Source organism: Globicephala melas, chromosome 1, assembly GCF_963455315.2.
Source record: "Globicephala melas chromosome 1, mGloMel1.2, whole genome shotgun sequence".
Lineage (NCBI taxonomy): Eukaryota > Metazoa > Chordata > Mammalia > Artiodactyla > Delphinidae > Globicephala > Globicephala melas.
In genome coordinates, this window is record NC_083314.1 from 35745081 (window position 1) to 35817169 (window position 72089).

The 72089-nt window shown below is 36.5% G+C and overlaps 1 protein-coding gene and 1 pseudogene across 5 annotated transcripts; one reads left to right on the forward strand and one right to left on the reverse strand.

Moving 5' to 3' along the window:
• The first annotated feature begins 18197 nt into the window (after nucleotides 1-18197).
• Nucleotides 18198-44686, forward strand: CD55 (CD55 molecule (Cromer blood group)). 5 transcript variants are annotated; one of them, XM_070043663.1, is made up of 11 exons: nucleotides 18198-18388; nucleotides 19235-19417; nucleotides 20832-21023; nucleotides 21415-21514; nucleotides 23463-23548; nucleotides 27585-27773; nucleotides 31587-32204; nucleotides 35754-35774; nucleotides 40545-40617; nucleotides 42324-42422; nucleotides 43301-44686. In XM_070043663.1, the coding sequence occupies exons 1-10, from the start codon at nucleotides 18289-18291 to the stop codon at nucleotides 42376-42378; spliced, it is 1617 nt and encodes a 538-aa protein (XP_069899764.1). In that variant the 5' UTR covers nucleotides 18198-18288; the 3' UTR covers nucleotides 42379-42422; nucleotides 43301-44686. The 5 variants fall into 5 exon arrangements, with proteins under 5 accessions (XP_069899764.1, XP_069899766.1, XP_030728760.2 ...); XM_070043664.1 differs by lacking the exon at nucleotides 40545-40617 and having other exon boundaries at nucleotides 18199-18388; XM_070043665.1 differs by lacking the exons at nucleotides 40545-40617; nucleotides 42324-42422.
• On the reverse strand, nucleotides 22609-23234 carry LOC115861861 (DNA-directed RNA polymerase II subunit RPB11-a pseudogene; annotated as a pseudogene).
• Nucleotides 44687-72089: the final 27403 nt, after the last annotated feature.

Sequence of the window (72089 nt, forward strand, 5' to 3'; positions counted from 1 at the left end):
AGCAAAGGAAAACACAAACAAGACGAAAAGACAACCCTCAGAATGGGAGAAAATATTTGCAAATGAAGCAACTGAGAAAGGATTAATTTCCAAAATTTACAAGCAGCTCATGCAGCTCAATATCAAAAAAACAAAAAAAAATCCAAAAATGGGCAGAAGACCTAAATAGACATTTCTCCAAAGAAGATATACATATTGTCAACAAACACATGAAATGATGCTCAATATCACTAATCATTAGAGAAATGCAAATCAAAAGTGCAATGAGGTATCACCTCACACTGGTCAGAATGGCCATCATCAAAGAATCTACAAACAATAAATGCTGAAGAGGGTGTGGAGAAAAAGAAACCCTCTTCCACTGTTGGTGGGAATGAAAATTGATACAGCCACTGTGTAGAACAGTATGGAGGTTCCTTAGAAAACTAAAAATAAAACTACCATATGACCCAGCAATCCCTCCACTGGTCATGTACCCTGAGAAAACCATAGTTCAAAAAGAGTCATGTACCATAATGTTCATTGCAGCTCTATTTACAATAGCCAGGACATGGAAGCAACCTAAGTGTCCATCAACAGATGAATGGATAAAGAAGATGTGGCACATATATACAATGGAATATTACTTAACCATAAAAAGAAACGAAATTGAGTTATTTGTAGTGAGGTGGATGGACCTAGAATCTGTCATAAAGAGTGAAGTAAGTCAGAAAGAGAAAAACAAATATCGTATGCTAACACATGTATATGGAATCTAAAAAAAAAAAAAAAAGTGTTTCTGAAGAACCTAGGGGCAGAACAGGAATAAAGACGCAGACATAGAGAATGGACTTGAGGACGTGGGGAGGGGGAAGGGTAAGCTGGGACATAGTGAGAGAGTGACATGGACATATATACACTACCAAATGTAAAGTAGATAGCTAGTGGGAAGCAGCCACATAGCACAGGGAGATCAGCTTGGTGACCACCTAGAGGGGTGGGATAGAGAGGGTGAGAGGGAGATGAAAGAGGGAGGAGATATGGTGGTGTATGTATATGTATAGCTGATTCAGTTTGTTGTACAGCAGAAACTAACACCATTGTAAAGCAATTACGCTCCAATAAAGATGTTAAAAAATAAATAAAAAAGAAAAAAAATACTACAGTACTACATGATGGTTGAGTCTGCGAATGGTTGAATCCATGAACCCTACAAGGTCTGTCTGGCCATCGTCAGGGTCTGAGCTGTTATCCTGGGAGAGACAGGAAACTGGTGGTACGTCTGAGCTGAGAGGGTCTGTGCTTGCTATGCTGAGAACATACTTCTACAGAGTCAGGACAGACCAGGAGACCTGAGCGGAAGCAGTCATCCAATCTAGAAATGAAGCCTACTCAGACAAGACTGTAAAGGGTGGAGGTGGGGAGATGGAGTCAGATTTGGGATGTATTTGGATGTAGAGACAACAAAATTTGCTGATAGATTCTACGCAGGATGTGCAAAAAAGTGAAGCATCAAATAAGACTCCCAGGATTTGTGGCCTGATCTGGAAGGATGTGGTTTTCATTAACTACGATGGGGAAAACTGATGTTGGAGGTGGGGTAAAAAATAGGAGCTCGGTTTTTTACCTGGTAGGTTTGAAATGCCCATTAGATCTCCAAGCAGAGTTGTCAATTAGACAATTGGGTAGATATGTTTAGAATTCATGGGAGTGATTCAGACTGGACATATAATTTTGGGAATCATACCAACAATTTAGACTAGATGTCATCAAGGAAGTACGTGTTGATAGAGAAGGGAACAGGTCAAAGGACTGAGCACTAAAGCACTGTCTTTAGGACTGGGGGAAATTCAAAGGAGGCAGCAAAGCCAACTGGGAAGACACAACCAGAGAAATAGAGGAAAAACCAAAAGAATGTGATATCCCAGAGAAGAAAGTGCATTAAGAAGAAACAAGTGGTCAACTGTGCCACGTGCCGCTGCCAGTCCCAAGAAATGACCATTAAGAAGTGTGAGCATCATTAATGACCTGGATAAAAGCAGTTTTAGTAAAGCGATGGGGGGAGGGGCAAAATCCTGATTGAAATAAGTTCAAGGAGGAGAAAAATTAGACCCAGAAGTTATTTACAAATCTTTTGAAGAGTCCTAAGGGAAATAAAAAAGGAGGCAGGGGGACTTCCCTGGTGGCACAGCTGGTTAAGAATCCACCAGCCAATGCAGGGGGACACAGATTCGATCCCTGGTCTGGGAAGATCCCACATACCGTGGAGCAACTAAGCCCAAGTATGCCACAACTACTGAGCCTGCATGCTGCAACTACTGAGCCCGCATGCTGCAACTACTGAAGCCCATGCGCCTACAGCCCGTGCTGCGCAACAAGAGAATCCTCTGCAATGAGAAGCCCACACACTGCAATGAAGAGTAGCCCCTGCTCGATGCAACTAGAGAAAGCCCGCACAGCCACAAAGATCTAACGCAGCCATAGATAAATAAATAAATAAATAAATAAATAAATAAATAAATAAATAAATAAAATGGGACAGTGGCTGAAGGGAGAAGTGGGTCCAGAAAGGACTTCTGTTTCTTTGAAAATCAGAGAAATAAGAGTATGTGTGTATGTTTGCAGGAAAGATCCAATTGAGAGAAAAAACTGATGATGCAGGTGAGAGGGGAGACAATTGCTGGAAGAATGTCCTAGAGTAGGAGAGGTAAAGATGGGATCCAGGGCCTGAGTGGAGGCTTGGAGCCTAGACAACAATACACACTGAGTCCTGGGTCCAGCATGCAGGCCGCAAGTTTGCAACATCGGCACATTATATCTGCTTATCCTGAAAATATACTAGACATTGTGGGTCCTTCACAGCAGAAAAAGCTTTCTTTGGAAACATCACCAACATTCAGATTTTCCTCATTGTAAACATTGCCAAGATAAAGCTTCTGCCCATAATTGGTGGGACTTTGAGGGAATCACGTGCTCTGGAAATAGCTGAATTTGGGTTCGAAATGAAGAACTAAAGCTTGAAGTGATTTCAAATTGTATCATCCACACTAGAACTACTTACATTTCTTTTTAATATTTTGGTCTTGGTTCACCGGGAACAGATAGCCACAGAATTTCAGCCCCTAGATTAAAACCACTGACATCTCTCCAAGAATCTGATTTGCCTTTTAAGTGCATGTTGATATCATCACAGAAAAATTCTTAGTTTGGGGACCTCCTCTTGGAAGCTTGGACTTGTCACATATTTGAAATGATAAAAACTTTATTTCTGAAATAGTACTTCAGTTAGAAGTAAAAATATTAGTGCTCTGTGCACATATTGAGCTCCTGTGATCCTTGGCCGCCCTTCTGTATTGGCTGCTTTAGAGAAGGAAGGCTCTCCTTGGGTCAACATGCCCCATTACTTTATCCATGGTGAATAGCACTTTGTCAAATGATTTTATTAAGAAACGTGACTAGAACCTGAAGATTTTCTTTAGTAATTCACAATTGGCTTAGGAGGACATGTATTGACGCACTTTGTTGCATTTGAGGTAATATTTTGGATAAGAAGAGCCTACTCTCTAAGCCATTTAAAAGGAAACAACTAATCCAGTTTGCCTTACTTGCTGGATGTTTCTGTCCTAAGGACAAAGAAGATTTTTAAACTCTTGACTCTTTTCTCTATTTTTAATTGATATATCTAGTTTTCTCAAAGTTCCTACCCAGATGCTAAAATAAATATTGGCTGATAAAGATGTTTCTGTTCTTTAAGTGATAATAGCATCACATGAAATAGTTAAGTGGTAAATACACACACACACACACACACACACACACACACAGAATTCTGGTTTAAAATGATGAAAAATGAATATTCATGTTTATTATACTCTTTCCCAAAATGCCACTAAAGTGATAGGAAAGGAATTTTTAAAAATAAATTTATTTATTTATGAATGATTTATTTTTGGCTGCATCGGGTCTTCACTGCTGCGCGCGGGCTTTCTCTAGTTGCCGCGAGCAGGGTCTACTCTTCGTTGCAGTGCGTGGGCTTCTCATTGTGGTGGCTTCTCTTGTTGCGGAGCACGGGCTTTAGGCACGTGGGCTTCAGTAGTTGCAACACGCGGGCTCAGTAATTGTGGCTCACGGGCTCTAGAGCGCAGGCTCAGTAATTGTGGCACACGGGCTTAGTTGCTCCGCGGCATGTGGGATCTTCCCAGACCTCGGATTGAACCCGTGTCCCCTGCATTGGCAGGTGGAATCTTAACCACTGCACCACCAGGGAAGTCCAGGAAAGGAATTTTTTTTAAGGCAGAAAAACATAAGAGAATGACCATGGGTGAGGATATGCACACGGGTGTCCGAACGGTAACTAATTTAGCAGAGAGTAGGAAGTTAAAACCTAACTGCCTGCAGAGGGAGAAACTGGTCTGTTTATGCTGAAGAACCTCAGAAAAGCTGAGAAACTGGAGGCACCAAGAACCTCTGAAGATGAGGGAAAGAGGGTTTGAACTGAAATTAGGAGAATGGGTTGAAGATATACGTGAAGTATGTAGACCTCCAAGGATCCTTCTCATATCCAGAGCATCCAGGTGACTACCTTGGCAGGAGGAAGCAGGTATTAAGTGGAAAAATCAAGACAGAGTAATTCTCGACTCTAAGATAACAGAAAGCAAAAGAAGAGGGGTAAGAAAGACAAATATTAAGATCCCAGGATGTTAGTAGCCAGGCTTATACCTCTCTGTTCCATCCCAGGCAAGGCTTTGGAGGATTTCTTTCTAGAGAAACAGATAGACATAAGAGAAAATATTTTCAGACAATAACATATGGGGCTACTTCCTACTGTCAATAACTCTACAGTCAAGCCAATGAGGAAACCAACCTGGACCATACACACACAGAGGGATTTGTACCAACTTTTTGGAGCCTTACTCTTCAATATTAAAGGAAAATTACAAATCATAAGAGAGCTGAGAAGAGCCTCCAGCATGAGAAACAGAGGCCAAAACTAAAAAAAACAGAGACAAAAAAAAAAAAGGAACTCAGAAGACACATGCAGACAGTGCAAACAGTGGAAGAGTTACCCACCACCAAAACCAAACCAAACCTGCATAATTAATATCATCATCTGTAAAAAAAGATATTATATCTATGAAATGAGAAAAGGATGCTGGTAAAAGCAAAGGAATATTCAGAGACTAAGTAAGAGCTAATGGTAACTGAAAAGATCATAGCAGTAATAAAAGTCCAATAGAAGGACTGAGTGATAAAATTGAGGACATCTTTAAGGAAATATAACAAAAGGACAAAGAGATAAAAGATAGAAAAAAAAAGATACAAAGTTTAGAGAACTAATAGGAATCTTAGGACTAATGGTCTAACTAATAGGAGTTTAAGGAAGAGAATACAGAAAAAAAATTATCAAAAGAATAATATAAGAATACTTCCCAAAACTGGAGGATATGAATTTCTAAATTGACTTGTCCAGCAGAGCGAATGAAAAAGTCTAATACAAGGCGTATTGAGATAAAATTTCAGAGTTCCAAGCTCAAAGAGAAGAAAGTATAGCTTTATAGAGAATCAAACTGGGCCAAACATAAAGAATTTGGGGTCAGAATGACCTCTAAATTCTGGAAGTTAGTAATCCTGAAAATAGATGACAATAGGGAAATGCCTTTAAAATTCTAAGGAAAAGAAATTTCAACTTAGATTTAAAAAACCTAGACAAACTTTCAGTCAAGTTTGTGGGTAAAACCAAGATTTTTCAAACATTCAAAAAATTTAGAAAGAGAAAATTATCCCCAATGCTCCCCCTCCCCCTTTCAGGAAGCTATGAAAATGAGGAGAAACTCAAGACAAGAAGACAGAGGTGCAGGAAGCAGGAAATCCAATAACAATAATAACAAAAGAGGCAAAGTTAATTCTCAGAATCATGATAAAAGGAAGTCCAAAGATGACAGAGGTACAGATTGGTATAAGATAATGAAATACTACAAAAGTTTGTACTCCGAGAGGAAGAAAAAAATGGAACTCATAGTTTATTTAATGTTTGACCATATTTTAGGGAGTTTTACAGTTCTGTGTAAAGTTAGTGAGAGGTACATAGAAAAGTGAGCAAACAGTAGAATGAGGCAATTATCAATGGAAAGAAATATTTTAAAAAGTAATGCAAAAAGAAAAGTTAATAATAATGTACTACATACGAATCTGTTAATATTTATAGTACTAATATATAAATACTGAATATTACTTTAAGTAAAGATTGTTATATAACTATATTGAGAGCATGAGGGAGACAGGAAGTATGTGGGGAGAGTAGGGGTGTAAGAGAGTTAAGTTCTAATCTTCCATAAGAAGAAGTCAACAGATAAGGTCTAAAATTGATAAAGAAATAGTAAGACATGAAGAATAGAGTTATGGAGGTATATACCTGAAGATATAGTTAAAAGTGCTGAAAATTGCTACCTTTTAGGAGGATGCTGGGTCAGGGAACTACTGCTTCATGCCCTTAAAAAGTACTGTTTGGATTTTTCTTTTTTTTTTTTTCGGTACGTGGGCCTCTCACTGTTGTGGCCTCTCCTGTTGCGGAGCACAGGCTCTGGACACGCAGGCTCAGCGGCCATGGCTCACAGGCCCAGCCGCTCCGCGGCATGTGGGATCTTCCTGGACCGGGGCACGAACCTGTGTCCCCTGCATCGGCAGGCAGACTCTCAACCACTGCGCCACCAGGGAAGCCTGTTTGGATTTTTTAATTGCACGTACACACACATATAATCTAAAATTTATATTAAAAGTCACATATAAAGCCATGTAGGGAAAAAGATTTATTGTGAATATTTAGTAAAATAATGGGTGTACAGCACATAATATAGTGTTGATACATCATAGATTATTAATAAATTCCTAAGATTTACCAATTTGTAATATAAAGGTGGTCTCATTAACAGAATAATCAGCAAATACATGTACATCTTTACTCATCATTCTCTAGTAAAACATTGTTTTACTAAGAGCTGTGGAAGATATAAAGAACTATGAAACATAATCCTCACACTAAAATAAGCCATGACAGCTAATATTTAATTGGTGTAAAATGCACACCAAGCATGGTTCCAAGTACTTTAAATTAACTCACTTAATTCTATGAGTTAGATACTATTATTATCTCCATTTTATAGATGAGAAAACTGAGGCCCAGTAAAATGAAGTAACTTATCCGGGTCATGGAGCTCATAAGAGATGGCGCCAGAATTCAAACCCAAGTAGAAGGCTTGAGAGTTGATGCTGTTATCCACTGTGTCAGACTGCTTTATGTCCTAGTTGAGAAGAACAAACAGAACTAAATGACCTTATGAGATTTAAAAGAGTTCAACATAATGCTAGAAGAGATGTCTCAAATGTATGTAAGCATTATTTTAGGGAAAATACGTGTATTACTGTAAGATTCAGAGGAGAGTGAGAATCCTTCAGGCTAATGGTCAAGGAAGAATTTACTTGGACCAAGCTGGGCAGCGAGGGCATTCCTTGTGAGTAAGTCAGGATGTGGAGGTGGGAACTGGATGCCAGAGGTCAGCAAGGAAGGTGATTTGACAGGGCATTGCAAGTTTTGTTCATCCACACACGAGACCAGTGAGAACAAGGCAGGAAGGACCTAATGTCAAATTACAAAGGGCCTTGACGGCAGGCTAAGAAAACTGAACTTGATCCTGTGGAAATGGGAAGTCATCACTGAGCAGGTGGGAGTTTAATCTGGACACAGTACCCATAATCAATGGGTAGGAGAAGAGGAAGTGGGAAGAACACGGAAGGGCTTATTGTGACAGTCTGGATGAGAGTTTTCAAGATCAGACTGGGGTTAGCGAGAGTGCAAAGAAAGGGCTGGATTCTGGATGGGAAGAACCATCAAGACTTGCCAAAAAATGTTGGATTTTGTCTTCTCTACCAAGGAGAAATTTTTTTCAAACTAGAAAGGTTGGAACTGATATGATCAAAATGGAATTAAATTGCAAGAAGTTCAAATAAATAAGTTCAAATCACTAGATTCAAACAAGTTACAACCCAACACAATCAAATACTGAGCAATTATGATCTTGAATCAGCAGATAGGATTTCTTTTAAAATGAGAGTAAGGATTTCTAGAATTAATAGTAATGTATGCTCAATAGAGAAAATAAATTAAAATAGAAAGAAGAAAAAAATCAGTAAGCATACTCCACAGATATATCCTTAGTTGACATTTGGGTTTATTTATTTATTTATTTTTAACATCTTTATTGGAGTATAATTGCTTTACAATGGTGTGTTAGTTTCTGCTTTACAACAAAATGAATCAGTTATATACATACATATGTTCCCATATCTCTTCCCTCTTGCGTCTCCCTTCCTCCCACCCACCCTATCCCACCCCTCCAAGCGGTCACAAAGCACCGAGCTGATCTCCCTGTGCTATGCGGCTGCTTCCCACTAGCTATCTACCTTACGTTTGGTAGTGTATATATGTCCATGCCTCTCTCTCGCTTTGTCACAGCTTACCCTTCCCCTCACCATATTCTCAAGTCCATTCTCTAGTAGGTCTCTGTCTTTATTCCTGTCTTACCCCTAGGCTCTTCATGACATTTTTTTTCCCTTAAATTCCATATATATGTGTTAGCATATGGTATTTGTCTCTCTCTTTCTGACTTACTTCACTCTGTATGACAGACTCTAGGTCTATCCACCTCATTACAAATTTTTTTTCAATCTCTTTTATATATAACTTTGTTTTCATGTTGATACATAGATTGATGATCATAATATGTATAGAATTTATAATTTTTATCTTGCTTGAATAACATTGTAATAAAACATTTCATATTCCGTTACAAATTTATTTGTATATATAACTCAATCACTACATAACGTTCAGTATTGTGGGTATACATACCAAAAGGTATGTAACCAAATATCATTGGATATTTAAGTACTTTAAAAAAGTTTTTTTTTATATAAGTATAGTATCTTTTTGCTTAAAGTCTTTTTTTTCTGAATTGTGAATTACGTCCTTAGGCTAATTTTCCAGATAAACATCTTTAGGAGAAGCAAGAGAGTATGAAATGAGCAGCCAGTTTAAACATAACTTCTATTTAGGTGGAGGTGAAAGAGTTAAACTGCAAAACCTTAGTGAGACAACAAAATGACCGTTTGTTTTAACCACACTGCTGCCCCTGAAGAACAACTGATAATGACACATGGGAAATAGCTCATAGAAAACGTCCAAGTAGGCACAACTATGGTCTGATAATTAACATCAGAAGCACACTCTAGTTATGTCTATATTTATGTGTTTTTATATTGCATTTACCTTTACAGGTATTTTCTAAGATAACTGGGAAAATGGACATAGTACGTTCTTAAGTGTGGGTACAGTTATTCTCCTAATTCATCCTACTGTTGTTTAAAAATCCTGAATTCATGGAAACAGTAAAGATTATGGGAAAGAGATATCTGATCCAGTTAGTACCCACTGACACTTAGAGTGAAAATCATGTGCTTGGAGTGGTGCCTGCAGGAGTTGCCGTTTCATTTTGCAGGACATATATTGTGAGGTGTGAGTGGTATGACGGACCAAGTGAAAAATCTGTAGTCAGATGATTTGGGTTCAAGTTTCGCCCTGATCATTACCAGATGTATGACTCTGCACTAGTTAGGTAATCCTTGAAACTCCCTTAGGGGAGGATCATAGCACCTATCTCAAGGAGAGGATGGAGGACTAACTGAGATATCAGTGTAGGGCACCCTAGAGGCAACGAGACCCTCCAAGCATCTGAATTGTTGTTGTCATCACATCTGTCCCCCACATTATGCTGGCACAAGGTTTAGTGGGGATTCACTACATGGGAGAGGTCATTGGAGGAGAGCCAGAAACTCTCCTCACTAGCTCTGAGAAATCAAATTAGTGGCTTGTTCTCGCAGCTCCTCAGATGGAACAGTGAGAACAAGCGGGGGTCAAAACTATACAGTTAATGGAATCTTCCTGGTTTCCTTTTGATGGTAAGTCACGCTGGAAGTTCCCACGGATGTTCTGGTAATGGTGAGCCCTCTGATTTGGCCCCGGGCCTCTCAGAATATAGTAAACAACCAGGATTATACTACCCAAATCAGAAGATGGATCCAACATGCTTATAATTTTTTGTCATGTTGTCAATTTTCTCATATATAATAACTCAGTTTTTTGGAAGTCAGCAAAGGCCACTACTGTTGTTCCTTATAGGCTAAGATTATTGCACAACCAAGGTTAACACTACTTAATTAAAACTGTTCTACTAAATTAGGGGGCAAAAAGGGAAGAGGTACGTTTGATTGTGCTGTCCTCGACATAATGATTTACTTGGTCCTTTGTTGCTAAAGCCCACCAACTCCAGAACTGAAAACTTTGATCTCATTTTATGGTTCTTAATCAACTTTATGGAGGTGCACTTGATATAAGCCAAATGGAAACATTTAAAGGATTCAGTTTGATGAGTTTTGACAAATGCATACATGCATAACCACCACCCTGATCGATATACAGAGCATTTTTGTTGCCCTCAGAAGTTCCCTGTTGCCCTTTTACCAGTCCTCCTACCCCTTCGCAGTGCCCACTCTAGACAGCCACTAATTTGATTTCTATCACAGTAAATTGATTTTGTGTGTTCCAGAACCTCACACAAATGGAATCATATGGTATGTACTCTTAGGTGTCTAGCTTCTCTTGGCTCACCATGTTTTTGAGGTTCATTCATGTTGTTGTTTGTATCACTAATTTGTTCCTTTGCAATATTGAGTAGATATGGAAGTACCAGTGTATGCAGGCACTACAATTTGTTTATCCATTCCGCTGTTGATGGACATTTGAACTGTTTCCAGTTGTGGCTAATTAGGAATAAAGCTGCTAAGAACATTTATGTGCAAGTCTTCTGTAGACTTATTTTTATTTTCCCTGGGTCAATACTTAGAATTGGAATTGCAGGGTCATAAGGTATCTGTTTTACTTTATAAGAAGCGACCAAAGTGTTTCCCAAAGTGGTTGTACTATTTTACATACTCAGTAACAGTGTATGAGAATTCCAGGTGTTCTTATCCTCACCAATGAAAGGTCTTTTTAAACTTTAGTCATTCTAATGGGTGTTTAGTAGTAGCTTATTGCCTTGTTGCTTTTCATTTCCTTGATGAATAATGATGTTGAGCTTTTCTTCCCCCGTGCTTATTTTGGTCATTCCAATACCTTTTTTTTTTTTTTTGTAAAATGTCTTCAAGTGATGAAAGCAATAGATGGCGAGGCACCTAAATCTGGGTGGATAAAGATACCATTCTTTGAATGAAGCAGGTTTGAAGTAGAAAGAGAGGTGATTGATCGAATATAAAACTGAGCTCACTTCCATATAGTTCTCAAATAAATTCAAAATCTTCTTTATAGTTCTTTTATCCTGGAAAATTCTTTCCTCTCTTTTCTACCTAGTGAAGTTCTAATCTGATACAGAGGTCAGGGAAGGTTTACCTAAACTATGAATTACGAGGGGGGAACGGCCAAAGGTTGAAATAATGTTTTCAGTCCTAATCTTACTTAATATATCTGCAGTACTTATTAAACAAGTCAATAAATTCCAGGGTCATAAAGAAGATAGACTGGTAAATACAACTTAACGACAATTTATTCAGTGCCTACTCTGTGCATGGAATTGCACTAGGGAATAAAAGATAAAATGGTAAATTAGATCTTATACTTGCCCTCAGTAAGTTCAAATCTCCTTGCAGTTTAGACTGGTCCTACAATTAGCCCATATGTGGCAGAACAGACTAAGAAAGTACCAGCAGGGAGAGGCCAAGTGCTTCGAACCACAAGGATTAATGTGTAGGAGAGGGGAAGAAAGGATACCATGGAAGTCTTAGAGGAGGTGGTAATAGATGGAGACCTTGAGGAAAGAGCATTTTCAACAGTGATTGCAGTTAATGCTTGTTTGAGGTAAATTGCCTTCTTTATAGCAAACTATTTGGCTTTATATGAGAAAATACAATTTATCCCAAGGAAATGCTCATCTTTAGGTAGTTGGGTTTTATTTGACAACTAAAAGAGAAGTGGTAGGAAAATATTTACCCAGTAATGAATACTTCTGAGAAATATCAAGGAACAGTTAGCTTTAATTATATACCAACAACTATAAAGTAATGTGTAGTGGAAGTAGCATAATTTTTTTTTTTTTTTTTTTTTTTTTTTTGCGGTACACGGGCCTCTCACTGTTGTGGCCTCTCCCGTTGCGGAGCACAGGCTCCGGACGCGCAGGCTCAGCTGCCATGGCTCACGGGCCCAGCCGCTCAGCGACATGTGGGATCTTCCGGGACCGGGGCACGAACCCGTGTCCCCTGCATCGGCAGGTGGACTCTCAACCACTGTGCCACCAACGAAGCCCAGAAGTAGTATAATTTTAAAGCTACTTAGACCTGGATTCAAATCTTGGCTTTGCCGTCTGTATCCTTTGGTCTGATCATTTTCTCCTCTGAGCCTCAGTTTTATCATGTGAAAATGGACATAATAGTAGTTTACTCATGGCACTGCTGTGATGGTTAAGCAGTTAGGTTAAGCCTCAAACTAAGAGTAGCACATGTTATGTGATCCTTAAATACAAATTTCTTTCTTCTCTTCTCACCCTTGTGCAATTCCAATGAGCTCAGATTGTAGTTCTGCTTTTTAATTTGCAAGATCATAAATCAAGGCAAACAAAACACAGATGCGACTACAGGGGAGGAAGGGAAGGAGGACAATGTTTAAACAAATCTGGATCTTTGTAAATGACGTAATCTTTGCCAAAGAAGAAATTCTACTGGGTGGGGAAAGAATAAGGAGAATAACTGAATGATCTCAACACTATTAGCATCTCCTTTATATTTCTTTTATAGATTTTTCAAATTCTCTGTCATGACATGCTCTTTTTTATAAATTACATGAAAAGTAGGCACATCCTGGTATATGAAGTGTTCATTCGTGCCTGTCATCGCCATCAATTGTTGCCAATATTTATTGAGTATTTATTGTGGGTCAAACAATATACCAAATGCTTTACATACATCATCTCATTTGTCCATCACAAAAACCCTATGAGGTAGGCAACATTATCACACCTGAGTTATAAATGAGCAATTTGTGTCACAGAGTGGTTGGATACCAGCCCACACAGAAAGTAAGGGAGCAATAGAGTCAGTATTTGAGACTAAGTCAGTATGACTTCCAAGCCTGCCCACTCAGTCTTTGTGCTATGTTGTCCTCCATCACATACTCATACATACACGCTAATACACATACACATATACTCACACACACATGAACATACATACCTACACATGGATGTACATACACCCACCACACTCACACATCCACATCCTCTCAGATGCACAGCCACACACACATTAATACACATAAATACATGCACATAGACATATACTCAAACACACACACACCACACACAAGTTTCTGGCTCCTGCCACCACCTCCACTTTGGCAAAAATTCATGCTGTCTCACAAAATTAGGGCTCGACAAAGAAACATTTGCTTATGTGAGTCAAGCGTCACGCTTCCATTTGGCTGCTGAGCCCTTCCTCACACACAAGGAAGCCAGAGGCAGGGCAGGATGCCATTGTGCCAGGTGAAAATGTCTCACGGTATTAGGTCACTTTTACTGGGTATTGCTAAACCTGCACCCAGTGGAAAAAAAGAAAGCTATATCTGATGTAGTAGACTGATGCCTTGATTAGTGAATTCCTGGAGAATAAACTCCCTTTATAAGAAATGGGAGTCTGCTCATTTGTTTTCACTTACTTTTTAAGAATACACTTTACTTATTCTGCACAGCACAGCTGCTCTGGTTTGCAGCTGCATGACAAAATACCTCAATAAAAAGGTTTTGTTGGCCATTTTAAGACTGATTGGGGATAATTCTAGGCTGAGTTATGAAGGCAAATATGAAACAGACTGATTTTCTAGAATTGAGGCACTGAAAGACATTGAAAGACTGGGGTACTTTGGTACTAGGTCTAACGTCATGGTCAGGGAGGTTTCCCAGAGGAGGTGATGCTGAGCAGTGTAACAGGAGTTAAGATCCTAAGCCCCAGCTCCACCCCTCACAAGCCAAGTGATTTGAGGCTAGTTACTTCCCTAAACACCAACTGTCTCACTTATAACTGGGGTGATAATATTTGGCTCATGGTTTTGTGTCTCTAGGCTTTCAGGAAATTATGTTCTCCTCTTCCCTTTCCACTATGGTCTCCTTCCACTTTATTATTTATACTCTAATGTGGGGGGTGGCAGGGAGGGGGGGTAGCAAGGCTCACTCCTCTGGCCTTTGAGCTTCTGTTTACACTCCTTCCCTTGGTTACCTCGCCTTCAAGCCAGGTCTCATCCACGCTTCAGCCTAATCTCTCTTACATTTTCATCTCATGCTGTACATCTCCAAATGGACACCCTGCCCAGGCATTTTGTATTCAACAAGTGCTCAGCCAAATTTTTATTTCTTCCCTAAATTACCTCTTGACTTTGGAATAGAAAATTCTTTCAAATAGGGCCTCTAGTCTCACAGACACCAAACCACTGAGCCGGCTTTAATGCTTTTTTCCCTTGTTCCTTATCAGTCACCAAATTCTGAGTTCTTCCATTGAAATGTATTTGGTCGGAACAAACATAGAAACTCAAATGGCTATAATAATTGTGTCAGGGGATTTTAAGGGAACAAGATTGTGTCCTTAATATAGATTTATTAATTTAAAATTAAAGACGTTTCTGTCCTCCAATCTGAAGTCACTGGACCATTGCATAGTTAGCTAAATTGAGTCTTTACTCACAGTCATCCCCACTGCAACATCTTATACACAACTGCCAAATTAACCTCATACTTCCTGCTTGAAATCTTCAACTGGCCTCCAATGCTTCTGAATAGCATAAAATGTGGAAGCCTTCTGTTTAAGGCTCTCTCAAGTCTGTTGCCAGCCTATCTTTCAGCCTCTTTTTCCATGAGTCCAATTCAGTTCCCCAAGCTCTCCCTAAAGGAAACTCCTTACTATTTGTGGAATCAAATGAGATATTCCTGACCCCAAACCTTTGCTCATACCATTCTTATCTTTTCTCATATTTTCCCTATTGCACTGATATTCATTTTTCATATTTAGCTGAATCACTAGGCCGTTAGCCTCTTCCACCCCAATTGCCATGTTCCTTTTTCTCTTTTCTGAACCCCCATACTACGTTGATTGTGGCATGTTCACAGTATTTATCATGTAAAACCTCTCTCCTAGGTTACAGATTCTGGAACACAAATATTGGCACCTTTTTAGTGTGCTTCTGAGTACTAAGTGGCCCTCAATTTATTAAAACCCTTTGATGTAGTCATTGGATGCTTCCTGGGACAGCGGTGGGAGCCGTGTTTTCTAACCTCTGCCAAAATCATAGATCTATTTTCTATTTTGTTGAATGTTTTTCAATTTAGTTATATAAACACTGTTTTGGAATTGGAGAACTCTATAGAGACTATTTTAGTCCCAAACTCTTTCTTAATCAATGGGTACATGAGTCCCTGAGAATACATAGCTGGTTTTTGGTAGATCAAGTATGAAGGCTCAGCACCACTGCTGACACCAGATGCAGCTGGGTCTCAGATCACCTCCCCAAATTGCCTAATTCAGTGTCCTCCACACAGAAGAAACCTTTGCTGACTGATTCCAACAAAAAGGATGTAGTGTGGTAGGGTAAGATAGGTAAGTGTACTTTTGGGAATCAGACAAACTGGATTTAGATTCTGGCCTCGTCACTTAGTAGCTGCACAGATGTGGGTAAATTGTTTGCCTACAAAGCTTGTTTCCTCATCTATAAAATGTGGACAGTTGTCTCCACTTCATGAAGTTGTATTGGAAAAATTGTATATAATGTATATGAAGTGACTGGAACACAACAACTTGAGGCCAAAACAATCTTCAGTAAATTATGAGTTTGCATATTTAATTTTTCTTAATCATGTATAGATTTTTGTCATAGAACCTTTTTCTAAATTGAATAAATGGATACTGGATTTCTTTTTTTTTTCTTTTTGCAACATTCTGAGGAAATGTTGAAATTTCCTGGGAGTGGTATTACTAAAAGTGTTACTAAAGAGTCCACCCAGTTATTTCTCATAAAAGTTCCTTTAAATAATGTATTATCAACTAAGTAGTTTGGAAGGTAAATGCTTAGAGCATTTAGTGTGGCTAAGCTGGGTGAGAGACATTTTTTTTTTTTTTTTTTGCAGACCTCATTGTTTTCTTAGGATAAAAAGCTATTATATTCACTTAATAAAAACTTAGAGAGCTCTAAGTTAAGTCTTAAGCCTCAAAGTGAAGTCTTCTAACAGTTCCATAACTGGACTTGACCTTCAACTATTTTTTATGATGCCACCTTGCCTTTCACACGAATTCTATGAGCTCCAGCAGGAATGTACATTACCTGCCTATGATGATGTGGCAGAAGGGAGTGGTAGTTAAGGTCATGGGAGGCTCTTTGGAAGAATAAATGAAGACCTGGTATTACTTCTAAAACACTGCTGGGCCCCGATATACTTTGTGTTTTTATGTCAAATATGGGAGTAAAAATAAGGTGTTTTAATATCAAATATGAAGATCATATTAGATGGTTTTAAAAGCACCTCCCCTACCCCCCTTCTAAACTCTAGAATGTTTTAATACTGATAGGTCATGAAAGCCTATAGGAGTTCCTTTCCTGGAATCTGTACAGGACTGGAACGCACTGGGTGACACAAAGTTCCATTCAGTACAGTAAGCATGAGTTAGAGAAAACGCTGTTGTCAAAACTGTTGTTTTCCTCCTTATAAAGCTCATACAAACCAATAAAGAGTGATCAGAAAGCATTTTGGAAAGGATAGGGGTCATGGTTTCCACAGCTGGTCTGTGGAACAAGGCATAATTCCAAGTCAGGGATTCCATTTAATTAGGTAAAGTGTTTGAAGGGCATAGGAAACCTAGGCTAGGACTCTGCTAACCAGATCAGGTAAATTACTTAAGGGAAACATGTACTTTGAGTTACTCTCCTTGAAGATGAGTCAGTGGCCTTCTCATCAGTGTCCTTTAGTGTTTTTGACAGAGACAGTCCTGGGCTGGGTGGATCTTCACTCTGACCAGCACCATATAGCTCTGTGGTTCTCAACCTGGCTGCAAAGTAGAATTACCTGGAGCGCTTTAAATAATCCTGATGCCCGGTCCTATCTCCAGAGATTGTAATTTAACTTGTCAGGTGTAGCTTGAACATCTGGATTTTAAAAACACCCCCCGCCCCCGACAAACCCCATGCGATTCTAAGGTGTGGCCAGCCTGGCAAACCCCTGGCATATACTTAAGGTCTTCTAACAAACCTTCCTCTTAAAATCCACCATACTACCATTTAGCTTTCTGGCGCTCAGTTTTTGTTTTGTCACCTTTCTCCCGGCCCGACACACACGCATACTCCACAGGATGGTGACTTTCTATCTGCAGTCACACTACAATAGTCCCTAAGTTGAATTCAAGAGGTGTCCTTGGTATATAAGGAAAACCCTGGAGAGGAATGCGATTCTCATGCAAACACGGTAAAAACAATGTTCACTCCCTGTTGTGTTTCTTGACCTGTTTTCTGGGGTGGTTTCCCACTTGCTGTTTTCATATTACAGAGTTTCCTAGGAGACAACACACTGTGGTTTTTATTCTCCCATCCTCTTGTTGGCATTTGACAGACCTCCTAGTTGAAGACACCATGTCCCTGGGTGGGTCCTATTTCTCAGCTCCGGGAGCAAACTCAAAATCCAACGCACATACAGCTAAGCTTTGTAGCACTCAAGTGCGCTTAATTTCCACTTAAACTAATTCAGACTCCCGGGGAGCAAAGCCTGCGCCTCTTAACCATTCCGCTCTCTCTTCAGTTCCCCCATTTTTTTGTTTACTTAAGAAAGCAGATATTTACATTTCCACTTGGCGACTCATTGCAGCTCCCCCCGCCCCACCAGCGTCCAGCGCCGGAGAGCTCCTCTCCTTGCCCAGGATCCCTCTTTCCTCTGCTTGGGTCCCCAGAGGCCACTGACGATGGAGCCCCCGCCCTTACCCAGCCCAGCACCTGGTGTGAGCAAAGCCCTTCTCCACCCATCTCTTTCGGAGATTCAGAGCCCTGGCCCCGCCCAAGGCGCTAATTTAACTCAAATTGAAGAACTACCGGGCGCTGCTCCTACTTCCAGCTCCTGGCTCGAGCCTGCTTGGTCTTAACCTCAGAGACCGCGGAGCCCCAACGCCGGATCCCCGTCCCCGCTCGCCATGAGTCCCGCGCGGCGGAGCGCCCCAGTTGTGCTGCGCCTACTGGGCGGGCTGGCCCCGCCGCTGCTGCTGCTGCTCCTGCGTCCTCCGGCTGCGTCGGGTGAGTGGGGGTCGGGGACCCCCCAGGGACCCCCCACCCCACCCCACCCCTCAGGCTAAACCTTTAGGCAGTGTGGGAGGGGCAGGGCCCGTCTCTACAACAACCGGAAAGTCGGCGGACCAGGGTCGCTGAGGAATGTCGGCATCCCTAATTGTTCCCGTAATCCTCTACCTCTATCAGCGCTCCTACTGGCACGATCTCTGGGGACGGGAAGAGGCTCTCCGCTGCTAGCCGGCAGTTAGGAAGCTTGCTGTGCTGGACCGCAGCTGGCAGGGTTTTAGGAGTGAGGCGTGGAGGGTACAGGGAGCAAACACCCGGAAGCCAAAAGGTAGGGCTCGAATAGAGCGAATCCTCAGCATCTCCTTAAGGGTGGAAGGCCAAATAGTTGACCACTCTCACCTCTCAACAGGGTCCAGTCGTGTACAGACTTGGCGCTACAAGTTTGCGCTGTCATCTCCTCCAGGTGTAACGTTCCAAGGGGGCGTCTGTCTTTATTGTGTGCCTAGCAACAGTATGTATGTGAAAGTCTAAAGCACTATATATATATTATATATGTACATATGTGTATATATATATGTGTGTGTGTGTGTGTGTGTGTATATATATATATATATATGTATGTATATATTAGATAACGAAGGGCAGGAATTTATTTTCGACTATTTTAGTTTTGAATTAATTGACACAGGAAGCCTAGCAAGTTCTCGGTATGTCAGCTGAGCATTGGATGGGAATGTTATGTGGGCATAGAAAGCCATTGCTGCTTCCCTTATTCGTCTTGGGAAAGGAATGCTGCAATGAATTGAAAAGTTGTATTTCCTTCAGTTCCTGTTTTTTCCTCCCTAGGTGACTGCAGCCTTCCCCCAGATGTACCTAATGCCCAACCAGCTTTGGGAGCTCTTACAAGTTTTCCCGAACAAAGCACAGTAACATACAAATGCAACAAAGGCTTTGTAAAAGTTCCTGGCAAGGCAGACTCAGTGGTCTGTCTGAATAATAAATGGTCAGAGCTTGCAGAATTTTGTAATCGTAAGTTTTTCATTTCATTTTAGAAAAGTTATGGGAATGGAATGTTTCTTAAGTTTAATTTTATCCCTGTTTGGAGTGACTGGTAATCGATAGTTTTCTAGCATTATTAATCGCCAGGGTATACCTGTTGGCACTCCACAATCTAGCTAATTGACGGCATTGCTTTCTGGAATAGGTCCTGCACTTCATTAACGGGTTTTTTTTCCCCCTTAACACTGTAACTCTTGAACTGAGTAATAGCAAAAATAAACAATAGGTACTGTTTAGGGAGTAAATTATATATAACTACATTTGGCAATTACCTTGAGACACATAACAGAGATCCTCTGTTTTCTTAAATTTCATTTTGTAAAGTAGGACTTACCCAATACAACTCTGTAGTGATATTTTTAAAAATTCTCAATTTTTATCTCAAAATCTATCATTATAGGCATAGCCCTAGATTAGCTTTGACATATACAAGTAAAGATAAAGGTAAGACTTGATTCCTGCCTTTGAACAACTTGGAGCAATGGAAGCTACAGTAAAGATAGAAACTGCCACAAGTATTTTTTGAAATCAGGTGTGAGATCACCTTTAACTTTTTATCTATCCATGATACAAAGCAGGAGGTTGAAGTACATAAGTCTTTGCACATGTATCATGTTTTAGAGTTTATAACTCCTCTGCATATAGTACTTCATCTAATCCTTCCGACAACTCCCTGAGGTTAGTTAGGGACTTATCCACATTTTACAGTTGAGAAAGCAGCCCCCAGTTAAACAACTTCCTTGAGATCAGGAGCTCCCTTATGCAGGAGAGCCAGGGTGGAAACTTGAGTCTTTTGACTATAAATCCAGTGCCCCTTCCACTATACCGTGCCACTATAAATTCACATTTGCCTGGATGTTTACAGTTTGTAAATACTTTTAGGTCCACCATTGGCTCATCTGATCCTTGTCCCCATAGGTTGTTCTGAGGATTAAATGAGTTTATATGTGTAAAACATTTAGAAGCACTCAATAAATATTAGCTATTATTGTTAACTATTATCGTTGTCCAGGACACTAGCCCAGGGATCTGGAAATACCAGTTATCATCTACCCCTGTGCTACATCGGGCAGGATAAGGGAACTGGCATTGAGTCAGTTCCAGAACTATGCCAGGCAACTTAAATGAGTTATATTTTCTAAATTGTGGGCATAGTGACTTCTATGTACCAAATCTACTTCACAGGCCTCTAGTAACTAGGAAATGAAAATTTATACGTGAATACGCTTGATACACTGTCAATGCCATAGTGACATTAATATAAATACCAAATATGTACAAAGAAGTATAGAAAAAGGAGTGATATAGGACCAGATAATTAAACATAGGTTATAAAATAAAGTGATATTAATTTTTTTGTTGTTGCTTTTGTTAATACTTTTAGGTAGCTGTGATGTTCCAACCAGGCTACTTTTTGCATCTCTCAAAAAGTCTTATACCAAACAGAATTATTTCCCAGAAGGTTCCACTGTAGAATATGATTGCCGTTTGGGCTACATGAGGGACCATTCTCTCTCAGGAAAACTAACTTGCCTTCAGAATTTTACGTGGTCCAAACCTGATGAATTTTGTAAAAGTGAGTATAATTTTTAAAGAGTATTCTTAATCATATGGTGTTTGGGGAAAATAGTGTTTCTTCCTTCACTCATAGTGGAACTCTATGTGTACATGTTATTATTTAGAATGATTCTTAAATGAACCATTGGAACCATTTTATTTTAAATTAGGGAAACTAAATACCTGTGAGCTAGAAATATTACTTTACTCACTGATTTCTCATTTAATTAGTTTAAGGTTACCTAAAATCAAATAGTGTATAGTCTAACTATGTTGCTTTCTTGAAACTGATAAAATGAACGTACGATTTAAGTAGTCTAAGGATAAGTAATATCAATGGTTCAGATGATGAATTTGCATAGATGTGCCTGATAATTTAATTTAAAAAATCAATTTGTATTCTCTTCTAGAAAAATCATGTGCTAACCCTAGAGAAATAAAAAATGGTTATGTCAGTATAACACATGACCTATTATTTGGATCGCCCATCCATTTTTCATGTAATACAGGGTAAGTTTGGGTATATGAAACACTATATTTAACAAATGGAAAAACAAATTAGGATTTAAGATGGAAGCTTTTAGATTTGTAGCCAGTGTTTACAAGCTAGTAGCAATAAAACCACCCCTCTGTTCAAAGATCCTTTATCATGAACTCATCACAGTTAAATTTAGTAAAATGGGGCAAGAAAGGAAGATTTCTTATAATACCACCAAAATTCTCTCAATGGTTAGATTTCAGTACATATGTGATTCACTATAAAATTTTAAGTGTGATATGTATAGGAAAATACTTGTGATAAGTTGATGATCCTTGGAGAAATTAAATCCTTTCAGTGTTAAATATGAAACCATTCTTTACCTAAATAATGAATTTGCATTTGTTTTTTCTATATACGAACAATCTGTTATAAAATATCATGGGTTAAAAACAATTATTCCTAGTGTGAAAATATCATTCTGACCTAAGATCTTTTATAAGTTCTCTATGCAGGGAAAAGGAACTTACTCACTGAGTATTGTCAGTGTCTCAGGTGCTGCTAAAACCTTTATACTCATTCTCTCAGTTAATATCTGCAAATTGAATTATGATATTTTATTCTCTGTGTGTATCCCTGTTCTTTATAAAACTATCATTATCACTTGTCTCCTGTACTAAACATAGATGTTTGGATCACTAATATCATTAATATTAAATCTGGGGGTACTTTGAACCCTTTAAATAGAAGTACATTGTATTATTCTATGGTGTCTGTAGTGATCTTTTAGAACTCAGAAATATAAAATATTTAAGCATCTGTATCTTTTAAAAATGTTTTAAAACACTTTACTATTTTCTAACATGTGCCCTACCCAAATCAAAAATATTTTGCCTGTCTTATACTTTTTTTCTTTTTTTCTTTTTTTCGGTGAATATTTCTATTAAACTCTACTATGTAAGAGAAGCCTGGGGAGAGCTGCTGGGAGGCAGGCCTGGCAGCTGAGTCTTCTAGAGCAGAGACTCCTGGAAGCACATGGGTTTTCAGTTTCCTTCTGCTTGAGATGCTGCCTAGCAGCCCCAGGTTCCCAGGTTTTGTCCAGAATGAGTTTGTTCCTGCCACCTCCTCAGACAGAAATCTGGGTCTCTGGACCAGTCCTGAAATGAGGCCCCTGCGTGGCTTTGGAACAGGTCCGCAACCTCCACTGAACTGATGGTCCATTTGCTTTGAAGTCACAGCTGGGTCTTTTCCTGCCACATTTTATTAGGAAGATAAAACTATGTACAGGACACATTGGTGTTGGGGGTGAGGGGCTCACTGGAATTTCTACAAGGAGGCCCACGGCTGGAAGAAGTTCTCTTGTCCACCTGGTGCCTGGAAAAGGGCCGGGTGCGGCCCAGTACTCAATTCCTTCTTGCTTGTCTTTGATGGCCACCCAGAATCGCTCTTCCAGCAGGGAGAGCTCACTAATGAGGTCTGTGATGGCATTGGTGAAGGCCCCCTGGGGGCTGTAGTCCCTCTGCATGCGGATGATGATCTTGTGTTCCAAGGTGGGGGGAGGGGTGTGCTTTGTAGCCAGCAAACAGCCCCTGCGGGTCCATCAGCAGCTGCGATTTAATGATGTTTCCTAGTGTGGTCTGCCTTGTTGACGATGAACAAACAGGCATTGGGTACCTTGGTGTCCTTGTTAATGGTGATCTTCTTTTTGCCCTCAAAGAGCGAGAAGGACTCGAAGGTGGGAGGGGCGTTCATCCTAGCGTCGCAGCCGCCTCCAAAGCCGCCCTTTTTTATTCTTTAATGTCACCCTTTTAGATACAATTTTTTCTTTTCCTTTAAACTGCCACATGGACTTTTATCAACTATTGTTTTGTCTCTATCTACTGGTGTCATAAATATTTTAAGATGATAATCTGGAGAATTTAAGGGAAGTCAAATATATGTGAATGGAACTTAATTTTTTTTCTTCCCTTATTGTTTTAGGTACAAATTAGTTGGTGCAACTTCTAGTTACTGTTCTCTTGCGGGAAATACTGTGGAGTGGAGTGATCCGTTTCCAGAATGCCAAGGTAAGACTGAAAAATTCTAAGCACTCAGGTGTGGGACTGAATAATTAATAATAAATTGCTTCCCGCTCTTTAAGAATAACCCACAGTATGTATCTGTAGTACCCTCACCTTCCAATGTGTGTGTGTTTTATGTAATTTAAAGATCTCTATTAGTAATGCTTCTTAATTTATTAACTGTGCGGATAAAGGATTAAAAACAAACTAAGGTTTATATTGTTCTTGGTCATCTTACCATTCCTTCTAAGAATCAAGTAAAATAGATACGTTTTTTTCCCCCATAATTTTTAATTTTATGGATTAAAATGCTATTGATCAGAGGGTCTGTATGACTTGATCCTGTATGCCAAAATAAGTGACAAAAGAAAGCATTTAACCCAGATCTCTTGATTTCAAACCCATAAGTCTTCTAACGCCTAGTGTTACCTATGTGTTCCTTTAAGGATTATTAACTGAGGTAGTTATGTAGAAGTGTTTTAAAGTGTGGTATATTATTTTATCATTAGAGAAATAACCTTACATAATAAAGAAGAAGTATGGTTTCTGTACTTGAAAATCTTATCTTCTCAAGGGGGGAATAGGACACAGAGATAATTTCCTAAATGGATATATCAAGTTAAATGTATGTGCATTAGAGACATATGTCTCCTGAAAATTGAGAGGAATAAATATATGTAATATTCTAAAAAGTTGGCTTTATTTCTCTCATTGTCATTAAAATGATTGCTAAGTGCAAGTTTTGGGGGTTTTTAGGAGCAGGAGACTAGAGCAGATGCAGTGTAATTTATCAAGCATTTACTGACTGACACTCTATGGTAGGGAATGTGTGGGGTCAACTGATATGAAGACAAATAAAATGAAGCCTTGCCAACCAGGAGTTTACTCCAGCCACACCCATGTGGTGCCCTGCCCTCCCATAGCTACTATTTCTCCCTTTTTCTCATTATTATTTTCAAATATCCATCACTACTACCCACCATCACCTTTCCTATTTCCACCATCCATTAAGGGATGCTGTAAATGATACTGAACCACATATGGAAAGCAAGCAGGGGCTGGACCATATCTTTTTCTAACACAGGCAACAACTTGTCACAAAGCCTGAACAAGTGGTTTCCCAGTTGAGGCCAATATCTTTACAAGCAGTTGCTGTCATGAGTGTCACAAATGTGGACAGCAAGCACGTATTCCAGCATAGTAGAGCTTTTGCACTGCAAACCTACTCTCTTTTCGTGCTTGCCCATGGCTAGGCCAGGTCCTACTCTCTGTCTGGTATCTTCAACTCTGTGGTGAACATCCTGATGTTCATATTTTCCTCTTTGATTCTTTTATCTGTCTCTGCAACTCAGCAAGCACTGACATCTGAACCCTGCAGGAAAGAGCCCTTTGTCCTCAGCAACCCCAGTGTCTTCAATTATCCCTATTAAAGCCCTACTTCTCCTAGGGTTGATTTTCCACATAACTTTTCTGTTTTGACAGTACCAAAAACATCAAGTGGAAAGTATAAATTCTTAAGCAATGAGCTGTTTTACCGCAAGAATGCAGCCCTGGCCTCTATCAACACATGAGACAGCATTGATGTCCATGTATGGATGTGGATATGGAGGTGTGGATATACAGAACGAATGAACAATGGACATATTCAAAAATTATCCTTGGTTATAAATCAATCAAGAGTGATAGTTGTTTACCTCTGAACAAAGCCTCAGTATCAGAAAGATCTGTTTTCCTCTCTCTCTGCCAATATTTTCTTTTTCAAAAATAATTTTAGTAGACTGCTAGTACATGCTAGCCTGGAATCAATCCCTGCTAGATAATATCTGTCGTCCCGGGCCCCTCTCTTTATCTTTTCACTTCTAATCACTAAATCATTTTCCTTTACTCCTTAATCTATTTCTCAAACCTGTCTTTTTTTTTTTTTTTTTTTTGCGGTACGCAGGCCTCTCACTTTTGTGGCCTCTCCCATTGTGGAGCACAGGCCTCCGGACGCGCAGGCTCAGTGGCCATGGCTCACAGGCCCAGCCGCTCCGCGGCATGTGGGATCTTCCCAGACCGGGGCACGAACCCGTGTCCCCTGCATTGGCAGGCAGACTCTCAACCACTGTGCCACCAGGGAAGCCCTCAAACTTGTCTTTTATCTTCCACCTATAACACTTTTAATATAGTTTATTATCCCTTGTCTGGACTATTGCGATAAGGGTCACCCCTAACATTTTCAGGGTCCAGGACAAGGGTATAAATGGAAGTCGCTTGGCCTAAGACACAGACTTTCTCAAGTCAGCGCCCCCTTCTTGCACTGTGAGGGGTCTCTGATGTGTGTAAATGGATCGCTCGGCCTACACACCCAAGTCACGTCCCCTGTAACCCTTATCCCTACTCCATTGAACTTTGACCTAAAGGTGAACACATCCACAGTATAGACCATCCTCAAGAATATGGACCAGGCGAAGACTTGAAGGGGGTGTTGGCACAGGGAGTTCTGGCTGCCAGTTCCTGGAGCATGATTTAGAATGGGGTGGGGGAGGAGCTCTCATTGAACATACCCCCTCAGCCCTGCAGATTCCCCATCTAGTAGAGAGAGGCACAGCCAGAGGAGGGCCAGAGCATGGACTTTTAAGCTGTGGGAGCTAAGGCAGGAGTCCCATTTGCTCGAGTTCACAAGTGATACTGATTGCAGTGGACTCCAGCCTCCATTCTTACACTCCATTAATGTTTCATCTATACTCTACCTAGTGATCCATCTAAGACACGAATGTGACTTGTCTCTTTCCTTCTTAAAGCTTATTAGTGTCTCCTCATTGTGTACAAAGTCTAAACTCCTCCATACAGTGTTCAAGGCTAGACATGATCTACCTGCTTCTCCATGCTTATGTCTTGCCCTCATCCTTTGCAAACTTCTGTAGTTGTCCAGATACCTCAGACTTCTTCATGCCCTCCCATCATTCCTTGTGACACTGCCTCTGCCTGGAATGTCCTTCAGCCCGTTTTTTGCTTAGTTTTTTTTTTTTTCTCTTAAGGGTCTGCTCTTGTAGTTCTCCTAGAAGCTTTCCCTGACCCCCCAGGCTGGTTAACTGTCCCTCTTCTCTCTTTCCACACCACTGTGCATGCTTTTGTGATAATCCTCACCATTTCGTATTGAAATGATCTCTTTGAATGTCTTTTTCCACTGTATTTTAAGACAGAGGAACTGTATCTTATTCCGTTTTTCGCTTCTATTTATAGAACAATGCCCGGTATGTATTAGGTGCTCAGAAAATGTTGGAACTGAACTGATGGTAATATGTGTTGTCATCGCCCACCCAGCCCAGTGTAAATCAGATTAACTTGTTCTTGTTCCTTGCTTTGATCAATGGCCTAAAAGTAATTCGTAAATTGCTAGTATTCTGTGGGTACTTAAGAGTATTTGTGTAATATAATTTGATGTTCACATGTGATCACATTGCTTTCCTGCTTAAAAAAAAAAAAAAGAGAGAAAGAAAGAAAGAAAAACAACTTCATGGCTCCAGAGAACGTGGAACCATTGAATTTTTTATCAGGGCAACTGCGAGGGAGAGGCTTCTTTTTATAATATAACAAGCAATACTCTGCTTGTATTTGTCTTACAAATTCAGCTGCTCAGTCAGATTTACTTTAAATAAAAGGCCAAGAGTTAACACATGCTTAAAAAATTTTATCCTGAAAGTCAAAGTCTAATCCTGACATTTAAAATCTTTTGCTCTATCCAAAATTCCTGTTTCCCAAACTTGCCACTTAACATTCCCAACTCCTTTCATTTGGCATCTTTTCTCCTTGGAATGAAAAGCAGAGCCCTCTTCTCTGCTCTAAGAAGAAGGGTACATCTTAGGTTTAAACTCAAGTCCATTTACTCCCTAAATGGAAATCTCTGCCCTGCTTCATCTCACTTCTGAGATGAAATGCTTAATTTAGAAGAATACGTTTTTTTCTGTAAATAAAATCTTTAACAAATTTTAGTCTTACTTGTTTATAAAAATACTTTGCCAGTTTAATTAATTTAAAATATGTTGGAATTTTTTTAAAGAAATTTTATGTCCAGAACCACCAGAAATTGACCATGGAATGATTGAAAAGAAACAAAACAGTTACGCATATAGACAATCTGTAACATATAAGTGTATTAAAGGCTTCGCCCTGCATGGAGAGAGCTCTATCAATTGTACTGTAAGAGATGACCAAGGAGAGTGGAGTGGCCCCCCACCTGAATGCAAAGGTAATCAGTTTGCAGAGTTATATTTCTGATTTATTCTTGCCTTTAGGTCTATATATGGGCATCTGAGAATCTATGAACTCCCTGAGAAATGAATGTAAAATGTTGTACATATGCGTATTTGCATTTTTCTGGGTGATACAGTTTTTCATCAGAATCTACAAGGGGTCTATGACTTCCAAAAAGGACGAACCACTGATGTGGAGAACATATGGTAACATATAAATAAATAAGTACACACATGACCTTTATGAATATACACACACACACACACACATACACACACACACACGTACACATACACATTATATGTCTCATGTTTTTAGTGAATTAGCTTAAATTTGCTGTTTCTTACCATGTTACTTTCAGTAAGTCAATATAGATATCTGTTTATACAAAGAGTGTATAAAGTGGTTTATTTTATTTAATTGGGAGAGAATCTTAGATTGAACTAAGGGATCTAGATGATGATTATATATGTTGTGACAACGAAGAGAAACTCTTGCCTACCTGTTGACTTCATTGAATTATATTATATTTGTTTTCTGCCTCCAGAATTTCTCTCTTATTGAGAATGCTCTCTTCTTCATCTTTCTAGACCTCTTCTTCCCTCAGTGCTTTTTGATACTCAGGCTGTACTCTCAGAATCTTTAGAACTGCTTTTTAAGTATATTTTTGAAGAGATATTTAGAAGATCAATGAAGCTGGATTATAACATTGCACAGGACCAGGAGGTGGCATTTATTTAAGCAGTGTCATATTTGAATGCCAATATAATTCAAGCAAATACTACTTTTATAGTTATACTTGAATTCTATTAGATACTATTCTATTAGATTCTATTAAATTAGATTCTATTAAATTAGATTCTATTAAATTAGATTCTATTAAATACTATTGCTTGTTAATAATAGTTTTTTCATATAAATGGTATACATAAATATAGTGAGGTAATATTAAAACCATGTCGATGATTGTATAAAATGAGAAGTAAAAGTCTCCTCTAATCTTACTCTCAGAAGTAGCCACTGTTCACGAATTTTTGTGTTTTATTCTAGAAAATAAATATACATATACATATTTCTTTTTTTAAATCATATTCATTGTATGGATATAGTATTTATTTAACCAGTCTCCTATTGAAGGGAATTTAGTTTTTGTTCTAGTTTTTAAAAAAATTATTTTACAAAAGGTGCTACAGTAAGTGTTATTGTATATCTGTTCATTGTACATGTGTGCAAATACATTTTTTACAATAAATTCCTTGCAGTATAATTACTGTGTCAAAGGTATATGCATCTAAACTTTTGAAACATTAACAATATTGTTTCCAAAGAAATTGTACCAATTTACTGTCTCACCAATATTATATTTTTGTTCTCTGTACCATTAATGAAAATGGTTATTAAGATATGGAGATGTGATAGTATAAGTGGTGAAAATTTCATTTAATTGTTGAATTCATTTAATTGTGAGTAAATTTTGATATTTTAAAATTTAGCCATTTGATCCACTTCATATTTACTTTCCCCTGTTTTATTAAATCATCAGTTATTTAGAGCTTACAACTCTATGGCAATGCCCAAGGAAGTCATGGCAGGCCAGTGCTCCCATGACAATGACTGCAAAACTGGGTAGATTTTTTTTTTTTAAATCATATTTTAAAGGCATAGGTTGTTCCCTCAGGGGAACAACTAGGGCTGAATGAGCTAAAATTCCTGGGGGTAGGGAGTGAAGGCAAACCATTCTGAGGCCCATCTGGGCTGAGGATCCATCTTGACACAGATAAAAGACCATTGCCAGGAAAGAGAGACTCTAGCAAAGCTTTCAATAGTTGTGGTAAGCTAGGATAATGCACTGGAAATTGGAAGTCCTCAAATGCTGACCCAGTTTTTCCCAAGAACCATTTGCTGATTTCTGGGAGTGCAGGTGAGACTGGGGAGCTAGACCCCAAGCTTCCAAAGTACAAAATGAGATCTCCCTGAACCTTATGGTATTTGGACAACAAACCCATCACAGGAAGAGGCTTGTATCAAGCATACAGCCAGTGTCCTCCTTACGACATTTAAGCTCATTTTGAAGCTGTGTGGGCAAGGAGGCTACGTTGCTGGACTGGGACACTGCTGAAGGACAGACTTGGCTCTCCTGCAGTCTCTCAGGGCTGGGGAAACAAAGATCCACCAGGCTGTCAAATCAAAAACTCAGAAGGTCCACTTCCAAGGAGCAGAGACAAGAGCAGAAGTAGACTGAGTCTTACAGAATCAGTCCCTCATAGGCTGAGTCCCTCATAGGCTGAGGATGTGATCACTTCAAACCAATCTGCCTATCAGAAAAGGAGACCCTCCCTTTGGTGGATCATATCATCTGAATTGTATGGCATATAATAAAAAATTATTAGATATGGAAAGAAGCAAGAAATTATAACCAAATTAGGAGAAATGAAAATGAAATAAAAAAGATCTGGATAATTGAGTCAGCAGACAAGGACTTTAAAATAAGTGTTTAATATATTTAAGATACTAACAGAAAAGATAAATAGAGAACTTCAACAGAGAATTGAAATCTATAAAAATGGTGTAAAATAAACATTCTGCAATGGGAAAATATAATATCTAAAGTTAAGGGCACAATAGATAGGTTTAACAGTGATTTGGATGTAGCAGGAGACAGTATTGGGAACTGGAAGAAAGGTTAATTAAAACTGAAGAACAAAGAGAAAAATGAATGTAAAATATAGATCAAATTTAAGAGACATTTGAGACATGTTAAACTCTTCTAACATATGATAAAAAAGAGGGGAGAGAGAGAGAGAGCGAGGGAAGCAGAAGAAATACTCTAAGAGATAATGACTGAGAATTTTCCCAAACTGATGAAATACATCAACCAACAGATTCCAAAAGCTCTCAAGACTCTAAGCAGAATAAAACCAAAACCACTTCCAGGCACCTCATAGCAAAACTTTGGCAACTTAAAGCAATGATAAAAGCACTAAGACACATTGTTTTCAATTCTCATTTTACAAATGAGAAAACAAGCTTAGAGAAGTTGACAACAGTCTCTAGTATGTGGTCAAACAGGCTTAGGCACTGCTCAGTACTGCCTTATGATGGAGACTGCATAAGCAACCCAAAATCAAACAGGCACGGAAGGCCTAAAATTTTAATGTTAGATTTGTGACTCTCAGAATAGGACCTTCACAAAATTTGCACTTGAGATATTTATTATCTCACCTAAAATCCAAAGAGGAACTAACCTAACCTATGTAAAGTTGGTAACCAACACAAGAGGGGAAAAAGGGAGTTATTTTATTCTAATTGAATTTATTGCTTTAAAAAAGAAGTGAAACAAAACAAGTTCCCAAGGTCACTAACATGTCCTGAAAGCTTTGGAAAAAGTAACTATGTTGTGATTATCTTTGTTGGTTCAAGGTTGCATCCTGCTGTTCTTTGGTCTTGGCATGAGGTAAAGAAGACAATTTATGAGAAAAACTATCTTTATTTGGGGTGTGTCACTGAATGAGATCACTGCCAACTCTGACTTTGGTTTCCTTTTTCACATAGAAAACAGTTTTAAGAACCTCAACACTACTTGGGTGTAAATTCACTTTAGTTGCCTAAAGGTATAATTTATTTCAAAGCAAAGACAATATAACATTTTAGTTCTTTGGGAAATACATGAGAATACTTGGTTTCCTAAAAATCATATTTAGTTGTTTGTGAGGAAAGAGAAGAGTCATACAGAAAACAATTGGTTCCTAAATTTTAACTTGGACAACATTATTTAGCTAATTTTTTAAATAACATTTTTCCTCCACAGAAACCTTTCAAATTGACAAAGTCACACCAGCAGTTCAGAAACCCACCAGAGTACGTGTTCCATCATCTCCTCAGAAATCCACCACAGTGAATGCTCCAGCTACAAAGGTCCCACCAACTCCTCAGAAATCCACCACTGTAAATGTTCCAGCTACAGAAGCCCCACCAACTCCTCAGAAACCCACCACTGTAAAGGTTTCAGGTACAGAAGCCCCACCAACTCCTCAGAAACCCACCACTGTAAATGTTCCAGCTACAGAAGTCTCATCAGCTCCTCAGAAACCTTCCACAGCAAATGATTCAGCCACAACAGCCCCAAATTCCCCCATATCAAACACTGTCTCTACAGCAGCTCAGAATCCCATCATGGCAAATGCTTCTGCATCACAGGCCACACCAACAACCCAAAGATTCACCACGGCAAAATCTTCACTTACACAGAATCTTAGAGCAACACAAAAGTCCACTGCTGTACATACCCCAGTGATCAAGAGTCTCCATGCAACACAAAGATTGACCTCTGCTCATGTTACAGCAACAAGGAGTCCAGCTGGTCACAGGGCAACCACACGTTTTCATGCAACAAGCACACCTAAAGGAGGAGGAAGCTCTACTTCAGGTCAGTTGACTACTCTGTTCAGGTTTCCAAGTATGGATTTTAGGTGCTATGGTGGAAATTTCAAATTGATTGGGATTATAAAATTAAATAGTCTCTGGTTTATTGTAGCAGAGTGTCTTCATACTGATGTTCTGACTTTCTTCAGAGGCAGACTTGGATTGTGCTAGGGCACACCTTTAAGAAAGAAACATTTTGCAGTAATATAGAAAAATGTTGTGGCTCCATAAAAGCAATGCTAAATTAAGGTCAGTGAAGAAATTCTGTTTTTGATGTTAGCTTTAGGGAGTCACTGAATTCCTCAAGACCCCTCAAAGATTCAAATATGGATAATCCTTAAGGTTTATTTCTGGGTCTGAATCATTGACAGAGACCCATCCTTCAAGCATGCTAACGGAACTCTCCAGATTCCCTAGAGTTGCTAATTTGGTAAAGCACCTTAATAGTATCTTCTAAGTAATTAAAAACAGAGTTCTTTGAAATAGTTCATATTAACTCTTTAAATGACAGTTTTCATGAAAGCAGAGTAAAATATGCTGTAGATTTCAGAAAAACCTGTTGAGTGAATGAAACCCCTCTTACTAATTAATGCTGTTTCAGACCACCCAGATGTCTTCTTGTTTTACAACTTGCTTAATGTATAGCTATATTAATAGACATTCTTGTTCTCTAATAGAGATATGTGTTTTTTGTTTGTTTGTTTGTTTAGTTTTTTTGGAAAATCTCAATAGGACTGAGCCAAGAGATAATTTTTAAAATTATTTTCATTTTTCATTGACGTCAACACACAGAAAACTGTGTGAAATATACATATAAGGCTTAATAACTTTTCTAAAGCAAATATTGGTATAACCACCACATATTTCAAGAAATAGAGCATCAGCAGCCCCTCACTTTCCAGATGCCCTGTTGATTCTGAACTCTATTCTCTGACTTCTCCAACCAGTGAGACTGTGGCTTTCTGCTCCCTGCACCAAGTGGCCTAGGGATTTCCCCCTGCAGCATCCATGCAAATCTCACTCCCTGCAGCTTAACCCCTGCCTGAGCTCTTCAGCTTTGATTAGTTTCTGTCTGACTTAGTTTGCTCTTCCATGCCTTCAAATCATTGTTATTGTTGTTTTTAAAATATTTTGTCCAGATTTTGTAATTGCCATGATCAAGTTCATTTGGCCATTACCCAGAATCTTTAAGAACTTAAAACATTACAGGTATTATTGTTGAAATTTCCTTCGTATGTTTCTTTATTCCTTTAGGTAAAAGGCCAAATACCCACAAATACACAAACTCTCACTCCATTTAGTTCCCCTTTTTAAAAGGGGAACTTCAATTCCTGCCTTCTTAAAAAAAATTTTATTGAAGTATAGTTGATTTACAATGTTGTGTTAATTTCTTCTGTACAGCAAAGTGACTCAGTTTTATAGATATATATATGTATATATATGTATATGTATATATACATATACATATGTATGTTTTCTCATATTCTTTTCCATTATGGTTTGTCACAGAACCTGCCCGCTTTTGATCACTCTTCAGTGGCATCAGATAGTTGTGTTTTTTAGAATCGTGTTTTATACATTATGACCATACTTTCATAATGATTTCATACATTTAATAATGGTTATCTTGAGGCCTATTTTGCCATTACCTGAATATTTTTAGGAACTTAAACATTACAGATCTTACTGTTAAAGTTTCCTTGCACATTTCCCTGCTCCCATTTCTCTTGCTCTAAGGCAATCACTGCAAGCTTCCTCTCTGTTTTTATTCTTATGCTACATGTATGTCACCATAAGTAGTATATATTATTGTTTTTTAAAAAAATTTATTTTATATTGGAGTATAGTTGATTTACAGTGTTGTGTTAGTTTCAGGTGTACAGCAAAGTGATTCAGTTATATATATACATATATCTGTTCTTTTTCAGATTCTTTTCCCATATAGGTTATTATAGAGTACTGAGTAGAGTTCCCTGTGCTATACAGTAGGTCCTTGTTGATTATCTATTTTATATATAGTAGTGTGTAAATGTTAATCCCAACTTCCTAACTTATCCCTGCCCCCAACCTTTCCCCTTCGGTAACCATAAATTTTATGTTCTAAGTCTGTGAGTTTGTTTCTGTTTTGTAAATAAGTTCATTTGTATCATTTTTTTAGATTCCACATACAAGTGATATCATGCAATAGTTCTCTTTCTCTGTCTGATTTACTTCACTCAGTATGACAATCTCTAGGTCCATCCATATTGCTGCAAATTGCATTATTTCATTCTTTTTTATGGCTGAGTAATATTCCATTATATATATGCACCACATCTTCTTTATCCATCCATCTTTTGATGGACATTTAGGTTGCTTGCATGTCTTGGCTGCAAATAGTGCTGCAGTGAACATTGGGGTGCATGTATCTTTTCGAATTAGAGTTTTCATCTTTTCTGGATCTATACCCAGGATTGCTGGATCATATGGTAACTCTGTTTTAGTTTTTTAAGGAACCTCCATACTGTTCTCCATAGTGGCTGTACCAATTTACATTCCCACCAACAGTGTAGAAGGGTTCCCTTTTCTCCACACCCTCTCCAGCATTTATCATTTGTAGAATTTTTGATGATGGCCATTCTGACTGGTGTGAGGTAATACCTCATTGTGCAAGCTTCCTCTCTGTTTTTGTTCTTATGCTACATGTACGTCACCATAAGTAGTACATATTATTGTTTTGTATATTTTTTATAATTTAAACAGTATGCCATATATTTCATTACCTAACTTGACTTTTTGCACTCAACATTGCTTTTGTGGCTTATGTTGATATATTTAGATTCAGTTTATTAATTTTAACACATATGTGGTTACTGACTTCTTAAAATTTTATGGCATCTCTGGGCCTAAAAGTTTTAGGTTGAATACATCCAATTTTTAATAGGGCAAGGCAAAGAGAAACAAGTTCCACCTTATATAAATTTGTTATAGAGCTAAATTTGTTGAAATATTTTTTTCTGCAAGAATACAAGATAGTTTAACAAATTTAACCTAAACCTAAGTCAATTATTGTGATAAACAAATATTTGGGATCAAATTTCTCTCATATACAATTAATTTACCTTTTAAATATTATTTACTATTTTTGCTCTTATTGAAAAAATAATAGTAGCTACTACTTACTGAGTGTGTTCCATAGTGTCATGTACCATGCACCTTCCATTTGTTAGTATTAATCCTTACAATAACCTTGACTTGCCATCAAGTCATACAACCAAATTTACATGGTGTTTGTTTCAGTATTCAATAACTCATTATCGTATTTCATGTTTATAGTGTTGACTCTGTTTAATAGAGATAGCACTGCTATATATGTTACTTGATTAAGTTAATAATGTATAATTGTTTTCATCAATTTATTTACAATTATTTCTTTTAGTTATGAAAATCTGAGTTACTTTTGAACTTTCAAGTACTGTTGTTGATAAATTTATATATTTGTGAAATTGCTAGCAAATCAATGACTTTAAAATATTTTTAGTTTTGTAATTCTTTCCTTTTTTTTTTTCTTTAGTTGCTAGCATCATTGCATCGGGTAAGTGTGGCTCTCTGGCAGTTAACAGAACTTGTCCTCGCTTTCGGAAGTGTAATCTATGTTCCTGGAAAATTATATTGTCTTTTAAGTGTCTTAGGAATACTATTAAAACACAGTGTTTACGGATGCCAAAGAGAAAACAGGTAAATGCATTTTATCGATGTGTTTTGTACTACCATCAGGTGCTTGGTACGTTCCTAAGTATTCCCCACCATGTTTTTGTTCCAAGATAATTTTAGGACAACTTCAAATCATTTGGCCAATTGATCAAGTATTATTGTGTGCCTGTTGTCTCAATACATCTCATTCTAGTGGCTAAAGAACCACAAGAGGAGAGAGTTATCAATACAGTTTCTATCATCAAGTATTTTATAATTAATCATAAACTACTCCTTGACCATTTCTGGATGTCTGTCTTATCCCAAGTAAAAGAAAGAGTCTTACCTTTGGTTATATCCTCTTCATTTTCCCTTCCCTGTCAATAGTTTAAAGTTATCTTTAAAAAGTATTCTGTTTCTATAGGCATGAGGCCAAAAACATACCTGTGTTGCAGTTTCTTCTAGCATTTGGTCTAGTCCTTTTCTTGTTCGTAAATAAATTATTTGATGTTATGCATTAACAAGAAGATTAATAAACTCCTAAAGAAGATGGTAAAATAAATGTTTGTTAAGAAGCAATACAGCTAAATAGGCATATATTGATAAGTAATGTCTAATGGAAAATATTAAAAAATGAATTTTTTGATTTATGTGTTAATAAGCTGAAGTCTCCTATCTTATGCATGCGTGAATTAGCCAAGGGTCTATAAAACTGAAAGCAGGTACTTGTTTTATTATTTTCATTGTTATTTATTATAGTTTTTATATTTTAAATGAACCTCTTTTAAGCTAAAAGATTTATGTTGAAAGATTCCAACAGTTAGAATTCACTTTGTTCATTCTATATTTTAAATAAAAATAAATGTATTCTAAATGAAAATCTCATGATTTAATGATTTGATGACATTTTTAATAGATGAGCTTAAAAATTTAATAGGTGAGCTTTTTCTTACAAGCTCAGTGGCATTCAATGAAGGTTGGAGGTGCTTATTATTTTCTCTGAAATTCTTTAAGTGTATACTGTGTGCTTTCCCAGAAACCTTCCCTTAGGGTTAGTTTTAATTCCTACATGTGCTCAAAAATAAAGAGGAACTCCTTCCCTCTTCTATCAGACATATGACAATATTTTTCTTTAGGATCCTATACTTGTAAAATATAAACCTGGAAATTATTGATATTTTTACTTCTTAAATGTATTCTGTGAATGCGGTCACTTTTCTCATTTTAAAGATAAACTCTATAGCAAGGAAATTGCTTTTATTGATTACACTGCAGTGCACATGAATGATACAAATGATATTAGAACTTTGCAAGTATTTAATATTTTTCCTATTTAATTCTGCTAAGAAGTAGAGACTGACGACTCTTCCCAGAACTTTCTAATCTGCTATGTAAGTGAAGCCTGCATTTTGATTTTTAAAGCTATTCTCTGCTGGCTCTGTATCAGTGTTTTTCAAAAAAATTTTTTTTCATTATTACCCTCTCCCCCTCAAGGAGCTTTTAAGGCATTTTTTCTTAATCATCCCTATGAAATAGTAATACTACAGATGTAATATAAATCTATTTATGTACTGTATGCACATTTGTACTTTATACATAAAAAAAGTGAGATTTTTTTTTCCCCTCTAGGGATGATACTAACCCCATTGAGAATACATGCTCTATATATTTGTGGGGTTTTTGTTTTTGTTTTTGTCAACAGTGTCATATAGAAGGAAGACTTGTGCTTTGGAGTCAGTCAGACCTTGGTTTCAATCCTCTTTTGGATTTTTTTTTTCCATTTAGTAATAATTCAACCCAAGTGATTTGCTTAATCTCTCTGACTCCCAATTTTCTCATTTATGAGATGGTGATAATGATTCCTATTTAAAGTCTTGGAAGCTTAATGAGATAACAGATGTGAAAACTACTAGCATAGTGCTAAAAATTGAATAAATCCTAGCTTTAAGAATTCATTTTTATTTTATCACTATTTTCCTAAGACGGATTTCTGATAATTTTATCATTCTCTCTGGCCACACCAAAGAATAAGAACAGTCCTTTATTAGAGCAATATTTGTGTGTTTGGTGTGTGACAAGGACTGTACTGAAATATGCCTATGTATTATTTCATTTACTTCTCACAACAATCCTATAATGTAGCTATGTTCCACTTTTTAGCTGAGAGAACTGTGGCTTTGCAAGATTCTTAACTTGCTCAAGGTCACACAGCTATTAGGCTCTTAAATAGACGCAGATGACTAGCTTCTTCAGCACTAATACTTGAAAGGATAGAAAAATTCTTCTCCTAGAGCTGCAGAACTCAAATTTGACAATTAAGATAGTCCTGATTCTTTACAAGTATTGCTTTTTTTCCCTCCATTGCTGAAATTCTATATTGTGACATTCATATATCCCTTGTGGGAATTAATAGGTCAGTTGGAGGAATATTAAAGAAAAAATTAGAGAATGCTCAGTGAAATATCTAAAATACTTTTTCTTTTAAATATCACATGCTTATTGACTTATATCTTTATGTTAAATAGAATTATAAGGAAGAACAAAACCTATTCATAGCTTTCTTAGTTTTTCATAGTATATAGACTGCATTTCCACTTTATGAGATGTATAAGTGAGACCTTTCGAAATGACTGGATGAATCCACATTTCTTCAGAAAAGGAGACAAGCCTCATTTGATAATACCAGATCTTGTAGTTAGGTTCTGACTTGGGTTGTTCGGGAATGGAGATGATACTCTATATATTAATGTAATACCCATCTAATACAAATTTTGTTTGAGTAATCTCAGGTATTTTTATTGAGAATATTGTGAACAGTTAAAATCATGCCCTGAACCAGGGGTTAGAAATAGGTTTTCTCTGGTGATAAACTGTTTGTCTTATTCATTTTCAGTCTCAGTGTTCTCATCTGTGAAAAGAATATCATGCAATGCAATTTAATAAATATTTACTGAACACTCTTTACTATTTACAAGTACCATGCCAATTATTGGAGATAATGAGATAATAGGTGACAAATTGCCTTGCAGTGTTTTAAGTACTAGGTAAATATAATTCTACATAATGGGGAACATTACTAAATTACTCCTTTTACATTTTCTAAAATTATGTAGTTTTCCTACCTATGATCTCTTCAATGAATAATTAAGAACATTGGAATCGTAATCATAGTTTCATTTATAATTTTATAGTTTCATGTAGCTCAAGTTGTGTCAATCTTAAATTAACACTGATTCACCTTTGGGTGAATGCTAAGATCATTGCCTTTATACTTTAAAGTTTCCTTTGTTTCTAATTTGCAAAATAATACTCTCATTAATTATTGAGGAATCATTTATTTAGAATTATATTTCTCAATTTCTGTATTTTGCACTGGTTTTCTGTTAAAACATCAACCTCCACACACTTTCTTCCTGAATCACTTATATGTGCTGATCAGTGTTCTAAGAATATTCCTAAGTTATGTCATCCAGACATTCTGGATTGCTTTAAAATTTTCTATTTTCATTTATCATTCAAACTGAAAATGGGATCTTTCTGCATCATTTGAAAATGGTAGGATTAATGGGAAGTGGTGAAAGGAAAAGAAACCCCAAATTTTTGAGGAGCCATGATTTATTTTATGAGTACAGTCTTTTCAAACTAATGCTATGGTGCTAAGGGATCAATTAAAGAAATTGATTGGGTAAAATAGTATAAAACCTGTGGTGGAAACAGCTATTTTTAAAATTATGTATTGACATGGCCGTTCAGTTGTGCGACATCTGTAGTATTTTGCTGATTTGGAACCAGATACACTTGTTAGTCATATTACCTTCAGTTGCTTTTCTAGTGTCATCTATAATTTTCTTTGTAGTACAGATCAAAAGAGTAGAGTTCAAGGATTTGGAGGGTGGAGTGGGGAGGTAAAGGGAGACCCAAGGTGGTGAGGGGAAAGGGCAATGAGTGGTTTTAAGAAGAAAGTTTATGTGTAAAAGTCAAGGTATAAAAGTTTTTTGCTGTTATTCAACTTATTTAACCAATTATTTTCTGTTGCTCAACTCAAAATAGTGCATTGAATCTTGAAAGTAAATATTAGTTTTCCTAAAAGAAATTTTATCTGCAACAGACTAAACACTGAAAAGCGTTTCTATAGGCAAAGTATGTTTTACTCTCGGTGCTGAGATGATGATACCTTTCCTATGATGGGAAAATACCTACATCTCTGTTACCTTTATAAACTAAGTAAATGGCCTTCCCATTAACCACATATGGACGCGTCACCTTTCTGAGACTCAGTTTAATTATCTACAAAATGAGCGTGAACTCTAAGATGCCTTCTAGTGCTGAAATTATATAATACAGTCATCATATTTAAATCAGTGATCAAATCATTTAAAATTAAGCATGGTGGGGTTGAAACACTTTAGAATCCTCTCAAACCTGTCAAATTTTATTTGAGCATTGTGATAATTCATTCTAAATATTTCATCTTTCCTTGAAAGAAAACAGGATAAATAACATGCAGTATTTACTGTCAGAGTTGTGACATAAGCAAGCAAGCAAAATATAATTCATGTCTCCTATTTTTTAACTTGCCTCATAATTAATATTTTTGTCACTGTGAACTACTGTATATATAATTGTTCATGTTTCTATATTAACTGTCTTATCAAATTCTTTCCCCCTCAAGGATGTGTTGCTGGTACTCTAATAATTGGTACCATGATTCTAGTCAAAATTTTCTGGGGCAGTGGAAAATCAGGGTGAGCAGAAATTCTGATGATTTTTAAAAATTTATTCTTAGCTTCTTTCCAGTAAAACTTGACACTATGCCAGTAGATAATTTTCTTAGCTTAATTGCGTTTTTTGATATGCTGTCTCTTTATTCCTTTTGTCTATGATTACTATCCTGGATGAACAGACTCTGTGTCTTAAAACATTTTTAGATTTCTCAGGATATACGAGGACATTAAGTGATTTGAAAGTCGAAGTCTCATTGCAATCTATTAATCAACTCACCTTTTTCTCTACTCAGTACAATTTATGAGAGTATCTGTGTGTGCACAGAAGCAAAAAAATTTAGAAAGAGAAACTCTAACATATTGTTAAATTGCCTGTGACTAGGCCTATTAATAAATTGCATTTATTAACAGATGCCAGTCTAGCCAAAATCAGCCCAGTGGTTAAGAGGGCAGGCTCTGGAACCTGACTGCTTGGTTCCAATTCCGGGTCTACTATTTAAATGCCATGTGGCTGTGAGCAGCTTAACCTCTCTATGCCTCAATTTTCTCGTTTGTAAAAATGGGGGAAATATAGTACCTGCTTCATGGGATTGTAGTATCTATTTCATGGGATCAAATGAATTGCCATCTGTAAAGAGGTTAGAACCTTACTTGTCACATGGTAAGCACTCAGGTGATAAAACAACAACACACAGAAAAAAAGATCAGTATTTGAAACATCTGACCTGCATTGAATTTACATGTGTTAAGTATAAAGTCATGGTTGGCTCTGATGTATCCTGTAGACAGAGTATTATTTAAATTGACTGTCTTCTGTTTTGTAGATTTTGTTGTGCAGAAAACTAATTGTGGAGTTCATATAAACTTGAATTCTTTCTGAAGTGCCCTAATACCTATTTTTTCATTACTTAATTAAGAACAACTATATTTTAATGCTGTTACTAAATTGCCTATTTCAGTTCTTTGGATGATGTGAGGTATTAAGTTGGTACAGAAGTCTCAGCAAAACTACTCTGGAAAAAAGAATAAACCACCAATCTTCTCTACTTCCTTACATTTGGTCCAGTTCTCCTTTTGAATTGGAGCATTATTAATTTACTTCTAAAACCATTGCTCTGGGGCTTGGTAGATGAGGGGAGTGGAATGTGATAAGTTGTCTCTCTCTTGGCTGTCTCTTGGCTATCATTACTTTTTTAGGTACTTTGGTAAAATAATAGACCATCATATTTTTAATAGAATGAAAAGTGCTGAAATGTAGAAGGAAGGAATATTTGTTTTATATTTTATTGGGATTTTGCAGTAAACCTAATTCTTCTATTTCTGAATCAGAGGAAATTCATGCAAACCTCTAAGAAAGAATTTGCCTTTTTTAATGTGCACTTAAAAACACTCCACTTGCCTTATTTTGGAAGTATAAGATGTTGAGGGTAAGAGCTAACTTTATACATTCCTGGTTATTCTCTGAATTTCATACTGATTTAATTAAAATTTGATCTTAATGAGACAGGAGAAAGAGTTAATGCATGTGATGGTGTAATGTACCTTCACCTGGTGATCCTTTATGTTTGCCTATCAAAGGATTTATTTGCATCTTTTAGAAGTGTTGGATATATATGATAAATTTTAGTTTATGAAAAGAATGTGATGGTGAGCAAATACTGATACTGCTTTTTGAGTGAACTTAAACTTTTATAATTCAATCAGTATTTTCCTTCTCTACTATTCAGGTCTTACTACACACATGAGAACAACAAAGCATTTAAGTTGTTTCATGGTTTGTGACTGGTGGTGCTACGAAAGTAAGACCTTCTATTAATTTACAACAGGTATATGGTTCAATAAAATCAACTTCTGTATCTTGGAAAATGCCCATTAACACAATTAGCTTGATATCTATCTGTGACTATTAAAGGACAATAGAGGCTTAAACCTCTGTTATTGTCAGAATTGTTTTTCTTTGTTGAACGAGTGACTAACACAGTAAATCTTTCATTAATATGACGTGTCTTCAGTCTTTCACTCTTCAGCAGTATACTCATCATCTCATCCTGTGCTTTATACTCAGTTTATTGAAATGATTAGATGCTCACAATGCTACAAATATCTGGAAAAAACAAAAGGTTGATACATTAGGGCTTACAAATAGGAATGCCTTCATTGTGACTACTTGCATCATGAGATGATTGGCCCATATTGTGTTTGCTCCTCCGTCTTGCTTGGTGACTTTTAAAGTTTCCAGTGTTTAAGAAATATTAAATCTATTTTAACGTGTCTTTTCTAAGTCAAGTTTACAGATCTTATCTGTTTTATGTTGTTAGGCAAAATTATCACGCAAAACTAACTTAATATGTATGTACCTGTGAAACCTTCTAGGTGTCTTCTTTTGATTAAACTTTCTTCTGTTCCAGGGAGTTTTCACTGACTTTTAATCTGAAAGAATCTTAGTTGAATCCAGCTTGGCCACTTAATCTCAAGAAACTAAAAACTCAAGTGTCATGTTTTAGTTGGTATTGCTATAACTACAGAACTCTAAACTATGCTGGCTGAGGTTGTCCATACTATAACTTACGAATTTTGCACTTGTTTTGCACCCCAAATTAACCAACTAATTCTTTTCATGGTTTATCACATAGTAACTAAAAAAATAATGTTTATCACCAGTAAATAAAATTATTTTGATTTAAACTTTTTTTTTAACTTTCAGGACATATATGTATGACATTGACAGTTTTGCTTATGATGCTAGTAACTATTGGCTAACTGAGCCAAAGAAGAGTTGAGAAGAAAGTGCACATGAGTACACAGAATATTTCTAATTTTGTAGAACTTTCTGGTGGAGCGAACACAGTATATGTGGTAGTGTTCTTCGTTTTGCATGTTATCTTGTCTTTAAGATGCATAAGAATGTCCACGAAGCAAGGAAAAACGAATCTGTCCTGGAATCACATTCTCAGCACTCCTAAGACTCTTGAAAATAGAAGAACTCACAAGATTGAGAGTGATTACTTTCATAAAAGTGTGGGAAAGTGGAAAGATTTGTTGATACTTAGAATGTGAGCAAGAAGAAAAGGAAAAAAAGTGAATTTTTTTTCAACAAATGTGTAATGTTATTTTTACTTACAAAGGACACAACAAATTAAAAACATTAATTGGATATTGAAACCAAATAAACCACTCTCTTCTAAGAAAAATTGCCAAAGACTGATGAAAAATGTTTCCTTTTATTCCTAAAATAATCCTTCCTGACTAAAAGGCATTTTCATCTTTTCTTATTCCATTAAAATGAGTCTGAATCAGTTGGCAAAATTTTTTAAAGGAAAAACATGCCAATGACCCAAGAGTGTCGAGTTTCTTGGGTTATTTGGTGACAAAGGAGGAATACAGAATGAAGGAATAATCCTTCCTTTGTCATACAAGTACAGATAGTGAATTAGCTCCTTATTTGTCAGATAGATCAGCTATAATTTTGTTCTTAAGATAATGTAAAAAAAAAACCAGCCCTGTGAAAGGGTGCAAGGTGTCTTTATTGACTTAATGTCTTTAAAGGTCTCCAGAGATATTATAATATTAATATAAGAAAAGATTCTGTATTTCTAAAGTGAGATGTTCATATTCAAATTGTAAGTCTTATTCTTTTGTAATATTAAGCTTAATCTATATTTATTTATATTTTACATGTATACCAAAAAAGTTCAAGAAGATACGTAAAGAAAAATTTGTTTTCCCTAAAAAGAAATAATTGATCACACTTTTGTCTCAGGTGGTATTTGACATTTGTTTTCTTAAATGTAAATAATTTACTTATAAATAAAAGAGTCCCTTCCTGCCTTTCATAAGTAGTTTAGAATGCCGCCCTTTGGTTATCCTAGGGTGAATCATTTTCAGTTACTTTTAATGTATCACTTGTTATTGAATTACCTAACTGGCAATCACATCAATTTCCAGATTCTTAATATGTTCTTGTCATCTTGTCAATTACATGTTAAGTGTTGGAATAGACTAGAATATATACATAACTAAATTTAACAATAATTATTTTGTCATATTGCTTCATCTTCTTTGTTGTTAAAGTATTTTAAAATAAATTCCATTAGCATCATGGCATTTCACTATAAATACTTAAATATGTATTTCTAACAATAAAGACTTTTTTTTCCTACCTAACCACTATCATCACAACTAACAAGATTAATGGTAATTTCCTAATGGCTTCTAATTCTAGGAAATTCTTTTAACTTCCTTAAGAGTTCTGCAAATAGGCTCACATCCATCTATTAATTCATTCGTTTGTTAAATAGGAGGACCTACTCTGCTTACTCTGTGACAATCTGCTGCTTCCTGGGGTAGTAGCAAGGATAACACTGATTCAGTTACTCATAAAAATACATGATGGGCTTCTCTGGTGGCGCAATGGTTGAGAGTCCGCCTGCTGATGCAGGGGACACGGGTTCGTGCCCCGGTCCCGCAAGATCCCACATGCCACGGAGCGGCTGGGCCCGTGAGCCATGGCCGCTGAGTCTGTGCGTCCGGAGCCTGTGCTCCACAACGCGAGAGGCCACAACAGTGAGAGGCCCGCGTACCGCAAAAAAAAAAACCCCAAAAAACAACAAAAAAAAACACATGAGAGCCCACTATGTGCAGGTTATAGTGCTAGGTGGTGAAGCTACCAAATGACTACCACAGAGTATCTACTCACACGTTGCTTATAAGACTAAAACGATAACACCTACTGAGAGAAAGAATGTAGAGTTATAAGTGTTACACTTGTACAGAATATACGGAGTGCCTAAGTTGTCTTTGCTAAGTGGATGAGTGGTGGGCTGAGAGCCATTCAGGACAGGATGAAAATTAAGAAAGGACAAGTAGGTGAGATTCACATGGCAGGATTGGGGACTGAAAATAGTGCAGCAACCTCAAAGTAGGAAAGGCTTGGAGAGAGGACTATGGTATGTCATGTGTTTAGTGTAAAAGTAAAATTATAAATTCCAAATAGTTTATTCTGCTGTGATTAAATTAAAAGTTGGAATCAATGGTCACAAGTTTATGTTAGCAAGAATTTTAGATATTGGAAAACATTGAACTTTGACAATAAAATACATTGAGTTAGCCTTTGTATCTTACTACTTAGATAAAGGTAAAAGCTGAAAAAATATCTAACAACCAGTTACCTTGAAGAAAATAATAATAGGAACAGGTATGTTAGGGGTAGTGGGATTTTCTTGTAGGACTTATTATTTGTATCCTGTTATCATGAAGTTGAATAGTTTTATATTTTCCCAAGGTAAGCTCTCCTATAATATTATACTTTATTTTAAAATATATTTATTTGGCTGTTCTGGGTCTTAGTTGTAGCACATGGGATCTTCATTGCCGTGCGTGGGATCTTTAGTTGTGGCATGCAGGATCTTAGTTGCAGCATTCGGGATCTGGTTCCCTGACCAGGAATTGAACCTAGGCCCCCTGCACTGGGAGCATGGAGTCTTAATCACCAGGGAAGTCCCCTAAATATTATACTTTAATTGCCAAGATTGTATTGCCTTTACTTTTGAGACTGATAATTATTTGTTGTAAGAAATTATACTTGCTCACCACAGAAATTTGCATTTTATAATAGTTAACCCACAATTACTATCAAATTTCTTGGAACACTTGAACATTAGTAGTTTTTGTCTTATCACACCCTGAGACTGTTTTTTGGTTAATGCCCAAAGTGGAAATGCCTCATTTTCTACTCGTCCACCTTGAGTGTTCCCTCCACCCCCTTGCCTAAATTAAAAACAGCATCTTCCCTAAAGTTGATTCTTCCTTTGCAGCCCATTCCAGTGGTGGCTGGTTCATTTTCAGGCTTCAGATACTTCAATGTTGAGAGGTGGTGGTGGTGTTTTCCTTGCTTCCCCTTGTCACTACTTCCATCTCAAGTCTCCTATATATTCTTTAAAAAGAGTAATTGTTCTTTTACTCTGGTAGGGTAATTAATTTACTAAAATGTTAAAATTTTTTCCCTGTAGTTTTTCCTCTCCCAATTCCAAGCAGCTAGCCAAATTTTGGTCTTCCTTGCCATGGGAACCTCATGACAAAATGGAAGCAGAAAACTTAAAGAAGCTTAAAGACAGCTCTCTTCCTTGTTTTTTGTTTTCTCTCTGAAATCCTAGCTTTCATCATAGACTAATCTGTGGGGAGGGAGGTAGAAGCAGAACCAGGAAGAGAGAAGATTCCAGTAAACAACAAAGAAGACAGATGTTGCTCACAATCTCAAAGTCTCCAAGCCAAGCATCTTGAGGGTTTCTGGGGTGGAGAGGTAAGGACCCAGAGATGAGTGATGGGAATGCATCTTTTGAAGTTGCATATTTTGAAGTTAAGTTTAGCAGGATTTGCTAAAGCATTAGGTGTGCAGTTAAAAAGAAAGGAGTCAAGGATGACACCAAGATTTTTAGCCTGAGCAACAAGAAGGAAGAGGTTGCCACTTACAGAGCAGGGGAAGACTTTGTAAACGAAAGATCAGGAGTTTGTTTTTTGTTTTTAGACATGGTAAGTTTGAGACACCTTTCAGACATCAAAGTGGACATGTTGTACAAATAGTCAAAAATACAAATCTGGAGCTCAGAGAAGGTGTCCAGGCTTGATATACTTGGGAGTCGTCAATAGGAGAACATGTGTCAGGGAACCCAAGAAAGAAAGATGAAGATGAATATTCAACTTTCAGGTTTATAATATGGAGGCTATTGGAGGCCTTGTCCAAAATTCTTTCAGTACAGTGGTTGTGGGTAAATGCCTAGATTGAACCTTACTGACACTACGTTAATCAACTGATCAAAAGTAACATTACCAATAATGGGAAAAATAACATGAAGTTGATACTGATAGAACACCTTGAGAAGAGCTCAGCGTCATTTGGGTGTGGTATTCCTGCTAAAAATATATACTCTAGATCAAGTTATAAGGAAGCATCAGAAAAACAGTTTGAGGGACATTCTACAAAATAGCTAGCCTGTATACTTCCAAAGTGTTAAGGTCATGAAAATCAAGTCAAAAAAAAAAAAAAGGAGATGATAAAGATAAGTGCAAAAATCTTTGAGATAGAAAGAAGAAAAATAATAGGAAAAAACCAATGAAATCAAAAGTTAGGTCTTTAAAAAAATCAATATAACTGATAAAATTCCATTTTGACTGATAAAGAGTAAAAGGAGACAAAAATTACCAGTATCATAATGTAATAGAATACATCACTCACTACAGAGCCTGGTCATTAAAAGAAAAATAATACCAATAAATTCAACTTTATACCAATAAATTCAACAAAAAATTGGATGAAATGAACAAATTAGTTGAAAGACACAAATTATAAAGTCTGACCCAATAAGAATACAAAACTTGAATAGTCCTATATTAATTCAGGAAACTGGATTTTCATTTAAAATCTTTCCCAAAAGAAATCTTATGCCCAGATGGCTTCACTGGTAAATTCTAACATTTAAGGAAGAAATTATACCAATCCTACACAAACTCTGTCAGAAAATAGAGGAAGAGAGAATACTCCCAAACTCATTTTATGAGGCCAAAGACATCAGAAAAGAGAACTATGCACCAATATCCCTCATGAAAATAGACACAAATATCCTTAACAAAATTTTAGCAAAACAAACCCGACAATATATAAAAGAATATGGTGCATCATGATCAAATCGAGTTTATACCAGGAGTAAAAGGTTGATTTGGCATCCAAAAATCAACCAGTGTAATTCGCCATATTAATAAAATAAATAAAAAAACATATGATCATTTCAATAGATGCAGAAGAGAGGTTTGATAAAGTGCAACACCAATTTATGATAAAATCTCTCAGCAAGCTAAGAAGAAAAGGGAAATTTCTTAATCTAATTAAGGGTATCTTTAACAAACCTACAACTTTCATTGTACTAAACAGTGAAAGACTCAATGCTTTCTACCTAAGAAAAGGAACAAAGAGTGGATATCTACGCTGCTACTTCTATTCAATATTTTACTGGAGGTTTTAACCAGTGCCATAAAGCAAGAAAAAGAAATGAAAGTCAATGAATTGGAAAGGTAGAAGTAAAGTTGTCTTTATTGGCCAATGATATGATTATGTATATAGAAAATACTAGAAGTAATAAATGAATTTAGTAAGGTCACAGGATACAATGTTAGTATACAAACAATTATAATTTTATGTACAAGTAATGAACAATTAGAAAAAGAAAATTTAAAAATAACCCATTTCCATTAGCAACCAAAACATGAAATATTTAGAAATACATTTTACAAAACATATGAAAGAACTCTACACTTTGCTGAGAGAAATTATAGGTCTGAAAAAATGATATACCATTTTCATGAATTGGAAGACACAATTATAAGATGTCAGTTTTTCACACATCAATCTATAATTCCAGCAGGGATTTTAAGAAACTGATCCTAAATCTATATTAGAAATATACATTTCCTCTCTTAACCCTCTTTCAAAGTGTTATTTTTAAAAACAGGTCAGAAAACTAAGAACTGTATTTCTCAGATTCCACTGAAGCTGGGAGTCTGGAGGCAAATGACATCTACCATGTAAAAGCAGTATTTGGAGGTCAGAATGAAGGCATAGGCCAAATTCCTGCTGCTTCTACTTCTAGAAAGCTAAGAGCAGACAGAGGTAAATGTTTGTGGTGGCCATTTTCCACTTTCCTTTATCTAGTCACAAACTTCATGGGAATAAAAATCTGTTGTGAAAGATAGTGGTATAGCAGTAGCTTCCTGAGCTCCAGCTCATGACTTCAATGATGTGGCTTTGAAGTCAATAGTCCAAAAATGGTTCTCTGACTTCTAGCCTTCCCAGCTTTCTTTTTTTTTTTTTAAAGAAACAAGGGAATTTCTGTTTTCTGCACTGAAATGTGGCTAATCCAATGTTCCACAAGTCTGAACTATTTTATATTAATCTGTTTCTTCTTCTTTGCTATGAAGTATGGTCTTCCAATCCACTGATTCTCTCTTAAACTGTGTCAACTATAGAGGTAATACAATTAATTGAGATTGCAATTTGAAATGATTTCATTATTCATTTCCAAGTTTTCTAGTTGTTTTATATCTAACAATCTGTGCTTCATACCTGCCCTATTTTAGTTTAGTTATTAATGCATGTTTATACTTCATTAAATTCCCAAAATACTTATTTTGGTGTTTTTATCATAGTTTTTTATTTTAAAAAATTTCACCCACAGTGAATTCCTGTCTAAATGTTGATTTCCATTGGCTGTTTCCTATAACATTACATTTTTTAACATATGTTACACTTGTGATTTGAAATTTTTTAAAAAAAGATAGCCTCCCTTGATCTAACAGCAAGAAGGAGTTTCTCTCTCTAATTTTCTGAACACTCTTTTTATGGAAAGTTAAAATGCATTTACTTTTACTATTTTTTTTACTTTTTAGTTGAAGTTCAGAGCATGTATAACACCTTAAAATACAATTTATAAAAGTTGTTAGATAAATTGAAACAATAACAAATTCTGCATACTACATTACAGCATACCCAATGTCCTTTTAGATAAATACTAAATTTGATATGTTACTCTATTTTTTAAATTAAGGTTTTTATTTTGAGATCATTGTAGATTGACAAGTTTTTTGAAGAAATAACCCAGAGAGATCCCCTGTTCCCTTTACCCATTTTCCTCCAATGGTCACATATTGCAGAACTATTGTACAATATCACAACTAGGATATTAACATACAATCTAATACATCTTATTCAGATTCTTCAGTTTCACTTGTACTCATTTGTTTGCATATTTATTTAGTTCTGTGCAACTTTATCATATGTGTAGGTTCACATCTTTAACACCACAGTCTAGATACAGTACAAGTTTCATCACTACAATGATCCCTCCTGTTGCCCTTTTACAACCACACCCATCTCCCTCCTGCTACCCCTCCCTGCCCCCTAATCCCTGACCCATGACAACCACTAATTTACTTTCCATTCTACAACTTTCTCATTTCAAGAATGTTATATAATGGAGTCATTCAGCATGTAACGTTTTGAGATTGGCTTTTTCATCTGAGTACTTTCTAGAACTGCAGTCTATGTTTGAAGACTGCTTCTAGTACTTTGTCAAGTTACTTAAACATTCCATGCCTGAGTTTTCTCACCTGTACAATGGGCACAACAATTTCTACCTCATAAAGTTGTCTGTAGCATGGAGTATTATCTGTCCCAAGGCAAGTTGGTCCCACCATTGTTGTTGTTCACTTGACTCATTTGCTACGTTGGATTGTGGGCATTACGTTTGCTTGTAATTCTAGATTTTTCCTGGTGGGCAAGAACCTGATTTCCTGTGGCCATGATAGTTTATTGATTCCAGGAGTTCTGTATTGTGAATAAAAGAGTCAATGCTTTGATGTCATTTCTCTAATTTCATTTTTTGTTTTCAAGATTCACATATCTCATGAGAGAGAAAAAAGGGATATAAGAATTTATTTTTGCAAGTTAACACTCCTTTTAATAAAATATTAATTTCAGTATACAATTTTATTTTTTTAATTTCAACTGTATGATCCAAATCCTTATTCATAATGGAGGCATGTGTCTCTCTGAGCTCATTATGTGCAAGACGCCCTTTGTTCATTCCTTCATTCAATGAACCTATCGTTGATTAGTTACTATGTAACCAAATACTGTGAAGAATAGAAAGAGGGTGGGAGAGAGATAAAACCAGGATGATAGAAGAAAGACTTCAGCTTTTGTATCATAGAATGCAACTAGTAGTTTTAATGGTAGTGCAATTTGTTCATGCTAAACACTTTTATAGCTAAGAATAAAATTTTATTGCAATCTCAGTATTAGTTCAGCTGCATGTAACATAGAACAAAAATAACAAGGGCTTAAGTGTGATGGAAATTCATGTATTTCTTAGATAAACTGACTTCCAGCGAACTGACTTCCAGGTTGAACTCAAACCTGGTACCAAAATCATTAGAGACCCTAGCTTATTTTGCCTTGTTTCTCTGTCATTCTCAAACATAATTTCCACTTATGATCCAAGATGGCTGGTGAAAATCCAAAGATTATGTCTGCATTGCGAAGACAAGAAATTAAGAAAGGACAGAAAAGGTACACACCTCTTCCTTTTAAGGTCACGTTCTGGAATTAACACATACTAGTTCTCCTTATACGCAATTGACTTCTACTTATTCACAAGTTTGGTAGATACATTGTCTATTGCAGGTGGCTCTGAACTGATGCAAAAATAGAGAATTCTACTGAAAAGAATGAGGAGGTAAATGGTTATCGCATCCGTCCTGTATCCAGTTGCTTTCACGAGTGTTTTGAACTTTAGAATCACATATTTTCTTGAAAGCTCTATTAATGTTATGCTATTATTTTACTGTGTTTAGAGTTGCAGAGGCATAATTTGATTATTGGAGGATAACACAATTAATTTGTCTGGATGTTTATAGTATCTTTTTTTTATTCTGAAAATTTGAAAATAATGTCACCGTATGTGGTTTATTTTCATTAAGCTTTCCTAAAACACAATGTCCATTACTAATTTTCATAATAAGGAAGTGGAATTAGATATAAAGTTCACAGTGGTGATAAATTTGTCACAGAATGTGGAGGAATAATCTCTGTGTCATGGAGCTCTTTACTGTGTTTGGATGAATATTTCCAAGATCTTTGATTTTCTTCTAATCTTGGCCAGGCAGATTGTCTTCCTTTTCTATACACAGTTCTTCTCCAAAGAGCATAAAATTAGTTGATTCTGTTTCCATTCCAAAAATTATACTTAAGTTCAAGATTTGTGAGATCACAAATGTACACCTATGTGACATAGATAAGAGTTTTGTGGATTGCAAAATACTTTAATAATACATTTACAGACATTTTAAAGACTTATACCCATCCATTTTATATGGGTATATTTCTACCTTAAATCTGAGTCAAGCTTTATTTTCTCATTTTGAAGGGGGAGTCATCATATACTTGCCATTATGTATGACAACCTATAGCTATGCTTCATTCTCACCCATCTGATAATACAGAATTTTTAGGGTCTTGTCCTTTTTTTTTTTTTTCATTGTTTTAATGGGAATTTGGTAGAGGATTGTGAGGCTTCTGAAGTCTTGATACCACTTTACCTGGTGATCAAATAATTTTTTCTCTTTTAAATAAATTTAAATTTTATTAATAAATGTAACAGGTACATATGGTTATAAAAAGTAGTGTTATTTAAATTAATTAATTAATTTTTACTTATTAATTTATTTGGTTGCACCGGATCTTAGTTGCAGCCCACTGGCTCCTTAGTTGCAGAATGTGGGCTCCTTAATTGCAGCAGGCGGGCTCCTTAGTTGTGGCATATGAACTCTTAGTTGTGGCATGCATGTGGGATCTAGTTCCCTGACCAGGGATTGAACTCTGGCCCCTTGCACTGGGATTGCAGAAGTCCCAAAAGTAGTGTTAATACTTGAAATTATTTATTATTTAGGAGATAATGCATCACCAACATAGGCATTCCTCAGATCCTTGTAATAATGTCACCACTGTGACCCTTTCACTGGCGTCTACTGCTTATAGATTAAGAACATAAACCAATCATCAAGGTTTATAAAAATTAATAATTTACTAAAGATACATTATCTTCTCCTGTTATCCAAGTGTAAGTTTGTAAAAATGTAGTATTTTACCTTGTGTAACACAATTAGAGAAAACTTGATATTTGTCATTAATGAAACTATACAATATATTTTACATAATTAAATATTTGTGGAAAGAACTGTCATATAACTGTATGTGATGGAAAAAATCTCACCCTTGCACAATCACACAATGGCATGATTGCTTTCTTTCTGCCCCAGACTCACTAAAATATAAGCTTTATGGGGGCATTGCACTGTTTCATTATATGTCCATTGCATAGATGGAGCCTGACATGTATTATCACTCAACACACATCAGCTTAAAAAACGAACTCTTTGGAAATGCAAATTTGAAATTTTAGGAAACCATTTCAGTAAAGTATAAATGACTAAAATTGACCCAAAAGGACAGAAGGCCTCAAAAATGACAAAAAAGTAATCAGAAACATTGTTAAAGATCTGTAATTTCAAATGGCTCCAGTTTCAAGACTGGATCTTTTTTTAAGTGAGTTTTTATAAGATATTCATTCTATTATTCAAAATATTCCAAATCATATAAATTTGGAAAGCTTATCATTTTATTTTATAGAGTTAACAAAAGATAACCAACACATCATTAAGATTGCATGAAAAAAATCCCTGCAATTGTACTTTTACTTATGAATAGAAATGCAAAACATTATTAAAATAGAATAAACATTATTAATATAAGTACAAAATGGTATAAATACAGATGAAATTATTATTTAAGTACAAAATATTATTATTAATATAAGTACAAAATGGTATAAATACAGATGAAATTAGCATATTTAATTCTACACTGTATTAAAAGAAAGCTCAATCATGATCAAACACGGATTATTCTGGGGCATCAAGAATGGTTCCATAATATGAAGTCTCTCAAAACAAACCACTGGAAAATCTGGGGATTTGGAGACCTTCACTGGGCTTTCTCCTTCTTCCTTCCCAACTCCAACCTAGTTGCCTTGCCTGAGCCAATGGCTACTGTAAGCTCCAAACAGTTAATTATTATCTGAACTTGTGATTGCTTGAGGTTTTAGCTAGATATATTATAAACCTTTATTCCCTGTCTTGAGCAAGGTATTGAAGAAGATATTTGGTGCCTCGAGACAAAGGAACAAAAGCCATAAAACCCAAGGAAAAGTGTGATGTTCAGTGATCTAATGCAGGGGTCCCCAACCCCTGGGCCACTGACCATTATGAGTCCACACAGCAGGAGGTGAGTGGCGGATGGGCTAGTGAAGCTTCATCTGTATTTACAACCACTCCCCATTGCTCACATTACTGCCTGAGCTCTGCCTCCTGTCAGCATTATGGTGAGTTGTATAATTATTTCATTATATATTACAGTGTAATAGTAACAGAAATAAAGTGCACAATAAATATAATGTGCTTAAATCATCCTGAAACCATCCCCCCTCCATCTGTGGAAAAATTGTCTTCCACGAAAGCAGTCCCTGGTGCCAAAAACGTTGGGGACCGCTGGTCTAATGAACTTACTTAGGAAGACTGATATTTGCTCCATGTGATTTTTCCAGACTCTTTAGATCCCCAAAAGGTCAAGAAAGCACTAAGGAGGTAGGCTGAATCTTCCCTGACTCTCAATAAATATAGACCATTTTGGAATGTAAGTTTTAAATAATGACTTTGTGAGGCTTTAAGGATTGAGGAAATCTGCAAAAGAACAAAGTAACATTATTCCCGATAGCCTCATCAGTAGAGAAGGACAGAGAATAAAGGAAGGAAGAAGAAAGAAAAAAAAAGTGTTCCAGAGATCTCATCTAGTTTATGTAAGAAGAAATTTGGGCTAATGCAGCTGTATGGAGAAAGATACACATTCATATATTTCTGATCTTGAGAGCATCATGTGAGCAATGAAAGGGATGAAAACACACAACTAATCTTTGAAAGAACAAGTGAGATGAATTTATACAAAAAAAAAAAAAAGAAAGAAAAGAAAAAGTTAAAAAAGGAAATAATGAAATAAAATAGGTAACAACAAAAATAAGTTACAGGCATTATATAAAATGTGAATGGACTATCTTATCCTTCCATTAAAGCAAAAAGACTGATGCTCTAGGCTAGAAAACAAAACTTGTCTATAGGAACATGATTAAATCAGTAAAGAAAGATAGAATATAAAAAGATGGCAAATATAAAATATTGATATAATAGGAAAATTTTACAAAAAAACCCACTCATAAATATGTAGATATCAAACTACATAGCAGCTATCTAAATATATAAACAAAATTATTAGTAATTCACTAAATTTGATAAAATACAATTATAATGAGATTTCAATATACCTCTGCCAGAATCAGATATAGTAGACAGAAAGAGACGAAGGGCATAGAAAAAGAACCTTATATCACTCAAAGAGAGAATGTGATGGTTTTCCTTTACTCTTACTTTACAAAGACACTTTGATGCTGGTGTTTTCTTGACTTCTTGATCTTAGCAGAATGTGTGAACTGAACGTTTTACACAATTGCATCACTATTTCTATGGGTTGACAGCCATAATTGCACCTCAATTCCAGAGAGGTAAAAATGTGGGAGAAAATGTGTTTCAGAATAAAAAATATTTTTTGTTTTTCATATGTCCATAAAACTTTTGTGCATGGACATCATATAGTTGGTCACAAAGTGTGTTAACTTTTAAAAAAGGCTACAATAGTAAATATGAAATGATAAAAAGAAAGAAGGTGATCAGCAAAATCTTTACTTGGAAATTAAGAAACACACTCTTAGATCACCCTTATATTAAAGATAAAATTGAAAAATGAACAATTTAAAAAACAGTGAAAAGAAGAACAATTTTCACCAAACCATGTGGAACACAGAGAAAACTGTTTTTGCAGGCCTTTGTTATTAAGAAAAAGGATAGATTAAAACTAAAGTTGGTGAACATTTGGTAATGTGGGGAGAGTGGCACACCTGGAGAGGGCATGGAAGCTCCTTACCCTTTCACCATCCCTTGTCCCATGCTTCTCTCCCATTGAGCTGTTCCTGAGTTATATCCTCTTATAATAAACCAGTAATCTACTAAGTAACACTGCTAGAGGTGAAGGAGGGTGAAAGTGGAAAGCAAAGTAACAATTACTATATCCCAATACAGGAAACTGTGAAAAAACAAAAAGACTTTAGTAGGAGCCACAATGATCTCCATCATGCTAAAAACTGAGGGAAGAGCATCTCAGGCAGGGGACATAACAAACATTGTGGTAGGCTGTGTGAGACAACAGCCTGCTCCTCCCACCTTATATTTTGACAAGTAACTGGCCTCATTTAAAGATGGACAGGATCTCCCTAACAGTCCAGTGGTTAAGACTCCATGCTTCCACTGCAGGGGGCATAGGTTCGATCCCTGGTCAGGGAATTAAGATCCTCCACACTGCGTGGTATGGCCAGAACTAGGAAAAAAAAAAAAAAAAGATTAGTAAAGATGGAAAGGAAAAGCAAGCAACCTAAGCCCTCCAACTCCATCAAAGAAAGATCAAGAAAATAGTGGAAAAGTTCAGATAAATATAATTCTTTTGAATCTTAAAGAAATTATAATGTGATCTCTGAAAGAGAGCTCAAAAAAGAGATTTTTAAGCCAACAGACAACATTTACAGAGAATGATATAAGTAAAATGACAGAGCTTTGGATAAAAAAGGAGATAAAATAGAAATGAAAGCCTCTTTAGTCATAGTAAAAAGTGGACTAAACACAATGAAAAATACAGTCATAATTGTAATAGTAGCTAGAATGGAAAAGGCATGTAAAACAACATAAAAAGGTCATAAAAAAAGGTACTGTGATTGAAAAACAGTACCTGAGAGATGATAGACATGAAAGACAAAAAGAGATCTAACATATGCATAATTGTTGTTTCAGAAGAAGAAACAGAACAGGAGTAAACTTTTTTCCAAAGGTTTAACAGGAAAAAGAGAAACCCTAAAATAAAAACTAGTCTAGGGCTTCCCTGGTGGCACAGTGGTTGAGAGTCTGCCTGCCGATGCAGGGGACATGAGTTCGTGCCCCGGTCCGGGAAGATCCCACGTGCCGCAGAGCGGCTAGGCCTGTGAGCCATGGCCGCTGAGCCTGAGCGTACGGAGCCTATGCTCCGCAACGGGAGAGGCCACAACAGTGAGAAGCCTGCGTACTGCAAAAAAAAAAAAAAAAAAAAATATGGCCTTGGCACCTGGAAAGGGAGTCTTATCATTGAAGGAGTACTTGCCTTGGCGTCCCAGGAAAAAATACATTTAACCTTTAACATGGACATTATTTCTGGTCAATGTGCCCTTTTCCTAATAATTAAAGCAGATTGCAATACATGTTTGATAGACCACAACCTGGCTGTTTTAGTTGGCATAAAATTCAAGTTAATTCATGTATAATCCAGAATGTCTTGCCCATACCTCAATATGTGAAAATATCTTCTATCAGCTTCAAGGATAAATCCTCCTCTGGCCACTCCCCATCTCCATTCATGTTGGCTTTCACAAATGGTAGGGAGGAAATGACCCTTAAACAGTGACTACACTTTTTTTCCACAGAAAAGAAAGAACTGTATATACTCAGAACAAGTTTAGGTAAGCAGATAAAAGGTCATCTTTCTGCTTGCCTGCTTGACACAGGTTCAAGAGTGAAGCACATATTCAGAAGAAAAAATACACACAGCTTTCCTTTTACGCAGCTCCCCTGAGCTTCCACTTCTGCTAACCAGATCTTCACCTGCGTTGCATTCTCACTCTCCAGATGGTGGCAGTTTCTTGTGGTGAGGAACAGCCTTCTACTAAAGATAGGAGTTCACCAGAGCTTCAGCTCTGTACTCCTAGTCTACCTGTAGTGCTAGAAAACTTTGTCTCCTGAAGCTATAGGTGTCACAAAGGAACAAACTTCTTGCCCCGAAGTAGATAATTCTAACCTAAACACAGAAATATCTATTCCTAAAAGACAGACATTAAACATTCTTTCTCTTATCCTGATGCTAGCAGATCTCTTTCACTTTGTTGGGGAGAAAGAAATTTTTCTCCATCCTTCTACTTTTTTCTGGCTGGTCTAAGAATTAAATTGACATGAGACAGATTAACAAGAGAAAATCACACAAAAGTTTAGTAGCATATATACCTGGGAGAGACCCAGGAAAACTGAATAACTCACTAAAATGCCTGACCCTCATCTTAAATACCATCTTCAGCTCAAGATCAAAGAGGATGTTGGGGTAGGGGTTTGGGGCTTCAAGTGGGGAGTGGGGAGGGAAGGCAATTTAGTGGGGATGGAAAAGCAAATGTTTGGTAAACAAATGTTTGCTGGGCCAGGCAAAGATAATGGGACACAGAGAGGAATTTTAACAAACAGACGTTGCTAGGTTCCTCCCTGTCTATCATGCCTAGTACATACAATATTTATCTATGATGATAGCTCCCTTCCTGGAACAGGTCCTCTATCTACATTCTTTTAAGCAGTTAGGGGGAAGGTCAAAATTCTTCCTGAGACTTTTGGGCCTTAAAAACAATCAGCCTAGATTAATCCTTATGCCAAAGAGACAATTTGGCGTGGTGAACTTTGCTCCCCTAGGACTTCATTAAGTAAAGCAATAAATTAATTAACAATTGCATGCTGAATCCATCTATACTGTGGTTCCCTACAAGTAAATGGGTAGAAGCTACAAAAATACAATCTCTCAGTGCTTCTGCTTTCCCACAGCATGGTATCCATAGATTTTCTCAGCAGATACCTCATTTAAGGTGGTTCAGAATAGTTTACAGTGAAAAGTTAGAGGAAGGCAGGTTCTTTTAAAAGCATTCCCACTGGGTTTTGTCCTCTACTTCACAGTACCAATTGTTATTTTTTAATGGAAACAAGACAAAGACTTTTAAAAATCTGTGTTTGAATAAATCTAAAGCTATAGTCTCCCAGGCCTTCCCTAAGTCACAAAAGCCTGGCTCAAGAATTAACGATTCAAGGGATGTGAACATGTAGTGACAAAAATAACAGTTGGGCCAGGAGAATTAATGCTAAAACCCCCACCAAATGGAAGATGTTAACTACTTGATTACCATGAGCAAGTAGTCCCCAGACCAACTAGAGCCTGAAGATTGATAATGTTAATGCCTGTGACACTATTCTGTCACTTCACCATCAGCCAAACACAGAACTGTGCACAAGCTAATCACACACCCTCTGACTCCCTTCCCTCAGCTTGCCTTTAAAAATGCTTTCTTAAAACACATTGGGAGTTTGAGGTTTTGAGCTGTCCAGACTCCTTGCCTGCCTCTTTGCAGTAAATGCTTCACTTCCCTTCACCACAACCTGGTGTCAGTATATTGGCTTTACTGCATACAGGCAAGAGGACACCAAGATTGGTTCTGTAACTTAAGGGCTTTCCTATGGTTCCACAAAAAAGAAGTAGAAATGGGATACTCTATAGCAGTGCTACTTATCAGCATGCTCTGCTGCCTCTAAAAGTAACTCCCAGTTTCTACCCTCTTTTTTCTCTACAGAAGTTCAAAGTTGTGGCCACTATCAAGATTTTAAATTCATTTTAAAAGAGAAAGAAAACAATAATTATTATCTAAATATTGGCATAGGTAGTCAATATTTTATTTGTTCTAGTCCAATAATATCATCTTATAAATTATGACTAAAATAAATTAGCAAAAACTACAATCCACTTAAGTATCTATTTTTTTTAACATCTTTATTGGAGTATAATTGCTTTACAATGGTGTGTTAGTTTCTGCTTTATAACAAAGTGAATCAGTTATACATATACATATGTTCCCATATCTCCTCCCTCTTGTGTCTCCCTCACACCCTCCCTATCCCACCCCTCTAGGTGGTCACAAAGCACTGAGCTGATCTCCCTGTGCTATGCGGCTGCTTCCCACTAGCTATCTATTTTACGTTTGGTAGTGTATATATGTCCATGCCACTCTCTCACTTTGTCACAGCTTACCTTTCCCCCTCCCCATATCCACAAATCCATTCTCTCGTAGGTCTGTGTCTTTATTCCTGTCTTACCCCTAGGTTCTTCATGACATTTTTTTTCTTAAATTCCATATATATGTGTTAGCATATGGTATTTGTCTTTCTCTTTCTGACTTACTTCACTCTGTATGACAGACTCTAGGTCCATCCACCTCATTAAAAATAGCTCAATTTCATTTCTTTGTATGGCTGAGTAATATTGCATTGTATATATGTGCCACATCTTCTTTATCCATCTTAAGTATCTTTTTAGTTGGTAATAGATCTTGGTAATTTAGCATATTTGTGAATTAGGTACCATCTTAAAAATGACAAAGCTTACAGTCTTTTAAATTATCACACACACATATTTTAAACATTTTCCTGACCAAGTTTTAAACATGTATGTATCTTCCAACAGAAGTTTTAAAATTATATATTTTTGTCCACTATACCATCCACTTGTCCCTGGAAAAATAGATACATAGATCTTAAGAAGCCAACAAGATTAGCGCATTCTGTTTAAGAGTATATCATGATTATTTCTTTCACCAATAGCTTTTAATTTTCATAATTTTATATATTTTGTTGTATATGTGTACTTCTATTAAATTAATCTTTCATTTTAATAATGTATTTTTCTCATAAGGGGAAAGAAATTCTTAACATTGCTTTTATGCATTTAAGCTAAGTCTCATAAGAATTCATTTCAGATGCTTAACTATTCTCATTACAAACTTGTATCAAAGTGAATAGAAAAAGCGTGAATGACTTCTGAACTACTTTTGCACCTCTAACATTATTATAGCCTGCCCACCAACGTATGACTCTTTGAGGTTTCATTATTTATATATTCCATCACTATATTTTCTTATTTTTTTTAATGTCTATTTGATGTGTAGAAGTGAATACAAATTTATTGAGAAATGATTTGAAGAGATTCACTTGATTTAAATCTTGTATTAGATCATTCCAAGATAATTAAATTTATTGTCTTTTAGTGGCAAATTCAAACATCTGGAAATTTTCTCAAATTTTGGCTAATAAGTTACAGACATTTTTCCTAGCATTACACTGGTATTATCTGTCCAGATTTTATTGAATTTTCAAATAAATGTTTCTAATGGAAACCATTTTTATCAAGAAATAAATATAAAATTTTATGTTAATTTAGATGTTATGTTAATTCTAATTCTACCAAAATTATTAAATTATAAGGAATTTTACATTTGAAGTAATTAAATAAAATTAAATAAAATGTCAAATAAAATTTAGGAATAGACTCGGTTCTATGAGGGATCTTAATATATGATTAAGGTATCATATATTATGGTGTGGAAAATGTGGTTTATTAAATTAATAATGCTACAACAATGGTCGACTGATTGAAACAATAATGTTGCTTTGTAATTTTTCCTAAGATTTATATTCTCATTTTAGTAGAATATGTGTTGTGATAAGTGTTCCATAAACCTGGGTAGCAATGATAAGATCATATCAATATTTTTTTGAAACTGTATTAAATATTTTACCTGAAAATGCTTCATTATTTTTTCTATTTAATCATAGTGTTAAAATTATGATGGTTTATTTTAACTTGTTTCATTTATTTTATCCACATACTGAAATAAAATATTTTTTCAGAAATTTTGTTATTTCAAATATTTCAAGGTAGAATTTATTTAATATGTGTTTTTAATTTTTCTTTTTGATGATCACAACTTTTCTTTGAGCATGAGTTTTAACAGAACATTTTAGTCCCGTTTTGATGAAATATATGAGTATTTCATTTTTAAAGACAAAACTTTTGAGTGACATTTTCTCTCAGTTGTTTTCCTCCAAAGAACCTTCATACAAGATGCTAGTTTTATTCTGTAGATTTCAGTCTTAATGACTGTCCTGTATTGGTTTTATATAATTTCAAATCCACTTATTTATAACTTAAGTGGAGTTGTTTTAATCCACTTGTTTATGACAAATATAAAAAAAGTCATTTTTAGAAGTAAAGTTGTTTTGTTATAAGCATGAGGTCAGGATGTCATCATCCCTTCTGTTGTCGTTGATAAGCACCTGCAGGTCAGATGTTGAGGGGCCCCTCTGGGGCGGCAGCTATGTGGGGAAGTAACTATGATGAGGGTAGATTTAGACTGAAGATACAGAGATTTTGTGAGGAGTATCCTAAACTTTGGATCAGGACAAAGCTACCCTTTGCTGATCTAGCTCTCTGAAGATCTTGAGACATTTGCTTCTGCTGTGACCAGGCTACTTTTGGTGGGCAGTGGTAGTAAACCATGCAACCGTTTCAGGGAGAGAAAGGACATCTGTTCCTGCCCGGCGAGGCACTTAGGCAGTGGCTCAAGCCCGGTGACAGGTCCCAGTGAAAACCCTGGGAGCAGCTTAGGGGGCCGGCCAACACTGGTGCGTCGGTTCCCTAGCAACAGTGCTCTAGCAAGTTTTATTTTTTGCGCTGGCCACTGGACGTCGGTTCTCGGTTAGAAACCAAAACTCTCGAACTAAATTTGGACTTTATTCCTCTTATCTCCCCTTGCCTGGAACAATAGTGTGATGAATTTATCATTGGTTTGGAGTATGTTATTTCTTGATTGACTTATTATTGTATGCTACTGGCTTGTGAAATTCCCGCAGTGAACCTGTGTTAGACTATTGGGAAAAAAACGATCTCAGTCTCTGAGCATAATTTGCCTCTCACCCAAACAAAACAGAGACCTTTTATGATCTGCCTGCCTGCCCCTCTGTTCTAACCACACCTTTCACCTCTCTCTGTCTCTTAATTTATGCTGCACCAAAAGCACACTTTCACATCCCCCACGTACTGTTCCATACAACTTATCATTCTTTGTTATTGTGATTGTATGTTTTGCTTAATTTTATGTCTTATCACTCAACTGTAAACTCCTTGAAAGCAGGAACCATATTTATCCTACTGAGCATTGCATTTCCACCTCTTTCAATGTACTGATCTATTAAAGGTGCTTAATATTTATTTAAGAAAAATAAGTAAATAATGACAAAATGAACATATATATATATATTTGTGATGTGATATTTATCCGGCTTTATTGTTGACTGAAAATGATAGTTTTTGGTTGAAATTATTAGTCTATTTAAATTCTTACAGTGGTAAGAATATTTTATAAGCTAGTTTTGTGAGTTATAAACTATTTTATAAGCTAGTTTTGTGAGTTATAAACAGTTACAGATTCTGAATTCTACTGCTGGTTTCCTGATAAATATTTCTTGCTTTATTTTTAGGGTTATCATGCTTCTTATACAATTTTTTCCTCAGATTTCCTCTCTTCCTCTGCTAGTATTAAGTGTTAATCTAGAGGGCAGAATCAATCAAACAATTGATGAGGATTCAAATGAGGTGCTCACAGAGCTATGAAAGAAGAAATTTTTGTTCCTTCCTAGCTTTTAGAAATATGCTACTTTAGAAGATGAGATAGTTCTCATTAAAAATATCACTGAGATGCATTTAACCTTTATAAATTAGCTTTAAAGGAACACAACATAATACGAATGTTCAAAGCCCATTTGCAACTTCTGTGGAGGTTTTATCTCAAACTCTCTCTCCTTTTATCACATAGTGGCAAGTAATCCTCCAGCTTTACAGCAGATTTCCTATAGATGTCCTAGTATACCCATTAGTTTTATATTTAATAAAAAACCAAATAGAATCAATTGCTAATATTGTCTTTTTACACATAATGCTTGTATATTTACAAAATTATCAGACAGTGACAAAGAATTCTGTAAGGCAGTGGTCCCCAACTTTTTTGGCACCAGGGACCGGTTTTGTGGAAGAAAATTTTTCCACAGACTGGGGGCGGGGGAGGGATATGGTTCAGGCAGTAATGCGAACAATGGGGAGTGGCGAGTGGCCGATGAAGCTTCACTCACTGGACCACCGTTCACCTCCTGCTGTGCAGCCCGGTTTCTAACAGGCCGAGGTCCCGTAGACAGGTAGAGGTCCATGGCCTGGGAGTTGGGGACCCCTGCTGTAAGGTACTCAGTAATTCCATAAGTTGGCTGTTTATTAAACTCACCGCATCAGAAATACTGATGCCTTGTTATAGATCCAGATAATTTGAATTAGATTTTCCATTGGTGAGGAACAGAATCTGAATTTGTAAAAGATCGCAGGTGACTCTTACACATAGCCAAGTATGAGAACCACTGTTTTAGACATAAGTATTCATATATGTACAGAATGAGTAGCTAGATGTTTAAGTGTCTTCTGTTAAAGTCTGAAATATTCTGGTACATACATCAGGGGTCCATCTACCCCAGTCTCTGGGTACCAAATGCTGAATTACAGTACATTAGTATTTATGAAGTTACTATAATTGAGTTTGGAACCAAATTTATTTAATTTATATTTTTCTAGATCATTTCCCTTATGAATTTCCTACTTCTTTAGTTTTTGCAGAATTCTTTCTCGCCAAACTTTTGCAATTCTGTTTTTAACCTGGATACTCCTAGCTAAGTGGCATAGAAGAAAATATCATCTTAAGCAAATCCATTCAATAAACCACAATCAAAATTTGAATAAAATGTCACTTTAATTGAAATAGGCTATTTTCTAAAATCTTACGTTTTATTAGTTTGCTTAAAATCTTAATGAAATAATAAATAAAAATAGCATTTTCAATCATATAGTTTTTGGTATTTAAAAACCCAAGAAGAAATTACATCAGAAATTTACATATAACACCAATGCTTTACAATTATTGGGTTTTATTTTTCCTGACTTCTTCTTATAATAAAAGAAGCTTAATAGGTGATTTTGATTGTTTTAGTTGTGGTTTTCTTAAGACCCACTTCTGGTAGGTTACAGAAATCAACTCAATGAAACTTAAAAACAATTGTGCTCATGTGTGTGAGGGGATATTGTAAGGATTAGGGGTCACACGGACCCCACTGACAATCATATAGCTGTCTTCAAACAGTGGGATCTGGTACAGGGAAAGCAGCCAGAGCTCTCTCTCCAACTCTCCTGTGTGCCTGCTTTTTTTTTTTTTTTGTCTTTCTTAGCACAGATCCTCCTGCTACTTTGCCCATATATGGCAGGAGACACGACAACCAACAGTTCCCAAGTTTGGCATTTGTTTTCAGGAGACACACCCAGACTGAAGGTGGAATCTTTTTGACCCAACCAAATTTTAGGGAACAGATGCAGGCACTGGTCAGTCAAGGGCCAATCAACCCTTAGGTCAGTCTCTTTGGCCAGAGACATGAGGTCGCGATGCAACAATATTTCATCACAACATCCAACCTGGTGACTTTGCGGATCAGCTATGTCAGTTTCCAGGGGAGAGGATTGCTGGGCAGAAAATGAGTAATAGGTGTCATTTCCAAAGCCAACTTAATGCATGTGGATAAAGGGTATTTTTCTTTTAAGTTTCAGGTACTATTTCATTATTTAATGCACACATTGATGCTGAATTAACTTTTAGACATAAAACTTTACTTTTACTTTCAGAATATTCAATAATTTGAAGAAGATTTCTTTCCGTTTGCTCCTAGATTCTCCACAATTTTTTATTGAGGAATATGCCTATTATGCTATTCTTGGGTAATTTCATATCCCCTACTGGCAGAAAAAGATGGCAACATTGTTACTACTCCCAGTGCAATGGCTCTTTAGAACCTGTTTATATTGATATAGATCTTCCTATCCCTGTGTTTCCCTAATATCATTTATTCATTATTAATTATATCATTACTCATTACATTGGTTATCCATTATACTATCCATGATGTAGACTTAAAACCTAAAAGTTGAGAGTTATGTTTTATTCAGCAGGAATTTTTAAGACTTCAAGCCTGGGAGGCAGCATCTCAAGTAACCCTGAGGGAACTGCTGAGGAGGCGAGCTGGGGAATCAGGTTATATAGTTTTGCAACAAAGGGCAGGTAGTGAGGAACATCAAAAGATTATTGTAAATTAAAGAAAACCAGATATCCCAAGTTAAGGAATTTAGTGCTTTTCTATATATGGGAAGATGCAAGAGTTTGGGTTCACCAAAATCATTCCTTTGATATGCACTTCAGCTATCTGGGTCCAGTATCCAGATACTGGACACATCCTGAGTTTCCTCAGGGCTCACCATAAGAAGTGGCTGCAGTCTGATGGCTGCTAGATGGCAGGTATTCTTTCCTTCCTGAGTTTCCTACTCACGTTGGAGGGCTGCAATTGCTGATGACTGTGACATTCTTTATTTACTGATATGGCAGGAAATATTCCATTTCTCAATGAACACTGGCTTTCAATGACTCTTCAAGGTCATCAACCTTATAATATTGGCTTCATTGATGATAACTACAAATGCAAGTGTTATCCAGCCAGGAAAAATGTAAATAATACTTCATTTTCTAGTTGTGCTATATTTAGCATTTGGAATTTATTATATGTCTTAGCCTTGGACTTTTTACGCCATAATCACTGCGCTCTTAGAATGGAATCTTTTTTTAATGTGGACTGAATCCCTGCCTTCCATCAGCTGGAGTGGGAGAAGTGAAAAAGCAGCTTATTCCTGTAAGAATGCCTATCTCTTCTCCAGAATGGCCTAAGACTGTCCAAGCATAGCACAATATCTCTATGTGGGTTGGATGCAAGAGAGAGAATTGAGAAGATCTCATTGGCTTTGTGGAGTAATAATCTAGAAAGTTCTGAGGGAGGGATGGAAGTGACCACCCCTGAATAATGCCTTACACATGGACCAGTAGAGGAAGTGGGGACTGTTCTGGATGCCATAAAGGGGGGAACAGAGGATAAAGGACGTTGGCTACCACTCTCACCATCTTCAGGTGCCATCTTCCAGAGGTGCCAGAGGTAGCACCACAGTTGGAACAAATAGGTGAAAGCTGTCCTAGGGTCCCGTACACATTCATAAGCCGCAGGGTTGGTGGTAGTTGGTAGCCCAGAACTCTACACTGGAAATATATAAATAATCTCCAGTAGATCTAATACAATAAATAACACAGGCTCAGCTTCTTCAATGCAGTGTTATTGAAAAAAATAGTTACATAAAACCTATATCAAAAATAATTGGATCTTTACTGATTAAGGAGGAGTTGCAGGATTTAGTAGCATCTCAATGGTCATTTCACTGTGGGAGTGTCACTTGTAAGATGGCTGCTAGGGACTGGTTTTGTCCTCACCGAATTCCCAACCCCAAATGAGATGATATTTACAGATAAGGCCTTTGGGAGGTAATGAGGTTGAGATGAGGTCATGAAGGCAGGGCCCTCATGTGCGATTAGTATCCTTACAATATGAAACCCCAGAGAGCATGAACCTCCCCCCCCCTTTCTGCTTTCCTCCTTCCCTCTTTACTGTATGAGGACACAGTGAGAAAGTGGCCATCTACAAGCCAGGAAGAGGGCCCTCACCAAAAACTGACCATGCTGGCTGGCACTCTGACTTTGGCTTCTACCTTCTAGAAAGGTGAGAAAATTAATTTCTGTTGTTTAAGCAACTCAGTCTATGGCATTTTGTTATGGCAGCTCAAGCTAATACAACGGCTAAGTATAGTATTTACTGTTTATACTGTATTAGTTTATAGACGACTAGATAAATTCACTTTAAGTATATTTTAAAAGGACATTTTACATTATTAATTTTTAAACTGAAAAGTACAGTTGACCTTTAAACAACATGAGTTTGAACTGTGTGGGTCTACTTATGTGTGTGTTTTTTTCACAAAATACATACTATCATGCTACACGATCTGCAGTTGTTTGACTCCTTGGGTGCAGAACCTCAGATCCGCAGGGTTGGCTGTAAAGTTATATGAGGATTTTCAAGTGCGTGAAGGATCCCCAAGTTGTTCAAGGGTCAACTGTACGTTGAGATCATTAGCAGTGTTACTTTGTGCAAGGTATTTAACCTCTCTGTTCCCTCATCTAGAAATCTTATAGTAGAACCTCACAGGATTTTTGTGAGTATTAAATTTGTCAATATTTGTAGACTGCTTAAAATAGTGCCTGGGACATAATAAGCTATAACTATATCAAAATAAATATAAGTAAATAAAAATAAAGCACATCTCTAAAGTTATTTATATGTATGTTACTTGATTAAATGTTATCTTTTTACTGCAGAAAACAGTTTAGGCCTAATGCCTCCAATGTTTTTCTCCTTTGGCCTTTTCATGACTATTAATTACTGGATTGCTGCTAATTAATATGTTGTTTTTCTTTATGTTGTAATTCAGCAATGACACAGAGGCCTTTAACTGTAGATTTCCCTCTTCCTCATCTTTCTTAAAGAATAGAAAGTGTTTATACTAGGACAGAAAAACATTTTCATTCATAATTTAAGTTTTTCTACACAGCTATATGTATGTATTTTATTTCTCCTTTCATCAAAGTGCACTATTTCTTTATCCAATGATGCTATAACATTTAATAAGTCGGTATTTTTACTTGGAAGGCAACATTTTCAAATAGAGAAAATATTTTAAGACTTGCTTGTCTGAGTACTAATTTCTTGATTCTATATAAATAATTGTTGTCTTTGCAAACACAGTGGCTGCAATGCATGTACTTAACATTTTCATGTATTCTACAGAGGGTTTTGCTGTAGTTTTATTGCTGTAGTTTCAGAGTTAGCACATTTAAAATATTAGGAATGTTATCTTGTTTTTTTAATTTTATTTTGAATTTTAGAGACTCCTCCCAGATTTACATATGCATTTAGTCCTCTTTTTAATACTAATACTATGGAAATTCCATCGTATTCAAGAGACATTATTGCCTTTCTATTAAAGAAATAGGCACATAAACTGATCTTGATCAACTTTCCCTGGGTCATATTCAGAATACATCAGGGTTATCTTCAATATACTCATTTCACTTCTCAGGAAATATGCAGATCCTGAAACTAATCTGTTTCTAAAAGACTAGAGCCCCTATTTATAAATCATGAATTTCACTTGGATACCCCATTCCCCACCTTTTAATTCAGGGAAGAAAAAACAATCATCTTCAGTGGTAGAACTCCATCAAATGCTTGTGCAAAGTGGAGGTTATGGTTATCCTTTTTGCCCAAAGAAAAAAGGGAAAGAGATAACTAACTCTGAAACTGGGCAAGTAGAGGCTGGCGTTTCAGAGGACTGTTCTACCCACAGGTTCCTAATCACTGCCAGGAGTGAGCTTTGGGGAACTAGACCATAACACTGGATATTTATCCACCAGGGGGTGGCAGTGTCCTGATACCAAGCAAAGTATCTGGGGAGGTCAGAGGTTAGTCTACAGAGCTCCAGAGCTCCACTGCTGTCCACTCACACTGCAAAAACAAAACCTCCGTTCTGGGCCCTCACTTTGCCCAAAGAAACCTGTTGCCTGCCTTTAATCAGACTAGGGTTCAAATCAGGTGAGGTATCCCACCAGAAATGCAGAACTTAGGAATTTAATAACCCACCTTCAAGTTCAAAGGCTTGTAGACTTCATCATGTCATTATAAAAAAAAATCCAACTGGATCCAACCTCAGTAACAAACAGCAACAGGGAGCGATGGAAGCAGACAGCCTTCCCTCTGAGCCCCAGATGGAGGTTGATCTTACATTTGTCAGCATACACCCCACCTCAGCTTAATCATTCAACCCTCAACCCTCAAACAGTTGTTAATTTAAAAGAGACATAGACTCTTAATTCTCCTCTTGAATAAGGAATTCAACAAAACTCTGGATTTTACCTTATCTTTTGAATAATGGGAATAAACAAAATTTCAAAGCTCTTCCTTAAAAATAAGACTCACAAGTACCTATATCTTTGATAAAACATACATGAATTTGAATATTATAACCAGGGCTAACATTATTAAAATAACTATTCAGAAGCCCATACTTTCAGGGGATATGTTACAAACCATAGAATGACTTTTATATAATATGCTTCTGAGAGTCTTTGTAGGAGAGATGATGGGAAATATATTTTAACCAGGTTGGCTTACAGTTAAGCAGCCGGTCCAGGCTTTCCCCTACTGAAAGTCCCACTCAGAGAAAAAGGCCTTTCACTAAGTTTAGGTAATTTGTGATAGGACAGTATTCCACACTGCTCCCAAGAAAACAGAATTATTTACTGTAGGGGGGGGAAAAACCCCAATGTAAATCAAGACAAAAGAACTATTCATTGTAGAAAAATTATTGAGACAAAAAGCACTGTGTTGTCTTTAGGTTTTAGGAAAACTAGGAATCATCTAGACTTATAATTTCTGATAAATTTGTAATTTATCTTTTTTGATGCCTCAGAAAGAGGAACAAGTGAAATTATTTATCTTCATCATCAGAAGTACAGGAATTATAGTGAATTTGAGAGTTATTGTAATTTTCACATCATTGTTTTATATCTTTATATAATTATTTAAAACAAGATTTTTCAAATTATCATATTGTATAGCTAATGCATATGTTCTTTTCCATATGCAGTTATTAGAGGGTGATGTCCTTTTTTCCTTTTGAAGAGGAAAGTGAATTTTGTCAGTTATGATTATGTCTCCATCTAGTGGTGGAAATATATTTCAAGTACTTGGACAATAAGGAAACATCTTATCCTTATTTCCTGTATTTCCACACTGTGAGACATCTGCAGTGCTGAATAAATAGGAATTACTGTGGTTGTTATTGGGTACATATCATTAGGGTCTCCACAATTTCTTTTGCTGTTATAAGGGAGGAAATACTATTTTCTGCTGAGTGATATCTTTATTTAAATTTTACTTTCTTCCGTTCAAATAGTAGCATCAAGTTTTTGAAATATTAGCAAGGTGTCTTCCTAAAAAATGTAAAATTCTAAAAACATATAGTAAAGATGCTGGTACTTCTTATTTATGTGAAGAAGTCAATTAGCTATATGGCCATTTTATCAGCTCTGCCTCGTCCTAACATTTAGAGCTAAGGTTTGTTATTAACACTGTCCTTAAAAATAAAAAGTTCCAGGTATAAAATTTAAATACTTTTGTAATGACTCTCCCTCATTTACCAACTGAGTCTTTCTGAGCCTTCATTTCTTTACCCATAACAATGTAAATAAACACTTGATAAACCTACAGTACTTCCTGCATTTACACACATACTCTCAACCCTTCTTACAACTTTGCCAGGGGGTAGGAAAGGTGTTTATGACTCTGTCTTATGATGAAGAAAATGTGGTGCAAAGAGATCTTATAACTTATCCAACCTCAATAAACAGGTAATGGCAGAAATGGAAATTTATGGTAGATTTCCAGATTCAAAATTCAGTACTTTTTATAAGACCTCTCCCCACTTGACAATTATAATGATTAAGTGAAATAATACTCATACAAATGCTTAAGCCCAATAGGAACATAAGTTATTGTAAAATTACATAATAAAGAGAATGATGAGGTCCCTGAATGTAAGAAGGTTATGGGCAGATAAGATAGAAAAATACTTCATAAAAGTATGTATGTCAAGTTGAATTGAACTGACCATTAAAATAAAAAAACTCCAGAAATTTGAGAAGCTTTTAATACATACAATTTATACAAATATATATTTTTCTACCACCCCACTCTTTTCCTATAACCATCTTCTTAAAATACTGTTGGGTGGATTACTGGTAGGTTAGGATTTCTGCCATAAATTAGAAGAGTGACTAGGAGAAGATGCTATATAGTTCAGTAGACATTTGTTTATAATAGAAGAAAGAAAGAAAGAAAGAAAGAAAGAAAGAAAGAAAGAAAGAAAGAAAGAAAGAAAGAAAGAAAGAAAGAAAAAAAGAAAGAAGAGAAGAGAAAAGAGAAAAAGAAAAGGAAACAAGCTAAGTGTTGATTGTATATATAAGGCACTGTATGTAAGAAGTGTGCATGTGGGGACT

What these genes read in the sequence shown, in the direction of transcription:
- CD55 (XM_030872900.3), top strand. Translation starts at nt 18,289, where the DNA reads ATGAGTCCCGCGCGGCGGAGCGCCCCAGTTGTGCTGCGCCTACTGGGC. An exon ending in CCCCCCACCTGAATGCAAAG is followed by an intron (nt 27,774 to 31,586) that starts GTAATCAGTTTG and finishes TTTCCTCCACAG; the next exon opens with AAACCTTTCAAATTGACAAA. An exon ending in AGGAGGAAGCTCTACTTCAG is followed by an intron (nt 32,205 to 35,753) that starts GTCAGTTGACTA and finishes TTTTTTCTTTAG; the next exon opens with TTGCTAGCATCATTGCATCG.